The following is a 56,589-nucleotide window of genomic DNA, read 5'->3' on the forward strand; positions in this document are numbered from 1 at the left end:
TCTTAAAAAGAGTGGAAAAGAATGGGAGAGGCAGGAAAAAGAAAGGAGCCTACCGGGCACGGTGGCTCACGCCTGTAATCTCAGCACCTTGAGAGGCCAAGGCAGGTGGATCACCTCAGGTCAAGAGTTCGAGATCAACCTGGCCAACATGGAAAAACTCCATCTCTACTAAAAATACAAAATTAGCTGGGCGGGCATGGTGGTGTATGCCTGTAATCCAAGGTACTCGGGAGGTTGAGGCAGGAGAATCGCTTGAACCTGGGAGGCATAGGTTGCGGTGAGCCGAGATTGCGCCATTGCACTCCAGCCTGGGCAACATGAGCGAAACTCCACAAAAACAAAACAAAAAAACAAGAAAGAAAGAAAGAAGGAGAGAGAGAGAGAGAGAGAGAAGGAAGGAAGGAAGGCTTCAAGTTGGAAGGGAGGGAAAATGGCCAATAGAGGAGTCTGAATTCAAACCTGCAGCACCTACAATACATGGCTTATTTATTCTGTCTTTCTTCAACCGCCAAGGACCAGAGAGCAATAGCAACATGAGTAGGAATTCGGCACAAGAGTTTGTCAGCTGCCCAGGAAGATCGCATTTTACGCAGCCTTTATTCGTGTAAATTTGAAATTATGCAAAACAAAAAGTTGAGCAGCACGCACACATTTTGCAACCATGTGAATATCCCTACATTTTTTCTTTTCCAAAGGAATTACATGACTTCAAAGCCAGCAGGTGGAGTGGATGTACACTACGCTGTTTACATCGATGGAGGAGACGTTTGCGTTAATTAAGCAGAAAACTCCTCAACCCTTTTTCTGCAACCCCAAAAGAAGACCTCACATGATTTTCTTTTTTTCTTTTCTTTTCTTTTTTTTTTTTTTTTATAAGACAGAGTATCACGGCCTCCCAGGCTGGAGTGCAGTGGTGCAATCATAGCTCACTACAGCCTCGAATTCCTGGGGCTCAAGCAATCCTACTGCCTCAGCCTCCTGGTTGCGGGGATTACAGGAACGCACCACTATGCTTAGCTAATTTCATAAACTGTTTGTAGATATGGGGTCTCACTGTGTTTTCCAGAGCGTCTCAAACTCCTGGCCTCAAGCAATCCTCCTACCGCAGCCTCCCAAAGTGCTGGGATTACAGGCATGAGCCACCGCAACTGGTTTGAAATTTCTTCAAATAAATGATGATGATTCTTGCCTATTTTAACATTGACAGTCATTAGCATTTAAAATCTTTTTGGAGCTATTCTGTCATAACAATCATCCACACATTTACTAATGCGCTGAAAACCATACCTAAAACGCAGTAACTTTGCAAAAGTAATTAGAAATGGTAAAATGAAAAAATGAGTCTGAATGCCCCACGGTTTTTGTTTCTGGACATTTGTACTGGGACATGTTCAAGAAGACACTAAGGAAACAAAATGATCTTTAATCCATGTGTACATGCAGATTCGAGAAGTCTCAGGCAGGCCGGGCTCAGTGGCTCACGCCTGTAATCCCAGCACTTTGGGAGGCCAAGGTGGGGGGATCACCTGAGGTCAGGAGTTCAAGACCAGCCTGGCCAACAATGGTGAAACCCTGTCTCTACTAAAAATACAAAAAATGAGCCAGGTGTTGTGGCGGCCGCCTGTAATTCCAGCTACTCGGGAGGCTGAGGCAGGAGAATCTCTTGAACCCAGGAAGCGGAGGTTGCAGTGAACCGAGATGGCACCACTGCATTCTAGCCTGGGCAACAAGTACAAAACTCTGTCAAAAAATAAAAATACAAAAATAAAAGTCTGAGGCAAAGAAAATGGGAAAAATGTCAGTGTCTTGGACAAAAGAGCCTGTCCAATGACAATGCACCCCTAAGCTGAAATGATATCTTTTTGTATTTCAAAATGCAACACCCTCTTTAATACTGAACCGCTTGGAAATTGCTGAATTATGTGAATGTGCAGTGATGATGTAAGATCTTTGGGAGCATAAAATACAGCAGAGAGGCCAGAAAGGGAACTATGAGCTGAATCCAGATTCCAGTTAGTGATTTTCTGGCAAGGTGGCAGTAACTACAAGAAGAAAATCCACTTCTCCCGCCCGCCATCCTTAAAATGCATCCTTCAGACACTTCATTGCATGTGCTACACTACTGGACTCCGGATCTAAGAATTATCCCAAATGTCTTGTTCTTTCTATGAAGATAAAAAGCCAAAATAGGTGAGTGAGCCTAGACTTTTCTCAGCAAAGCCAGAAATAGTAGCATTTGTCCAATCTGTGTGTGATCACAGGGGCGCCGTAGACAAACGGAAAGGAGTGATAACTTCCGGGTCATTACCATGGCATTTGCCAGGTCAGTTCATCTTTAGCCAATCAACAGAGACGAGATGAACCTGTGGCTGTGGTTGCTTGCTTGAAACTGCAGATGATGATGGAGTGTCTCCTTTATGAATGAATTCTGAGGACTTCCCCACTTCTTCCTACTTAGGGGAAAGATAATAAGGAGAAAAGGTGAAATAGAATGTAATACCTTAGAAATTAACTAAAATTTCTAACCTGCCCGGAGATGACAAGCTAGGATTTCTGTAAGGTCCAAAGCTCAATATCTGACATTACAACTTCCCACCCTCCTCCAAAAAAGCTCCACCATCTAATAATGGTTATTTTATTTTATCTTTTCACAAACGTTTACAGGGGCTTCCTGTGGTGCCAGGCAGCCTTCTACGTGCTTATTTGACATCATTTAATCCTCACAATGAGAGGTGCTACCCTAGCTAAGAAGTTCTCTGCCCCAGATAAAGCTCATATCTTTGCAACAGCTCCATGGTCTTAGCATTTTGGCTGCCCTCTAGGGGCAAACCCAGTTTCATGAGTCACAGCACTCAGGAATCTGTGGTTTCTGACCAAAAGTCTCTTCCTAGTCCTCCAAATCTAGATAATTTCACAAACCAGAGGTCGTTTTTATCATACACAGCCTTCAAATTTTGGGTCAAGTGCCAACTTCTTGTAGTCACCTTATTTAAAACTGGAATCCTCCCACCCTGTCATTCCTGGCTGCTCTCCATTGCTCTATTTTTTTCTGAAGCATTTATCACTTTGTAACATAAAATTCACTTTTTGAGGTCTGTTGTCAGTCCCCTCACCCAACTAGAATGTTAACTCTTTGAGGTCAAGGACTACGGTCAATGTGTCCACTGATGGTTCTCCGGCACCTAAACAGTGCCGGACAATAAATATTTGTTAAATGAGTGTAGCTAATAAATTTTTTAAAATGTTAAATATCCTTTGGATATTTGTTGAAGGAAGAAATGAAAAGAGAGAGGAAGAGAAGGAGGGAGGGATAGAAAGAATGGATCAGAGAGTCAGAAAAGAGAGAGAAGGAGGAAGGGAGCGACAAAGACAGATAGTGAAAAAGAGAGTGAGAAAGAAATAAAATGTAAGGAAGGAAAGGGAAACCAGGAGTGAGGGAGAGAAAGAGACTGAGAGAGAGCAAGAATAAAAGAAAAAGAAGGAAGGAAGGAAGGAAGGAAGGAAGGAAGGAAGGAAGGAAGGAAGGAAGGAAGGAAGGAAGGAAGGAAGGGTTGGTTCTGGTTTTGGTCTCAATACCCAGAAACTTCAGCTGCATAATACAGGAACCTAATGCAATTTCTCTTTTCTTTCAGATCAAAGAACCAGGAAGCTTCCAGAGGCATGAGATGTTGGGTTCCAATAAGGAACTCAGAAAGATCTGATCTTACTGTTTTGGTTTGGGTAGTAGAGCGAGACATCTCAGTGCTTTCAGTTTCTACTCCTTTCCGCATCCCACTAAACCATTTTTTGTATTCCATTCGCACCTGGAAATTTGAGTAGAGAGGTCCATGTTACATCCAGGGCTCAGTTTAGGAGAAAGGATCCTAAAATGCGAGGTTAAAGATAAAGACACCAAGCCCTACTCTCTTTCTAGTTTTCCATATAATCTTGGCCATGCTTATGTTGATTCATTTTATTTAAACTCAAACTTCTCAGTTGTAAAAAAGGTGTGTATTAAATATCAGACACTATAGGACTCAATAGATGATGATGATGATGGTGATGAAGGTGACTGTTGATGGTGGTGGCGGTAATGAAGGTAATTAAGATGATGGTGATGATGATGAAGGTGATGGTAATGGTGATGATGGTGATGAAGGTGATGATGATGAAGGTGATAAAGGTAATGAAATTGGTGATGGTGAAGGTGATGGTGAAAGTGATGGTAATGGTGATGAGGGTGAGGGTGATGATAATGAAGATGATGATAATGAAGGTGATATTGATGATGGTGAAGGTGATGATGATGAAGTTGATGATAATGGAACGGACAATGGTAAAAGTAACGGTGATGATGGTGATGATGATGAAAATGATCATGATGAAGGTGATGATGGTGATGATGAAGGCGATGGTAGTGAAGGTGATGATGAAGGTCATGGTGACGGTGGTGATAGTGATGTTGATGAAAGTAATGTGAAGGTGATGATGAAGGTGATGGTAATGGTGATGATGGTGATGGTGATGATCATGAAGATGGTGATGAAGGTGATGATGGTGAAAGTGATGATAAAGGTGGTGGTGATGCTAGTGATGATAAGGGTGATATTAAAGGTTATGGTAATGGTGATGATGGTGATGGTGATAATAGTAAAGATGATGAAGGTGTGATAAAGGTAATGAAGGTGGTGATGGTGAAGGTGATTATGATAAAGATGATAATGGTGGTAATAATAAAAGTGACTATTGTGATGATGGTTAGATGATAATGGTGGGAGTGTTGGTGATTATATGATGGTGAAGGTCACCATTTGTTGAACACTAGCTATATTCAATACACTGTATATGCAATATATCATTTAATTCTTACATAAATGGAGTGAAAAAGACATTTCTCCTACCCACAATTAAAGATGAAGAAGTTGAGACTCTTGCAGGTAAATTGACATGCCCAAGGTCACACAGCCAGGACTCAAAACCTTGTCATCATTATTCAGAGCCCTGACGCTAGCCATTACACTCACCCATCCTCCATGATTCCAAGAATTGCCTTCCTCTAACCTCCTTGACATGCTAAAACTGATTTTACTTCTTCTGTGAGTGAGAAGTATCAAACATTAAGGCACTAAAAGATTGAAGAGAAATTAATGACATGTTAAGATAGCATTTTGCCACTAGCGTCTTAACTGCTTGTAATTTTATTCAACAGCAAAGGGAAAATGCCAGGAGAACTGGTCCTAATTTTCTATGGAGAGTAAAATTGAAATAACAACACTCACTGAGATCCTAATGTGTACTAAGGACTATGCTAGGAGATTGCACTGATTCATTTAAATATTCAACCCTGTAATGAAGGCATCACCACATTTGCAGATGAGAAAACTACAGATGATGCTCAGAAAGGATAGGAAGTTTATCCAGAGTCACACAGCCACCTACTCAATGGAGGAACTGGGATTAGACTTGAATTCTCTTTGAGTTTATGGTAGATTGTACCACATATTTCAGCATCACTTCCTATAGTGCCCCTCACTACAGGAGGATTATTCATCCCCTTCTTGGTGAACTGAGGTATGGCCATGTGACTCGCTTTGGCCAATTAAACGAGAGCAGAACAGAGGTGCATCACTACTAGGTAGAAGCTTTAAGAGAGCTAAGCTGTGCTTTCCCACAATCTCCTTTTCCTGTGCCATGAAACCATCAATGTTCTAAAGAGGTCACACCTTCAGCCTGCACCCCAGAGGAAAGATGATGTACTTATGTAGCACAAGCAAGAAATAGACATTTATTGTTGTAAGTTGCTAAGACTGAGTGTGGGAGGCAAGGGGCTATTTGTTATTGCAGCATAGTCCATCTTATCCTGACTGATCCATGCTCCTCAGAGATACGATGCTAAACAGATGAAACCCACAGGATATAGCATACCGCAGCAACACCTAAACCCTCATCCTCAAATCAAGACAACCCCAAAATACAATTATAAAAGGTCAGAGAAGAGTGAGAATGTGAACAATCATTCAATTAGACTTTGGGACTAGGCTGATGACAGACAAAATAAGTAGCCTTACCTGGCGATTAAGGAGGCAGTGTACCACAAACAGCAATGCTCCCTGAAGAGTGTTGATGATGGTGAATGAGTATGCAAAGATTGATCCAATCGTCTTCCCTACTTCTTCAACCATAAAAAGACCAAGGCCCCAAGAACAGCCCAGGATAAATAGCTGAGCAATGGCTTTAAATGTCATGACTCTGCAGGGAATAAAAGTAATAATAACTACGGTTTACCAGGTATTCACCACAAGTGTAGTTAACGTTAGTGCTAACTAATTGCTTTCCCTTATTTAAACCTCACAACAGCTTCATGCAGTTAAGTGACATATACAACAAGGTCACACAGCTTGAGGATGAAGTGGAACCCATGGTTTCAATCATGGCAAATCACTGAGAATAGTGCTTTTTCCCCACCATTGAAAATAATTTGATTTATCTGCATGTCTTCTGCCTAGACTTTTTGGAAGATTTATGGGAAAATGCCTTCTAGAAATCTGTATTTAAAAATTTGAATAATGATGAATTCCTGACTTTAGAACATAAGATAATGTTGGGTTTCTTCACACAAAAAATATTGTGTTTCATATGATGGAGTGGGATTGTTGATGGCAACTGGCTGGGAGAGCTAATGAGTGTGTGTGTGAGTGTGTGTGTGTGTGTGTGTATGAGACTTCACTTTTTACTTTTTGCGTTACCCCCTGGGAATATAAACTCCATGAGGGCAGGGATTTTGGTCTGTTTTACTCACTGCTTTATCTCCAGTCCTTAGAACAATGCCTAGCACAAAGTAAATACTCAATACATATTATGGTTTGTGATAAACTTGTTAATCAGTCCTTCCTGCTCCTGATTTGGTTCCTAGGTTTTCCACAACTGCAATCTAGCTTGGTAATTTTTCTTATATCCAGTCCTCCTTCCATTTATGCTTACAGAAAGATATATACTTATAGAAATGACAGAAAACCTACCTATGTCTACATTTAGGAGACAGCATAATCACTGGTATATCAGGATTCTCCCATGACAACTTTCTCTTTGACCTAAAGGGTGCCATATGGCTTCATCCCCACTGACCATAGCCAGTTGCCCCAGAGTAGACACCTGACCTATAAGGAGCCAATCAATCCATTTTCCCCCCAGCCAACCAGATTTTCTGTCTTAAGCATTTGAAGTAAGAGGCTTGGAGAATGAACCTGTGAGATCCCTTTGGGGTGGCTCTGCCCTGTTCATCAGCTGTGGGAAGTCAGTCTGCAGGGAGAAGAGGACAGAGCCAAGGTGCAGGCAAAGGGAGTCATAAATACGCGATTTTTATTTCTTTTTGAGATGGAGTTGCCCAAGCAACTCTGTTGCCCAAGCTGGAGAGCAGTGGTGCAATCTTGGCTCACTGCAACCTCCACCTCCCAGGTTCAAGCGATTCTCCTGCCTCAGCCTCCTGAGTAGCTGGGACTACAGGTGCCCGCCACCACGCCCAGCTAATTTTTGTATTTTTAGTAAAGATGGGGTTTTGCCATGTTGGCCACGATGGTCTCGATCTCTTGACCTTATGGTCCACCTGCCTCAGCTTCCCAAAGTGCTGAGATTACAGGCGTGAACCACTGTGCCCAGCCAGTTATGGGATTTGATAGCGCTATGGTTAATTCTGGAGCTTAGGAGGCAAAGGGACTCAAGTGGATGGGGGCTTCTAACAGATCTGGAACAAGTCTCTCAACTCTTCTTATCCAGCCTTCCTGCCATGATGTTTGAAATTTCTAGAATCCAAGTCCTTCCTATTGAAAGAGCACGATGTTTCCACCATGTCAGTGTTAACCTCGGATTTATTACTTAGGAAATAGACGAGATAGTTAATCTCTACCCCAAAGTATGACATTAACCTAGTGTATCACAACAGGATAACTGTCTATTCACCAGCAAGAGGAAGAGGTTGGCAACAGGGCATGGTGCTGGGGATGAGGTCAGACATGGAGCTTGCTGCTTGCAGTTCTAAGGAAGAAGTGAGCCCTTAGAGGGTAAGGAATTGAGAAATAGGGGGATGGGGAACCACCAAGAAGGGTGGCACTTTGACCCTCAATAATTGAGGAAACCAAGGCTACGAAATGTCAGACTGGTTTGGTAAGGAGAGGAGACTAGAGACAGGGCTTGAAATTAGACAGATAGTCCTTTTAATTTTCATACACATGACTCAGCAATGCAAGATCCTTACCCACCCTTGGGTAAGGTGAGCTGTAGGCTCATATTATCAATGAGGGTATTAGTAGCATTCACCCCATGGGTTGAAAGTATAAGCATGCCATGAAATAATATTGATAAATGTCCAGCATCTACCAAGATTCTATTGAACATTAGTTTTTGTCATCATTATTTTTAATAGCGTAGATTGGTACCCATGAGAATAGAGTTTCTACAACCAAAGAAAATGGAGTCCAGGTCAGGTGCGGTGGCTCATGCCTGTAATCTCAGCACTTTGGGAGGCTGAGGCGGGTGGATCGTCTGAGGTCAGGAGTTCGAGACCAGCCTGACCAACATGGTAAAACCCCATCTCTACTAAAAATACAAAAATTAGCTGGGCGTGGTGGCGTGCACCTGTAGTCCCAGCTACTCAGGAGGCTGAGACAGGAGAATTGCTTGAACCCAGGAGAATTGCTTGAACCCGGGAGATGGATGTTGCAGTGAGCCAAGATTGTGACACTGGACTCCAGCCTAGGTGACAGAGTGACACTCAGTCTCAAAAAAAAAGAAAAAAGAAGAAAGAAAGAAAGAGAGAGAGAGAAAGAAAGAAAGAAAACAGAGTCCAGAGGTATATGGGCTCTTGGTGGAGTGGGAGGAGGATGTTGATACTCTTGGAAGAGTATGTTATACAAAGGAGGCACTTGATGAATGTTTCTTTTTCTTTTTCTTTCTTTTTTTTTTTTTTTTTTTTGAGACAGTCTTGCTCTGTTGCCCAGGATGGAGTACAGTGACGTGATCATAGCTCACTGCAGCCTCAACCTCCCCGGCTCAAGTGATTCTCCTTTTGCAGCCTCCCAAATAGCTGGGACTGCAGACACACGCCACTATGCACAGCCAATTTTGTAACTTTGTTGTAGAGACAGGGGTCTCAATATGTTGCCCGGCTGGTCTTGAGCAGCTAGACTCAAAGAGTCCTGTCACCTCAGCCTCCTTAAGTGCTGGGATTACAAGTGTGAGTCACCGCACTCAGCATGAATATTTATTGAATAAGGAAATGAAGTTACCTGAAAATCAGAGTTTCTATTTCTTCTGTAAATTGTCCTTCACATACCCTTTGTCATATACCAGAGTAATTTATATCATATTTCTGCGTGGGTTCTTTCTTTCCCAAAAGAGTGATCATGTAGGAATAACGTGTGGGTACCACTGATTCTGATGCTCTCTTACCTGGTATCCTGAATGGTGGAAACTTCTTTATTGAGGGAGGAAAGTTTGCTTCTCAAAATCCACAGAATTCGGAAGTAGAACACCAGGTTTATCTGTGGGAACCGCATGAAAAAAGTGATTTGGAATTTTCTTTTGGAGCCATTTTATACAGTCTAATTTCAGGGGGACCTAAGAATCTTTTCCCAAAAGACACAGGTTTTATAAAGATGGTACACACATATGTTCTGGTCTATTACGTGCAACACACAGCATATACCCTGTAGCATTTGGTGCTTGATTCGGTGACGATACAATTTATCATTCAAACCAGGACACTTTGAAAGTAGAAGGGTGCTATTAATGTCTCTACCAGGGAACAGGTGTCATCAGAAAGTTCCTGGCAAACAGGAAACCATGTCGCCCTGTGTAGAGAGGCCAACCATTAAATATTTGTTGAATGAATGAATAACAGCATTTTGAAAAAGAAGTCCCAGGAGAGATGATATTATTACATCAAACAACAGGCGAGCCAGGGGGAATCCAAGGAAAGAAAAGTGAAGACAGTACTTTCGGGAAGAGGGATTGATCACATTAGGCTGTATTTCTTATCTTCATCTCATTTCCCCTTAGATAAGAAAAACATTTTATATGCTTGGTCAACCCAAGGCGGGCACACCCATAAATAATTATCACTTACCAAGATAATGACTGCCACTGGCCCCGTGAAGCTCCAGATGAATCCTTTATCAGGCTTGAGCCAACAGCTGTTGAGAAAGAGAGAGAAGCATTAGCTGTCTCTTCCCTGGGAGAAGGCAGAAACCTTGAATGCAGGCTCCTGGTGCAAGATCTGAACAGGGCCAGGAGTTGCTTCACTCAGAATCCTGAATTTTAGATGGAGTCAGATGTGAGTTCTCATTTGACACAGATGCATGCTCTGAGGCTGAGTTTTTTCAAGTGTATAATAGAGCTGATCAAAGTACTGGAAAGATTAAATGATGACTGTAGCTCTCTACTGAGGCTTGAAGTCAGGGAATGTCAGTTCTCTGTCTTCGTTGTTCTCCTTCTAAACAGTGTCGGCCATTCTAGGTTTTTTGCCTCCTTTATCTAAACTTCAGAATCAATTTGTCAATATCCACAAAATAATTTTCTGGGATTTTGATTTGGAATGTGTTGGATCTATAGATCAAGTTGGGAAGAACTGCCATCTTGACAACGTTGAGTCTTCTTATCCATGAACATAGAATATCTCTCTATTTGGATATCCTTTGATTTTTTTTATCAGAATTTTGTCACTGCCTTCATATAGAACTTGTAGGAAAGATTAAAGAAGATAATGTGCTTAAAGTTTTTGACTACAGTTCCTAGCAATGAGTTAATGGTAATAAATGTAGTTCGCAAGTTGATAATGATTGCTATAATGAGAGAGTAAAAACAATAACTTAACTACAGCTATAAAAACTAACTCAAATTAAGCATATTCCATGCATCAGGTACTCTGTTGTCCAAATAATGTGTGTTCTTTCTTGGCTTATGATGGCAAAGGTAGCATACCTTTTTTTTTTTTTTTTTTTTTTTGAGACGGAGTCTCGCTCTGTCGCCCAGGCTGGAGTGCAGTGGCGCGATCTTGGCTCACTGCAAGCTCCACCTCCCAGGTTCCCGCCGTTCTCCTGCCTCAGCCTCCCGAGTAGCTGGGACTACAGGCGCCCGCCATGTCGCCCGGCTAGTTTTTTGTATTTTTTAATAGAGACGGAGTTTCACCATATTAGCCAGGATGGTCTCGATCTCCTGACCTCGTGATCCGCCCGTCTCGGCCTCCCAAAGTGGCATACCTTATTTTAAAATGGAAGCTGAGAGCCTGAATCTCCAACATTCAGTAGGCAGAAAAGCTTCCAAATTTAAGTTCTATCCGAAGGGTCGCCAACTACGGCCCATGGATCAGATCCAGCCCACTACTTGCTTTCATAAGTTTTACTGAAAGACAATCATACTCATTCAGCTATGTATTGTCCATGCTGCTTTCACACTACATGGGCAACATTGAGTAGTCACCTCAGAGACCCTGTGGCCAGCAAAGTCAAACATATTTACTATCTGGACTTTCATTGAAAATGTTGGTTCCAAGTCTTTGCTATAGTGAGTAGTGCCGCAATAAACATACGTGTGCATGTGTTTTTATAGCAGCATGATTTATAATCCTTTGGGTGTATAACCAGTAATGGGATGGCTGGGTCAAATGGTATTTCTAGTTCTAGATCCTTGAGGAATCACCACACTGTCTTCCACAATGGCAACCCAAATGTCCATCAGTGATAGACTGGATTAAGGAAATGTGGCACATATACACCATGGAATACTATGCAGCCGTAAAAAAGAATGAGTTAATGTCCTTTGTAAGGACATGGATGAAGCTGGAAACCATCATTCTGAGCAAACTATTGCAAGGACAGAAAACCAAACACCGCATGTTCTCACTCATAGGTGGGAATTGAACAATGAGAACACTTGGACATAGGGTGGGGAACATCACACACCAGGGCCTATTGTGGGGAGGGGGAACGGGGAAGGGATAGCATTAGGAGATATACCTAATGTAATTAACAAGTTAATGGGTGCAACACACCAACATGGCACATGTATACATATGTAACAAACCTGCACATTATGCACATGTACCCTAGAACTTAAAGTATCATTTTAAAAGAACACACACACCAAATTTCCATCTCCCATAATAGAAAAAAATCAGAAGGAAGTACCTAAAATCGTAAAGAAAAGAAAATGTTGGTCAACTCCTCCACCATCCTATCTCCACCATTCTGGCAGGATATAGAGTTCAAGCTGAAAACAAAGCATCTCTTTGACTTTAAGAGGGACAACATTGGGAGGCCGAGGCAGGCAGATCACCTGAGGTCTGGAGTTCAAGACCAGCCTGGCCAACATGGTGAAACCCCGTCTCCACTAAAAAATACAAAAATTAGCCGGGCATGATAGCGGGTGCCTGTAATCCCAGCTAGTCAGGAGGCTGAGACAGGAGAATTCTTTGAACCCGGGAGATAGTGGCTGCAGTGAGCCGAGATCACGCCACTGCACAGGTGAGCAAGACTCCATTGCAAAAAAAACAAATAACAAAAAACAAAAAACAGGGGGACAACATACATGAAAAAACAACATACATGATGTTTTAGTGTATGCACAACCTACTTCCTAACCCAAGCACCATTAACAAAGTATTAACTACTTCAAGTAACGGTTGTGTGTTGAGTTTTGCAAGCTTCTTTAGTGAAGCAATAAAACACGGCTATTCAGAGTATTGCCTTGAAAATTCTGACTTACTCACCTTGCAGCTCTGACCTTGGAAAAGTTTATGAAATGCACTCAAGCCCAGGTGTCCCGTGAGTAAGAAAATAAACTGCTGACATCATAGGGTCATGGTGAGAATGGCATGAGCTGCTGCAGAGAGGAAGCACCATTTTTGATGCACCACAGGGCTTTGATACTTTTAATATTGGTGTTATTCTTGACATCTTGGAGATTCATCTCAGCCCATTCCACCTACTCTTTCAGAATCCAGGAGAACATGTAGCTCATGGGTGCTTAATGTGGGGCTCTGATTTTGCTTTTTTTTTTTTTCCTTTTGACACCAAGTTTTGCTCTTGTTGTCCAGGCTGGAGTGCCATGGTGCAATGTCGGCTCACTGCAACCTCCGCCTCCTGGGTTCAAGCGATTCTCCTGCCTTAGCCTCCTGAGTAGCTGGGATTACAGGCATCCACCACCACGCCCAGCTAATTTTTTGTATTTTTAGTAGAGTCGCGGTTTCACCATGTTGGCCAGGCTGGTCTTGAACTCCTGACCTCAGGTGATCCGCCCACCTCGGCCTCCCAAAGTGCTGGGATTACAGGTGTGAGTCACTGTGCCTGGCCGGAATCTGCCATTCCTGTCTCAGAATTAACTGAAGTTGTATTCAAAATTTTGTTTATATGTACATTTGTCTGAGGAAAGGGGCTTTGACTTTCAACAAAATTCTCAAAAGGATCCAACCTCAAAGATGCTGAGAACCACTGCTCTAGGGATTTTCAAGAGAAAACAGGCTTAAGAAAGGACTGGTTTGAAGTATAATTGGCAATTAAAAGATGGACTAAGGGCTGAGTGCGAAGGTTCATGCCTATAATCCCAGCACCTTGGGAGGCTGAGGTATGTGGATCACCTGAGGTCAGGAGTTCGAGACCAGCCTAGTCAACATGGTGAAACCTCGTCTCCACTAAAAATACAAAAATAAGCTGGGCATGGTGGCAGGCGCCTGTAGTCCCAGCTACTTGGGAAGCTGAGGCAGGAGAATAACTTGAATCCAGGAGATGGAGGTTGCAGTGAGCCAAGACCTCACCATTGCACTCCAGCCTGGGCAACCAGAGCAAAACTCCATCTCAAAAAAAAAAAAAAAAAAGAAAAGATGGACTAAGAAAACATTTTGATTTTAAGTCACGCAGGAGCCATGGCCATTGCTACCACCATCATAAAGACACGCATTATGCTTACTGAGTAAATGTTCCATAATTCTGGGGTCCAACTATTGCAGACACAGCAATAATCACAGCTGGGATCCCGTAGCCTACAGGGTACATGAACCTCTTCTTGAATCCGCCCATGCTGGTGTAGTTGGCCACCCTGAGGTTCCTGACGGTGAGGAAGAGGTGTAGCCCTTCCAGGAGCATCCAGGTGAAGCAAGCCAGGTAGAGGAAGTGCAGCAGCCCTGCGATGATGGAGCACAGCACCTGAAGGGAACAGAAGAGTCAGGGGTGTACAGCAGATGTGGTCTGTACCTGATTATATGCTCAGCACGTAGCATTTCCTGGATGCTGCCTGGAATTTCTATTTGAGCATCTATAACATTTTGCCTGGGTGCTAAACATTTTCTGAGGACTTCTGCTACTTATTGAAGTCTGTTTACATCATGCATAGAGCAGGGTAGAAACCCAAGGAATACATGTCGTGGGAACAGCCCCCAAATGTATAATAAACAAAAATTGGTAGAATCCACTAATATCTAAGACATGTTCTCTACACTGCCCCCTGGGGATCCTCGGTGGAACTGAGCTCCAAATGTCCATAGTGGAAACTCTTAAAAACACATCTATTGGCTAGGTGCGGTGGCTCACACCTGTAATCCCCAGCATTTTGGGAGGCCGAGGTGGGTGGATCACCTGAGGTCAGGAGTTTGAGACCAGCCTGGCCAACATGGTGAAACCTCATCTCTACTAAAAATACGAAGCAGTTAAATCCAATCAAGTAATATACACACATCCTACTATTTCTGTGTCTCCAGAAACCCTGACTAACATAACCTCCTAACTACCAAATCCAGCAGTCTCTCTACTTGGCATTTCTGGGTTTGTTTGTTTGTTTGTTTGTTTTTGAGATGGAGTCTTGCTCTGTCGCCCAGGCTAGAGGGTGGTGGCACGATCTCGGCTCACTGCAACCTCTGCCTCCCAGGTTCCAGCAATTCTCCTGCCTCAGTCTCCTGAGTAGCTGGGATTACAGGTATGTGCCACCGCACTCTGCTAATTTTTGTATTTTTAGTAAAGACGGAGTTTCACCATGTTGGCCAGGCTGGTCTGGAACTCCTGACCTCGTGATCCACCCGCCTTGGCCTCTCAAAGTGCTGGGATTACAGGCATGAGCCACCGCGCCCGTCCATCTGCCTTTCAGCAGAAGCTGATCAACCTAGTTGGCACTTCCTGTCCTTCAATGTCCTGGACACTCATCTATCCAGGAATTCTCACCTACTTATCTTTGAGTCTTCTCATATATCTCGTGTATCTTCCTCCTCTGAATCTTTAGATTACAGGCGTGAGCCACCGCACCTGGCCTGAATTTGCTTTTCCTGTCCCTGAATTAACTGAAGTTTTATTCAAAATTTTGTGTATATGTCCATTTGTCTGGGAAAAAGGGCTTTAGCGTTCAACAAAATTCTCAAAGGGATCCAACCTCAAAGATGCTGAGAACCACTGCTCTAGGGATTTTCAAGAGAAAATAGAATTCAGGTTTAAGGAAGGACTGGTTTGAAGTATAATTGGCAATTAAAAGGTGGACTAGGCTGGTGTGACTTCTAAGCCTCTGTGTCCCCACCTGGAATGTGGAGATTGTGGCTCCTACATCCTGGTGGTCCCTACCTCATATGTGTTTGCAGAGGGCCTGGTACCTGTGAAGACCCTCCTTACAGGGTGGCCTCCATTCTGAGACCACGGCTTCAAGGACTCGGAGAGGATTATGGACAGACTATGTGCAGAGTTCTCCTCCTCCTCCTGTCCCAACGTCCCCCCTTCCTCTTCCTCCTCCTTCTCCCTCTACCCCCTTCTTCCTCCTCCACAGAGCTTTATTCTTAATCCATTTTACATACCTCTCATCATTATTTCTGCAGCTTGAAGTGTCTCCTTCGTGTAGAAAACTCCAATATCCCTTTCTCATGCTCTAATCTCTCCAGGGCTCAAAATTCCTATTTCCAATTTTCTATTGTACGTCTCAATTCCAGTGTCTGACCAGCACCTCTAACTAACAGTTTTAAAACCGAATTCATTCTACTTCTTGCTTCAAGTCTGTTCCTCTTTCTCACCATCCATCTACCCAACCTCCCAAATGGGAAACCTCTAATTCATCCTTATTTCTGCTTTCTCGCACATGTACCACTTCCACATCTATTTGGGCCTCAAGTCTGACCAACTCCCCTTACAAATATTCCTAAAATCTGGCCCACTTCCTCTAGCAGGGTTCATATTTTTATTATTTTATTTTATTTTATTTTATTTTATTTTTTGAAATGGAGTCTCCCTGTCACCCAGGCTGGAGTGCAGTGGCGCGCTCTCTGCTCACTGCAACCCTCGCCTCCTGGGTTCAAGTAATTCTCCTGCCTCAGCCTCCCAAGTAGCTGGGAGTACACGTGCCCGCCACCACCACACCTGGCTAATTTTTTGTATTTTTAGTAGAGACGGGGTTTCACTGTGTTGGCCAGGCTGGTCTTGAACTCCTGATCTAATTCTTCACCCACCTCGGCCTCCCAAAGTGCTGGGATTACAGGTGTGAGCCACCGCACCTGGCCCATATTTTTAGTAACTCCCACTCAGACTCTTCATAGCCCTATTGCTGTTCTTTCTGCTGCTAGTTTCCTCTCACTCCAGTTACTTTTACCTTCAACTTTTGTTGACCTGAGAAGTGTTTTCTGTCATTCCCAGCTTGAAGTCCTTTCCATTGCTGCCTTGAGCAGGGTTAGGAAATCTGTGGCTTTGGGCTAGTTCTGGCCCAGTGTCTATTTTTGTAAGTAAAGTTTTATTAGCACATGGCCACACATATTCATTTACTTTTATCTGTGGCCACTTCTTTGTTTTGTTTTGTTTTGTTTGAGATGGAGTCTCGCTCTATTGCCCTGGCTGGAGTGCAGTGGCACAAACTCGGCTCACTGCAAGCTCCACCTCCCCGGTTCAAGCCATTCTCCTGCCTCAGCCTCCGGAGTAGCTGGGATTACAGGCGCCCACCACCATGCCCGGCTAATATTTTGTATTTTTAGTAGAGGTGGGGTTTCACCATGTTAGCCAGGCTGGTCTCAAATTCCTGACTCAGGTGATCCGCCTGCCTCGGCCTCCCAAAGTGCTGGGATTAGGTGTGAGCCACCACACCCAAACTCAGTACATGTTTCTAAGCTGTGAACTCTATGGGGAAAGTAATTGAGGTAGTTCACCTAATTATTAATGTTTTCTCAGCACAATGCCTGACACGCAGTAGGTATTTTAAGAATATCCACCAAATGAATAAATAAATAAACAAAATAAAAGGTAGGATTTTAGGGCATTATATAAAAGCATATATATTCAAGATGACTAAGTCAACTCCATCTTAACCACAATATTATTTTTACAGATTTTAAAAACATTATTTGAAAATTTTATCAGAGAAGTAATTAGTACCTTCTGAGCACTTAACTAAGGGTGAACACTGACTAAATTGCTTTGTAAGTATTAACTCAACTCATATTATTACCTCACTACTGTGAGACAAAAAAAAATTATTTTTTATTTTTATTTTTATTTTTTTTGAGACGGAGTTTTGCTCATTCGCCCAGGCTGGAGTGCAGTGGCACGATCTCGGCTCACTGCAAGCTCCGCCTCCCGGGTTCACGCCATTCTCCTGCCTCAGCCTCCCAAGTAGCTGGGGCTACAGGCGCCTGCCACTATGCCTGGCTAATTTTTTTGTATTTTTAGTAGAGACAGGGTTTCACCATGTTAACCAGGATGGTCTCAACATCCTGACCTCGTGATCCGCCCGTCTCGGCCTCCTAAAGTGCTGGGATTACAGGCATGAGCCACTGCGCCCGACAAAAAAAAAAAATTTTAAGGGCCAGATTTTAAGCTGTGCAGTTGAATCTCTGTTGCAACTACACTATTCTCCCATTGTAGCATAAAAGCAGCCGCAGACAATATGTAAATGAATAGATGAGGCTGTGTTTTAATAAAACTTAATTTACAAAAAACAGAAGGCGGGCCAGATTTGGCCTGAGGACTGTGTCTTCCCAACCTCTGCCTATTTTCAAATGAAACACCAAAAGGTTAAAATCTGGCCCCCAAATCTTACAGCTAATAAAAAAATAAAACTGGATTTGAACCTAAACTATCTCCAGAAAATGTACTTACCCTTAACCATAAAATTATACTATTTCTCAGGAAAAAAAAAATTAAAAAATCAACAGAGTGCTTTTGTAACTTTCTAGCTGTGTGATCATAGCATTTTAGGGTTAATAGAAGACTTAGAGAACCATCTAGCTTTAAATCTTCCAGGATCATATGATGGCCATGATCATGATAAAGACAAAAATGAACACTGTTCTCTGAGTGATTAATTCATAATCTTTTATATGTTTTATCTTGCTAAGTTCTTACAAAATCCTACGACTAGGCCCCTGTTTTGCAGAGGAAGTTTAAAAAGGGGAAGCCCGGCCGGGCGCGGTGGCTCAAGCCTGTAATCCCAGCACTTTGGGAGGCCGAGACGGGCGGATCACGAGGTCAGGAGATCGAGACCATCCTGGCTAACACAGTGAAACCCCGTCTCTACTAAAAAATACAAAAAACTAGCCGGGCGAGGTGGCGGGCGCCTGTAGTCCCAGCTACTCGGGAGGCTGAGGCAGGAGAATGGCTTAAACCCGGGAGGCGGAGCTTGCAGTGAGCCGAGATCGCGCCACTGCACTCCAGCCTGGGTGACAGAGCCAGACTCCGTCTCAAAAAAATAAATAAATAAATAAATAAAAAATAAAATAAAAAGGGGAAGCCACAAGAGCTCTATTGTAAAACATGGTGATCATAGTTACATGGTAACAATGTATGTATTCTCAAAAACTGCTAAAAGAATAGGTTGTTAGTGTTCTCACCACAAAAAAAAAAAAAAAAAAAACTACACACACAGCAAAGCTGAGTATGTGAGGTAATGCAAATGTTAATTAGATCACTTGAGCCATTCTACAACGTATACATATTTCAAAACATGCTGTACAGAAAAAAATATCATATATATAGTTTGTATTTTTCAGTTTAAAAAATAAATGTAAATACATTAAAAGGGGAAGTCACTTCAACAAGGTTTTACAGCAAGTAACATGAAGAGCTGTGATTCAAGTGCAGATCACTGCAGCAAACTCACTGCCCACCAAAAATTTAAGCCTCTTCCCCACCCTCAAATCCAGAGTATAGATTTGTCACGAGAAAGTGGCTTCCCAGAGACTACATTTCCCAACTACCCTTGCAGTTATGTGTTATCGTGTGACTGAATCCTAGCCAATAGAGTGTGAGGGGAAGTGATATGCACCACTTCCTGGTGTGGCACATATTAACCTCCCACCGTGGGACTCAGCCATGTTCTTTTCCCCCTCCCGGTTGGTTGAAATGTGAAGAACACCAGGATGACCTTGGGAGCTGTGTATGGAAAAATGACAGAGCTTCCCTCAGCCTGACGGTGCAGGATAGACACTCTTCAGACCTGTTTGCTCACCCTCTACTGATACATAAGGAAAAAATAACTCCCACTGTGGCAAGGCTGTGACATTCTGGAGGTGATCCTAACAACCACTAATGTTACCCTATTTAATACCATCAGCCTGACACTCAGTCACTTTGCTAAATGGCCCTTGTATTGGAGGACAACTGAAATAGAGCTCATATTTTTCCTCTCTACACCATCACTGCTGACTAATGCCCTGCTCTCCATCTTCTTGTGGGACAAGATGGCTGGATTCATTATGACCATGAGGTAATTTGGGTAAATTACCTACCTCAGGCTCAGTTCTGTTGATGCCTGTCAGGAATAGGAGGTGGGCCAGGAAGAGGCAGAGGGAGAACTGTAGGTGGAGGGAGGTGCTGGTGTTCTGGATGGGCCGGCACAGGAGGAAGGTGAGGATGGCCAGGAAGAGGCACAGCAGAGAGATGGCCAGCCCCACCTGGGTGATTACAGTCAGCACAGGGTCCTCCTGCAAAACACCAAACACCAAAGGGGGAATCCATTATAGTGTCCAGTGGTGGTGGTATGTCCCTGTGGTAGTGTCAGATGGGCTTCCTTGTTCAGTCCCTGAAACAATTGACTTTACCTCTCTGAGACTTAGTGTTCTCATCTTCAAAATGAGAGCAGTAATAACACACATCACACAGGAATGTTAAAAACCGAAACAACTAGACCAGTGCTGGATACAGCTCTTAACAAATGACTAATGGGAGTTGGTGTATAAATACCCCAGCTCCCTTGCAGCTCAGATAGAATGACCCAGAGATGTGAGTTCTACACTGACTCCCAGAGTCCCCCAAAGGGAATAAAGTCCAGTTACCTATGGTGGTAACTGGCTTGATAATGCTGTCTGCACTGACATCTGTCTTACTTCCATCTCATTGTCTCAATCCCCCACTAGTGTTTCCTGTAATCCACTTTCAAGTAAGCTACTACTATTTGACTCCTTGTCTTAGAATCTCTTTTTTTTCTTTCTTTATTTTTTAACATGGAGTCTTGCTGTGTCACCAAGGCAGGAGTACGGTGGCACAATCTCGGCTCATTGCAACCTCCGCTTCCTGGGTTCACTCAGTTCTTCTCCCTCAGCCTCCTGAGTAGCTGGGATTACAGGTGTGTGCCACCATGCCCAGCTAATATTGTATTTTTAGTAGAGACGGGTTTTCATCATGTTGGCCAGGCTGGTCTCGAACTCCTGACCTCAAATGATCCACCCGCCTTGGCCTCTCAAAGTGTTGAGATTACAGGTGTGAGACACCGCGCCTGGCCTTTAGAATCTTTTTGTAAGAAATGCAGAGGATGACTCACAGCTTCCGGGACATACACAGGTTCACAGGAATTAATCTTGGTACCTTGGGGGCAAGAGCCACGAGGACGGCAAAGCTGGACAGATGGAAGCACTTGCATTTGGTGTAAGAGCCGTTGCTGCACACACGAGAGCAGCCCTCAGTGGACCAGCTGCCTCCCTCCAGTCCCTCCCAGTAGACACAGATATGTTTTGTTCTCTCGTCACCAGGCTGGAAAGAGAAGAGTATGAAAGTGGGTCTCTTCCTGGTTTTATTTTTTATTTTGTTTTATTTTGAGACAGAGTCTTGCTCTGTTGCCCAGACTGGAGTGCAGTGGTGCGATCTCAGCTCACTGCAACCTCCACCTCCCAAGTTCAAGCAATTATCCTGCCTCAGCCTCCCAAGTAGCTGGGACTACTGGTGCACACCACCATGCCCGGCTAATTTTTGTATTTTTAGTAGAGATGGGGTTTCACCATGTTGGCCAGGCTGGTCTTGAACTCCTGGCCTCAAGTGATCCTCCCACCTTGGCCTCCCAAAGTGCTGGGATTACAGGCATGAGCCAACGTGCCCAGCTTATTATTTCAACTTTATAGGTTAATCACTATGCAGTGTTGGAAACTGGATGGGAAATACACTTGTAGGGGAAGAGTTTCACACCACCACGCCTGCGGTGGGTTTATTCTCCATCTATTCTGCCCTTCTCTGGTCAGCTCAGAACCCTGGTGTTGACCCTCTGAATGGCTTCGCCAGCTTCCCTGCTATTTATAGAACCAAAGAGAGGCACTGGTGAGACTCTTTGGGTGAGAGAAGAGAGAGGAATAAAGTATTTCTTCCCTGTGCCCTTTCTACTTTAAACCATCTCCATCTTCTGCAGAGCGATCCCTCATTCCTGCCTCCTGCTTCCACTGAGCTCAGTAAAGCTTCTCCTCCATTGCCTTTTGGCTTCAACATGAGAATGGCATCTCACTGTGGCAATTTCTGGATTCCCCAACATTTCATTTCTTCCCAAGCTTCACTGAGGTGTGATTGACCAAAAACAAAACAAAACAAAACAAACAAAAAACAACAACAACAACAACAAAAAACTATGTTTATACATTCTGATAGATGTATACAGTTTTAAATGATTACCATAATGAAGCTAACACATCCAACACCTCACATATTTGTGTGTGTGTGTCTGTGTGTGTGATGAATACATTTGTGATGCACTCTCTCAGCAGATCTCAAGTATACACTTATTATCATTAAGTGTAGTTACATTGAGTGTGGTACATTAGGCTGGGCATGGTGGCTCACGCCTGTAATCCCAGCACTCTGGGAGGCTGAGGCGGGCAGATCACCTGAGGTTAGGAGTTTGAGACCAGCCTGGCCAACATGGTGAAACCCCGTCACTACTAAAAATACAAAAATTAGCCAGGCATGATGGCAGGTGTCTGTAATCCCAGCTATTCGGGAGGCTGAGGCAGGAGAATCATTTGAACTCAGGAGGCGGAGGTTGCAGTGAGCAGAGATTGTGCCATTGCACTTCAGCCTGGGGTGACAGTGAGACTCCGTCTGTTAAAAAAAAAAAAAAAAAAAAAAAAAAAAAAAAAGCTATTGGCCAGGCACGGTGTCTCACACCTGTAATCCCAGTACTTTGGGAGGCTGAGGCAGACGGATTACCTGAGGTCGGGAGTTCGTGACCAGCTTGGCCAACATGGTGAAATCCTGTCTCTACTAAAAATACAAAAATCAGCTGGGCCTAGTGGCACAGTCCTGTGATCCCAGCTACTCGGGAGGCTGAGGCAGGAGAATCGCTTCAGCCAGGGAGATGGAGGTTGCAATGAGCCGAGATGGCACCACTGCACTCCAGCCTGGCCGACACAGCGAGACTCTGTCTCAAAAAAAAAAAAAAAAAAAAAAAAAACTTCATTCATCTGTTGACAGATACATAGGCTGTTTCCATATCTCGGCTAGTGTGAATAATACTGCAATAAACATAGGAGTGCAGTTACCTCTTTGAGATCCTGATTTCAATTCTTTTGGCCACATACCCAGAAGTAGAATTGCTGGAACAGACAATAATCTGTTTATAGCTTTTTGAGAAGCCTCTGTACTATTTTCCGTAATGACTGTACCAAATTACATTTTCAATAGCATATCCATAAGGGTTCCTCTTTATTTCTTTCTTTCTTTTTTTTTTTGCCACATACTGATATTTTAAGTTTTTGGTGATAGCCATCCTCACCATGGTGAGGCGAAATCTCATTGAAGATGCCTCAGCGTGTCTTGTGTGTTCTCTTACTTCTGAATTCCGTTTCCTACTTGGGAAGCTGTCCGCACCTGCTCACCCTTTAAGGTGCTGCATGAAGACCCAGCCCGGGGTGTTTCTCACCTGATTATGGTGAAAAGTCAGGAACACAGGTTCAGACAGGGACACTTTCTCCTTCAAACCGATGCTGCCACTCACAACATGAGAGTTCAGTTTCACTTCCTGCATCCCTTTTCTTTTACTAAAAAAGGATGCATTCAGAATATCCCCAAGAGATTGAAACGTGATGAGGGCAACTACAGTGCTCTCTGAGAAAAATGGAGAAGAAATGCTGTTAGTGGCCGTCCATAGTTTGGAGAGAAAGGACAGTAGTGTCTAACATGAGGGTCATAAGGCAAGCAAGGAATGGCTAAAACTGTTCTTGGAAATCCTTAAATGCCATTCAAGACACTGTGTGTCACTTGGGGTGCAGCATTTTTGTTTATGTAATATGTATTATAATGCCCCACATATTATAAGCGGTTTATGTGCAAAATATGCTCATCAGAGTCCTAAAAATATATACGAGCCCTGGAGCATTATAACCAGAGTTGTTAGGCAAGATGTTTGTCCTCAGAAGGGCACGTGGAACTCAGGTAGTCTAAGGAATCCCTCTGCAAACTTTTGTGTATATCACAAAGTACACACCCCATATGGCAACCCGACTTCTCTCTGCAAAATGCCTAGTTAGTGCTCAAGGAAGATCTTTTTATTCCACCATGTAGAATCTCCCTACCTGAAAAGCTTTGTGAATTCCCACCCCGGGGTTTAATCACCTAGAAATGAAACAATGATGCATAGAATTTGGAATCAAGAGAATTCCTTGGAGACACGGTACCTCTTGGGGTTCTTTTTAAAGCATCAGCACAGTTGATATCCATGGTGTTATTTCCAGCTTCCAGAAAAGCGTTCTCCCTTGTTTCATTGCACCTCTTGGTTTCATAAACTGAAAACATTAAGAAAGTCAGTCCTGTTCTCAAGCCTCATGCCTAAATAATTTGCTAAAGAACTCCCTTCTCTGGAAGACCCCCTATTGGTGATCCCATCTCCCCTGTGCAAGGTTGGCCACATGGCACTTTCTTCCCACCTTTGGCTGGTAGAAATGGAGTGGCCAAAATGGCCTTAGCAACACCCTGGCCACAACCCAAGAGAAGAGAGGAGAAGGGCATGCTTCCCAGAACAGGTACTCTGATAGGCAAGCTAAGCAGTTTCCACAGGACACTTAATGGTACTGGAGTGCCTGGTTAGGGGCGAATGCAATCTTTATAAGCAAGAGTAGCTAAGCATTTTAAAGTTTTCCCAAAAAAATAGTCACTAGGAACAGAACTTCTGCATTTGGGAAGAATCCCTTGAGTAAACACTATTCATCAAACCTATAAACACATTTTGTGAGATCAACCTCAACATTTTGGGGGTATAACCAGAGTTTGTCTCTGAGCAAGTGAGAAAGCTGTCCTAGGGGCTATGGCAGACTGCTTATTACCTGTGATCACCATTTACCTATTCTTTCTTTGGGTCTAGAACTAGTAAATTTAAGCTGAAGACAAGCCATTTTCCAGCTTCCCTTGCAGCTAGGCAGAGCCATGCAACTATTTTCAGGCCAATGGATCAAAGAACAGAATGGCATGTGCTAAGGGAAACAGACATCCTTTCAACTTATTTTTTCCCCTTTTCACTGGCTGGTAAAAGGGTGTGATAGTAGAACAGCTCTTTTGTAACTCAAAGTGAAAGTGAATGATGAAGGCAGCAGAGCATAGAACTGCCATGGTATTGCTACATCAGCCCTGACTCACTTATGCTAAAACTATTTAAAAAATAATGGTTAAGCCACTGTTTACCATGCTTATACCACCAGATTTGGTATGTTAATTCAGACACTAAGTTCATATGGAACATTTGCCAAAATAGACTATCAATCAAGTCTCAATGAATTCAAAAGGATTGAAATCCTACAGCGTATGTGCTCAGACAACTCATCAAAGAGTATATATCACAACTATTTTTTCCTGGTGAGCAAGTGTGGTTTAACATACGTAAATCAATCAATAGGATTTATCACATTAACAGAATGAAAGATAAAAACCATCTCAATTGATGATAAAATGATCATCTCAATTGAGGTAGAAAAAGCATTTGACGAAGTTCAACATCCTTTCTTAATTAAAACTCCACAATAAATTAAACGAGGCCATTAACACAAGGAAACCCTAAAAAGCCACAAATATTTGGTAATTCAGCAACACACTTCTAAATAAACCATGAGTTAAATGATAAATTACATAGGAAATGTTTTAATATTTTGATCTAAATGATAATGAAAGCCCAGTATATGAAAACTTGCAGGATGCAGCTAAAGGTGTGCTTAGAGGGAAATATATAGCTCTAATTTATAGCTACGTTTTAAGCTTTAAACGCATATATTGGGAAAGGAGAATGGTTTAAAATTAGTAATCAAATTACTAAGTCAATAAGTTAGAAAATGAAAAACAAGTTCGACCCAAAAGAAGTAAAAGGAAAGAAATAATACAGAAAATTAAAGAAAAAGGAAATGGAATAATAATATAAATAATCAACAAAGCCAAAAATTGATTCTTTGAAATGATTAACAGATACAGAGGTTAGGAAGAAACCACAGTTCCTGATATAGAGTTCCTAAAACCCTTAGCATTTCCTGAGCAGTAGGAGCACTAGGAAAATCTCTTGTTCTAATATTTGGTCTTGGACTCAAGTTGCTGACATATCGCCCCTAAGACCATTGTAATTTCCTGAGTGACAGGAGCATGTGACTCAACTCAAATCCTTTGTATTTTCTTGGTTATAGAAACATCTTTTTTTCTAATGTGGTGACTCTTAGCCAGCTCCTGGATAGCCTCAGGATGGGGGTGGTTGCCAAGGAAACCAATGGTGAGATTAAAGGGTTGGAACTTTCAGTTTCACCCCCATCCCAGACACAGGAAGAGGAGGGAGGCTGAATGTTGAGTTGATATCAATGGCCAATAATGTACCCAATCATGGCTAACTAATGAAGCCTCCATACAAATCCAAAAGATTTGTTAAGCTGTCTAGGAGATTCTAGATAGCTTAAAATATGTGGGTCCTCGGCGTGGCACCCCTAAAGTGGGCTTAGAAGTTCTGCACCTCTTCTCCTATGCCTTGCCCTGTGCGTCTCTTCCATCTGGCTGTTCATCTGTATCATTTGTTTTATTTATATTTTGAATATATTTATGAATGTAATATATTTATGAATATATTTATGAATATATTTATGAAAGTATTTATGAATATATATTTATATTTTAAATATTATTTTATATTTATAGAGAGAGAGATGGAGTCTTGCTCTCTTGCCCAGGCTTGAGTGCAATGGTGCGATCTCAGCTAATTGCAACCTCCACCTCCTGGGTTCAAGCAATTCTCTTGCCTCAGCCCCCTGGGAAGCTAGGATTACAGGCGCACAACACCACACCCAGATACTTTTTGTATTTTTTTTTTTTTTTCAGTAGAGATGGGGTTTTGCCATGTTGGCCAGGCTGGTCTTAAACTCCTGACCTCAGGCGATCCACTTGCTTCAGCCTCCCAAAGTGCTGGGAATACAGGCATAACTCACCACACCCAGCCCATTTGTAATATATTTTTAATAAATGGATAAATGTAAGTAAAGTGCTTTCCTAAGTTAAGTGAGTCACTCTAGCAAATTACTCAAACCCAAGGAAGGGGTTGTGGGACTCTAATGTGTAGCCTGTCAGTCGGACGTACAGGTTACAACCTAGAATTTGAGATTGGCATTTGAGGTGAAGAACACTTTTGTGGGATTAAGCCTGCAGCCTATGGGATCTGACACTATCTTTGGTAGAGAATGTTGTGGAATCTGAAGTTTGGCATGAAAGTCATTAAGCATTCATAATGTCATAATTGAATTATAGAACACCCAGCTGGTATCCACTGGAGAACTGTGTGGTCAGTGTGGAAAATGAGCCCACACGTATTTTGGTGACCAGAGATGAAGTATTCTGTGTTCTCGTTACTATGTGAGAGTAGAGTAGGAAAATAACCGAGGATTTTTCTGTCCTCTAGCCAAGGAGGCATGGCGAATATGCTCTTAAATACTTTCCATCATACCAAGGGAAGCTGAAAAGAAGACGAGAGCTGGTTTATTCTCTTGTCCCTTGAATTTGCATTTTTGAAAACAGAGTCCTTCTCATGTAGAATGTTGGTGTAGAGGGTCTATGATCCTGGAAACCCACAGATTTCATCATTCAGAAACCCTGGCAAAGCCAGGACCCAGACCTCTTAATGGTCTTTACGGAGGGTGATAAAGACTCTACTCAGCCTCTCTTACCTACATCTAAGTCAGAAATTCGACCCTTTCCTGGAGAAGCAAAACTGTCATTCCAGATCTTCAACTCCACGCTCTGAATTAGTTGAGTAGCCTGTCTTGCAATGTCCTTTCTGCTTCCATTTCTTCTCAGATTTTCCTTCAAAAAAATAAAACTAATTAGATTGACTCTCACTGAAATGTAAGAAATAAGGAATATGCACAAGTGTTGGAGTGGGGAGCCCAGAAGGCAACAATATTTATTAAGGTGCTACAGGGTGCGTGTGGCATTGAGAATCTAGGTGCTTGATGTAGGTCTTTGAATGACAGCTGAGGCACTTTCCCCCTACCCTTGTATTTCTCTTTCTCTATGGACATGTGGCACAAGGAACTTCTTAATTGTGGGAGGCTGTCCCAGGCACTGTAGGATGTTGAGCTGTATCCCTGGTCTCTATCCACCAGATGCCAGTCACACATATCACCCCGAAGGTATGACAACCAAAAGTGTCCCCAGACATTCACAGATAACCTTGGAATGGAGGACAAAATTACCCCTGGATAGAACTACCCTGCCCTAAAAATCACAGCAAGACATGTTAATGTTTGGGTAGGAGAATGACATAGTTATACATACCAGCTGTTTCCCAAATCCAGGCTTCACCCCACTCACCCAAATATCCACTTTTGCCTGTGTCCCTTGACTATCGTCCTCTGTGAAAGAAAAGATGTCATTGAAAGAGATGTGGGAGAAAATACACCCTGCTTGCATCCCTTCCTCCAATCACCCTCAAGTTGAGTCTTTCCCTAATACTTCTGCAGCCCATCCTAATTCCCCTCTAAGAAGCCTAAAAAGTATTGCACAGTAGAATTATAAAAGAGAATTAGAATGGGGCTTCCAGTTCCATATTGAGTTGGTGCAAAAGTCATGGCAATATTTGCTATTGAAAGTAATGGCAAAAACCGCCATTACTTTTGCACCAACCCATTACTTTAGTCAACCCTGTTTATTAAGCACCTACTCGAAACCAAGCACAATGCTGAAATATATGGATATAGGCTAGGAAAAGAAACAAAGGTGTCCCCTTGTGGAATCTGAAGTTTGGCATGAAAGTCATTAAGCAAGTTATGAATAAATAATTAAGCAATTGCAAGGGATGCTCTTAATAAATAGAACATGACATGTGGACAGAAGAATGGGAACTATAGACACTGGGGACTACTAGAGGGAGAGGGTGGGAGGCTGACGAGGGCTGAAAAGCTACCGATTGGGTACTATGCCCACTACCTGGGTGACGGAAACATTCATACACCAAACCCCAGAGACACGCAATTTACCCACGCAACAAACCTGCACATATACCACACCCAAACCTAAAATAAAATAAAACAGGACTTCCCAAAATCAATCAATCAGTCAATAATAAATAGGACATGATGGTGTGGAAGTATATAGCAGAGGATCCCAACACATCAGGGTGACATGCAAGAAATCAGTGTTAATTGACTTAATAATATACAAGCAGTCGTCTACACATCCCAGTATATAAAGTGCCATCATATATATTATCTCATTTCAAGGAACACAGAAGGTTGTAGAAAAGGCACATACAGCATAATAACCAGTATTAACTGATTCTTCCTAGGTGCCTAGGACTGTTAAGTATTTCACATACATTAATAATGAGTAGGGGCCGGGTGCAGTGGCTCACGCCTGCAATCCTAGCACTTTGGGAGGCTGAGGCGGGTGGATCATTTGAGGTCAGGAGTTCCAGACCAGTGCGGGCAACATTGTGAAACCCTGTCTCTACAAAAAATACAAAAATTAGCCAGGTGTGGTGGCATATGCCTGTGGTCCCAGCTACTTAGGAGGCTGAGGTGGGAGGATTGCTTGAGCCTGGGAGGCAGAGGTTGCAGTGAGCGAAGGTCACACCACTGTACTCCAGCCTGGTAACAAAGTGAGACCCCATCTCAAAAATAATAATAATGAATAGGTAAAGTGTATTAATTTCCTAGGGTTGCCATAATATAGTGACACAAATTGGGTGGCTTAAAGCAATAGAAATGTATTGTCTCATAGTTCTGAAGGCCAGAAGCCCAAATCAAGGTGCCAGCAAGACCATGCTCCCTCTGAAGGCTCCAGGGAAACACCTTGCCCTGCCTCTTCCAGCCTCTGGTGGTTGCCGTCAGTCTCTGACATTCCTTGCCCTTTGGTAGCATACTCCAATCTTCACCTCTGTCTTCACATGGCCATCTTCCCTCTGTGTGTGTCTCTGTGTCCAAATACTCTTCATCTTATAAGGACACCAATCACGTAGGATTCAGGGTCCACTTTGATCTCGTATAACTGCATCTTGACTTATTACATCTACAAATACCCTATTTCCAGATAAGATCATATTCACAGATTCCAGGTGGAATCAATTTGGGGAGAATACTATTCAGTCCAGTAAGAAGGATTCAGAAATGGCTCCAAATAATCCCTGCCTCTTGGCATTCACATCGTTGGGTAATTTTCCCTTGACTGTGGACTGGACTCAGTGACTCATTTCTAAGGAACAGAATATAGCAAACGTGATAGGATGTCACTTCTGAGAGTGGGTTATAAAAGACTATGACTCCTGTCTTATTCATGCTCTCTTTCTGGCCATTCTAATGTGTTTGCTATAACAAAGCAAGCTGTAGAGACCCACATATCTAGAAACTAAAGGCTACCTCCCACCAAGCACCAGAAATGAACCTAGGGTTTCAGTCCACTAGCTCTGAAGGAACTAAATTCTCCCAGCAACCTTGTGAATAGCTTGGAAGCAGAACCTGCCCCAGTCGAGTCTCCAGATGAAACCACAGCCTGGACAAAACCTCAGTTGCAACTGTGATAGACCCAGAAGCAAAAGACTCAGCTAAGCCATGCTTAGTTCCTTAACCCAAAGAAACTATGAAACAATACATATATGTTGTTTTAGGCCACTAAATTTGGGGGCAACTTGTTATGCAGCAACACATAACTGACACAGTAGATACTATTAATATTACTACTCCCATTTAAAGATGAGGTGTATAGAAATTAAGTCATTAACTGAAAGCCAGATGATAAGTGGAAGATTTAGCACTTCAATCCAATCTCTCTTACCCAAAACGTGAAATAATGCTGGAATTAAACAAATAAATAAATTGTGGATAGTGAGAGACGAGTTTCTCATTGTTGGAGAAGGAAGTTACAAACAAGGAAAGAGGGAAGTTTCCACAAGCCTTGATGTTGAACTGGAACCAGAGGTATCAGTGTGAATTCATCAGATTTAGTAGATAGGTAGGTAGACATAAACATTGAATTTAAGATGAGTGAGAGATGAATAAATAGAGAAATTCAGAAGAAATTTAAAGGTGCCCTTTTGGAAGCTCGGGAAACAGATCTGTATTGGACACATACATTTGGAAGCATCTATATAGAGATGGTTATTGATGCCAAGGCTTAGATGACACCATCTTGGAAAATATCATCAAAGACAACAAAGGAGTGAGGGATGAGGGTTAGGATGGAGCTTTACTCTCTTACCCTGGCCTAAAATTAGAAAATCTCTCAGAGTTTCCCCCAAGTCCCCACCATTTTTCAGTGAAAACAGTATTTGGAGGTTCTTACCATAACAATCTGAATGATTATAACCTGTAAAACCAGCCAGCGAGTTGAAGCTAGAATGTTTTCGCCAACAGCTACAGATGTAAGCTCCAATTTTATTTGTACAATAAGTTTCATACTTGCACTTTGCCATCCTGGTCTCACATTCATTAATATCTGTGAATCAAGAGAAAGTGTTGCTTTCATTTTCATAGAATTATACCATTTCCCTTGCCCATGAAATCTTTCTTGCCCAACCATTGTCCATCAATGTTCTCCCTAAGTTAATTTATAAATCCAATGCAATTCCAATTTTTAAAAATCTACATGTGTATTTTATGAAGTGAGAGACAAATTGTTGCTATCATGCAGGTGCAGCCAGAAAAAACTACAAGGTGGGAACCAGAGATTAAGACAAAGTATAAAGCTGCAACTAAACAAAGAGGTACTGATGCATGCATAAATAAAAATAGACTAATGAAATAGACTAGAAGTCCAGACATAGACCCAAGTACCTATGGAGCTTTAGAACATGGTAAATATGACATATCAAATCACTAGAATAAGGATGGAATGTTGTTTTTAATGTTGTTTTTAAGTCACACCATTTGCTAAATCAATTTAATACACATAGTGCATAGCAGGGTAATAAACATAGGGTAAGTTAACACACTATTAGAAAAGCTTGAGAGAGATGAGGAAGGACCACACTACTAAAATCCTGGCCTGGCCGGGCGTGGTGGCTCATGCCTGTAATCCCAGCACTTTGGGAGGCTGAGGCTGGTGGATCACATGAGGTCAGAAGTTCAAGACCAGCCTGGCCAACATGGTGAAACCCTGTCTCTACTAAAAATACAAAAATTTGCTGGGCGTCGTGGTGTATGCCTATAATCCCAGCTACTCAGGAGGCTGAAGCAGGAGACTCGCTTGAACCCAGGAGGCAGAGGTTGCAGTGAGTTGAGATCGCGCCATTGCACTCCAGTCTGGGTGACAGAGTAGGACTCTGACTCAAAAAAAAAAAAAGGCCAGGCGCGGTGGCTCACACCTGTCATCCCAGCACTTTAGGAGGCTGAAGCGGGAGGATCACAAGGTCAGGAAATCAAAACCATCCTGGCTAACATGGTGAAACCCCGTCTCTACTAAAAACACAAAAAATTAGCCGGGCATGGTGGTGGGCGCCTGTAGTCCCAGCTACTCGGGAGGCTGAGGCAGGAGAATGGCGTGAACCTGGGAGGCAGAGCTTGCAGTGAGACGAGATGGTGCTACTGCACTCCAGCCTGGGCGACAGAGCGAGACTCCATCTCAAAAAAAAAAAAAAAAAATCCTGGTTTATGCAATTTTTTTGTGTCTTGCCGCTCCCAACCACATTAGCCTTCTTTACTGAATGGACCAGAGCTGAGGCTCAAGCAAAGGACCCACAGACAAAAGGTGCTCTGGACCACAGACTTATACTTGTGCTCTCCATCTGAAGGACTCAGGGACAAGCACACCTGGCCGACGGCTGTACTTTATCAAATAGTCTGCTGAAGAGAGACGAGTTTTATTTGGGCTGTGGGTTTATGTGTTTTGGGCAGAGGACACATGGAACAGAATAGTTATCACTAATGAGAGATTAAATTAAAACCCCGTTAACATTTTTACCTTCACACTTCTCAGAGAACTCATGAAAGTATGTCCTGCCAGACCAGGCCCAAAAGCCGTGTTCACAGGTGCAGTGGGTGCTGTTGTGGCACTTGGCATATTTAGGGCATGGAAGACAGAAAGCTGCAGAGAAACAGAATCCATTCATTCGTCTAAGAAATATTCAGTATGCGTCTACCCTGTACCAATGCTGCAGTCAGAAGAATGTCATGTTGGGAATAGTTCTGTTGGCATCCGTTTGGCATCCAGACCTTTGCTGAACACAGGGGCACACAGTGCCCAACCATGTCCCACTTCTGCCACCAACACCACTTTTGCCAGATGGGTGAACCTCAAAATGCCAGCACCTGTTTTTCTTTCCTTGCAGGCTCACCCTGGCTACCAGAATTCTCTTTGTTCATCACATGGCAGATTAACAATGCCTTTCCTCTCATAAGTAGCTCCCTTTATCAATGATTGATAAAAGATAGTGCATTTAAAAACAAACAAACAAACAAAAAAAGCCAATTTTGGCCAGGCGCAATGGTTAACGCCTGTAATCCCAGCACTTTGGGAGGCTGAGGCAGGTGGATCATGAGGTCAGGAGATTGAGACCATCCTGGCTAACATGGTGAAACCCCGTCTCTACAAAAAAAATACAAAAAAAAAAAAATTAGCTGGGCATGGTGGCAGGCACCTGTAGACCCAGCTACTCGGGAGGCTGAGGCAGGAGAATGGCATGAACCTGGGAGGCGGAGCTTGCAGTAAGCCGAGATAGTGCCACTGCTCTCTAGCCTGGGCGACAGAGAGAGACTCCATCTCAAAAAAAAAAAAAAAAAAAAAAAGCCAATTTCATTATTATTTTAAAAACAACAGAAAATAGCAAGTGTTGGTGAGAATGTAGAGAAAATGGAACCCTTGTGCCCTGCTGGTAGACATGTAAAATGATGCCATGTCTATGAGAAACAGTATGGCAATTCCTCAAAAAATTCTAAATTGGAATTATCATATGATCTTACCATATGATCCAGCAATCACACTTCTGGGAATATACTCAAAGGAATCAAAAGCAGGGTATAGAAGAGATATTTGTCCACTCATGTTCATATCAGCATTATTCATAATAGCCAAATGTTGTATGTAATCCAGGTGCCCATGAATGAATAAATGAATGAACAAAATGTGGTCCATCCACACAATAGTATGTTATTCAGCCTTTAGAAAGAAGGAAATTCTGGCCAGGCATGGTGGCTCACACACCTGTAATCCCAGCTGAGGTGGGTGGATCACCTGAGGTCAGGAGTTCCAGACCAGCCTGACCAACATGATGACACCTCGTCTCTACTAAATGCAAACAAACAAAAAAAAAAATTAGCTGCGCATGGTGGTGCATGCTTATAATCCCAGCTACTAGGAAGGCGGAGGCAGGAGAATCGCTTGAACCCAGGAGGCTGAGGTTGCAGTGAGCCGAGATTGTACCATTGCACTCCAGCCTGGCAACAAGAGCGAAACTCAGTCTCAAAAAAAGAAAAAAAAAATGGAATGGAATTCTGACACATGCTACACCATAAATGAACCTTGGGGAACATTATGCTCCATGAAATAAGCCAGGACAAAGCGTCAAATAATGTATGATTCCACTCCTATGAGATGCCCAGAGTTGCTGGATTCATAGAGACAGAAAGTAGAATGGCCAGGGCCTTGGGGAGGAGGAATGGGGAGTTCATGTTTCATAGACACAGAGTTTCAGTTCTGCAACTAGAAAGAACACTGTGGGTGGATGGTGGCGATGGTTGCATAGCAGTGCAAACGTTGAATGGCATTTACCTGTACCCTTGACAATGGTTATAAAGCTACATTTTACATTATCCACATTTTACCACAATTTGGAACATAGTCATAATCAATAGGTTCCTTACCCGTTGAGGGGTATGAGGTGCCTGTTCCATGCCACACCCAACAGCTTCCCCCAGGGATTAAACTCCAGCTGCCCACATGTAACTTGCTTGATAAAGATCCTATATGAGCTCCTCCCCTTCCTATGCCACTGCCCACTCCCAGCTGGTGCCTCCTAGGACTCCCTCCCAGAACAACGGGTTGCTCTCAGGGTCTGCTTCTTGGGGAACCCAAGCAATGGCTTGTGGTGAAGGCAAAGTATTTCCTGGAATGACTCAAGACACAGGCTTGGGGAAAGAAAGAGGAGAGTCTAGCATCCACCAGCCATGTGACCTTGAGCCAGCCACTATTCTGGAGGACCCTCGATCAAGTGGGGATAATGCCCATGCTGTCTTTGTAGGAGTGTCATGGGGATTAACTGAGGTGGCATGTGTGATGTGCTTTGCTATGTAAATGCAGATGATGGTGATGATGGAGATGGGAAAACAGCTCTTGGGATCTCCAAGGAGCCAGAAGGAAGTGCCAGAGACTCCACGCTCTGTCTCTTGAAAAAAGCTTCTTCCCTTCTCTGAAGGAAGCTTCCAGATCCCAATTTTCTTTCCTCTGGCCTTTGGCTATGAATAGACTCACCTCCAGAATTATCGGCTTCTGATCCTGGCAGAACCAGTAAGACAGTGAGACCTGGAACAGAGAGAGGAGGGGATCATTCTGACGGGGATCCCCTAGACTCTGCTTGGCTGAAGGCTGGGTGAGTTAGGGGCGACTAACCCTAACTCTGCCCAGTCACACGTGCAAGCTTCACCATAGCGTCTTCTAGGCAGGTTATAAACACAAGAGTCACAAATTTGGACATCATATCCTTCTAAAGTATGGGAAGTGCATCTAATTGGAGCTGTGTTTCCCAATTTCAGAAAACCCAGCAGCGAATTCAGCTTCTTCTCTATGTCCTAGCACCAAAAGACCAAGTTGGCAATCTCCTTTCTATATTCAACAGTTTATTTTAATATCAGTCCAGACCTCAAACCACACACTGTCCAAGAAAAATATAAATGGAAACCCCATAGGTCCTTTTAAATTTTCCATTAGCAACATTTTTTTGTCTTTTGAGACAGAGTTTTGCTCTGTTGCCCAGACTGGAGTGCAACGGCATGTTCTCGACTCACTGCAACCTCCACTTCCCGGGTTCAAGCAATTCTCCCGCCTCAGCCTCCCTAGTAGCTGGGATTACAGACACCTGCCACCATGCCTGGATAATTTTTGTATTTTTAGTAGAGATGGGGTTTCACCATATTGGCCAGGCTCGTCTCAAACTCATGACCTGAAGTGATTTGCACGCCTCGGCCTCCCAAAGTGCTGGGATTACAGGTGTGAGCCACCACACCTGGCCATCTATTACCCACATTTTTAAAAAGCAAAGAGAAACACTTGAAATTAATTTCAATAATATTTTTTAGTTCAATGTAGTTGAAATATATTACTATTCCAACACATAATCAATATGCAATAAATAATTTGTCCATTATTTAAATTTACGTGTGTTTATTAGGTCTTTGAAATCTGGTATGCATGTTGTACAGACGGCACATGTCCGTTTGGACTAGACACATTCTGAGTGCTCAGTAGCCATGTCCGGCTGACGACAGTGAGGGTTTAATCCTTAGGAAACAGGGTTTCCTCCGAGGTACGAGGAGATTTGAATATTCATGGGGAATCAGAATCATGGGAGTTCAGATATTTTGACAAATTTGGAATGGATAATGATGATTTGAAGATGATCTCTTCCTGCTGCCATGTTGTTAGACTGAAGTTAAATACATACACTGGGGATGAACTCAGAAACGCAGAAAGCTGCTCCACCTATTTCTTCCTGGATTATCTAACATCACTCCCTTAAGGCAAATACGCTTGGAATGAGCAGGCACTTGAAGAAGGAATTTTTTTCCTATCCCTTCCGTTGCAAGGTGGCTCTGCGTGAATCTTTTGCTAAAATATGGAGGCATCTGCTTCTATGAACAATGTCAGCCCCCAGATGGTGTAAGCATAGCAAATAATACCTAGGAGATTGGATTTGGGTCATGCTCATGGTCCATTCGAGTTATCAAAGAACAAGGCAAGGTACCTGGGCAAGATAAAGTCACCTGCTCCTGTCTCACTCATTGTATTTACTATTTTCAATATCATGCATACTGATGAAAACATTATGTTTAAAGATTTATAATATTAGGTTATCTCTTATGACATTTTGTTTTGTTTCTTTTTTTTTTTTTTTTTTTTTTTTGAGACAGTCTTGCTCTGTCTCCCAGGCTGGAGTGCAGTAGCACGATCTCATCTCACTGTAACCTCTGCCTCCCAAGTTCAAGCAATTCTCCTGCCTCAGCCTCCCAAGTAGCTGGGATTACAGGCGCCCGCCACCACGCCTGGATAATTTTTGTATTTTTAGTAGAGGTGGGGTTTCACCATGTTGGCCAGGCTAGTCTCGAACTCCTGACCTCGTGATCTGCCCACCTCGGCCTCCCAAAGTGCTGGGATTACAGCCGTAAGCCACCACGCCTGGCTGACCAGGGCCACTTTTCTGAGCCAAAACACTCAACACCAATTTTCCTGTGAATCATTTTTTTTTTCAGAGAGAAATATCACTTGATTCCCACAGGGTAGGGGTCAGCAAACTGGACCTATGAGTTGAGATGACTTTTATATTTTTTACATAAAACATTTTAAATGGTTGAAAAAAATCAAAAGAAGAATAATACTTAATGGCCATGAAAACGATACAAATTTTAGCTGCTTATGTCTGTAAATAAAGTTTTATTGACACACAGCCACATCCATTCATTTCCATAAGGCCTATGGATGCTTTAGGGCTGGAATAGCTGAATTGAGTAGTTAAGGCAGAGGCCATATGGCCCACAAAGCTGAAATACAAATTATCTCTCCCTTTACAGAAAAAAATGTGTCCGCCCCTTACATACAGTATGGAACATCACTTACCTGTAAGGTCTCCTAACAAACCTTCCATCCTTAAACTGTATCTGATGCCTCCTACGGAGATTTCTTTTTCTCGTCTCTAAGACCCTAAAGCCCAGAGGACAGGGTGGGAAGGTCTAGGTTGTAACTTACTGAGCTATGATGCTCCAAGCATGGACCCGCTTGGCGTCAATCCATATAGCAGATACTTGAAGTGACCCTTTAGCCTACCCCAGAGGGGGTTCCTATGAATGCAGATGACATTCTTTTTCTTTCTTTCTTTTTTTTACTTTTTGAGATGGAGAGTCTCACTCTGTCACCCAGGGCTGGCGTGCAGTGGTGGAATCTTGGCTCACTGCAACCTCTGCCTTCTGGGTTCAAGCGATTCTCCTGCCTCAGCCTCCAGAGTAGCTAGGATTACGGGCATCCGCCACCATGGCTGGCTAAATTTTTTGTCTTTTTAGTAGAGATGGCATTTCACCATGTTGGCCAGGCTGGTTTCAAACTCCCGACCTTAAGTGATTCACCTGCCTTGGCCTCCTAAAGTGCTAGGATTAGAGGCGTGAGCCACGGTGCCCGGCCGCAGATAACTTTCTGTCTCTCTCTGCAACAGTGCATTTTACTGCACCCAGCCGGGGAATAGGCCAGAAATGTGGGAATTACACCGTCTCTTGGAGGTCCCTAGCAGGACAGCACCCCACCTGCCCGCAGTGGTAACCCCCTCACTAACACACCCTTCAGCGGCTCTTCACCCTTCCTTGTGTGACCTCCCCACACCCTCCTTTCCTGGGATCCCCTCCCAAACAAACTATTTACGCACACGAGTCCTTGTTTCAGTTCTGCTTTGTGGCAGCCCAGCCTGACTCGAGATGAGAGCTTCTAATAGGACAGGCACACGCAGTTAATGCTGGAGAAAATGCCAGATTTGAAGGAGCAAATCAAGCAAGGATACCAGGCGCATGAGGAGAAGGGAAGGGAGTTCTTAGTTCCACTTACCCAAGAGCAGGACCAGGAAGCACCTGCTCCCCATAGCGCTGAGATGCCGGGAACAATCTCTCTCAAGGAGGACACGGTCAGAGTGCCTGGAATGAATAAGCCCCATGAAATCTGATTTCTGATGGTCCCAAGTTCAGAAGCCACGTGGCCAATGCTTATCAAAATGTAAGGCCGAGGCAGGAGAATTGCTTGAAACCAGAAGGCAGAGGTAGCAGTGAGCCGAGATCGCACCACTGCACTCCAGGCTGGGCAACAGAGCAAGACTCTATCTCGAAACCAACCAACCAACCAACCAACCAACCAACAAACAAACAAACAAAAACCTTTCATTTCTCCCTCTCCTTTGACCCAATAATTCTGCCTCTGGTTAACTCTGTCAAGGAAAAGACCCTGCAAGGATGATCATAGCACATTTGGTTATAGGGAACAAGTTTATCACTCAACAAATGCTAAAAACGGATGCATCTGATGAAATATCCGGCTGGAATTTAAAATCCTGTTCTATGGCAATCAGCAAGATCGAGAGTAGAAAACTCCACCAGACAAACTACTCATTTTTTCTTTTTTTCTTCTTTTTTTTTTTTACATTGCTGTCATTTATTTATTTATTTTTAATTTTTAATTCATAAATAATTATATATGCTTATGGGCTATAATATGATGTTTTGACTTATGTTGACATTGTGGAATAATTTTTTTTTTTTTCCGCTCTATCGCCCAGGCTGGAGTGCAGTGGTGTGATCTCGGCTGACTGCAACCTCCGCCTCACAGGTTCAAGTGATTCTCCTACCTCAGCCTCCCAAGTAGCTGGGATAACAGGCACCCGCCACCACGACTGGCTAATTTTTTATATTTTTAGTAGAGACAGGGTTTTGTCATGTTGACTAGGCTGGCCCTCCTCGGCCTCCCAAAATGCTGGGATTACAGGTGTGAGCCACTGCACCCAGCCTAAAATAAAATAAAATATTTTTTAAAAAGAGAAAGAAACCAAGTGACTGGGAAGCCGAGGCAAGGAGACTTTTCAGTTTGTCCTCTTCTATCTTTTGAATTTTGAACCAAGTAAAGGTCTTGTCTATTCAAAACAGAAATCATTTCTAACAGAGAAAATAGTGGAGGTACTAGACATCACTATAAATGAGGCTTTCTGGCCGTGGCGCCCAGGCTGGAGTGCAGTGGTGTGATCTCGTCTCGCTGTAACCTCCGCCTCCGGGGTTCAAGCAATTCTCCTGTCTCAGCCTCCCTAGTAGCTGGGATGACAGGCTCCTGCCACTACGCCCGGCTAATTTTTGTATTTTCTAAGTAGAGACAGAGTTTCACCACGTTGGTCAGGCTGGTCTCAAACTCCTGACCTCTGGTGAGCCACCCGCCTGGGCCTCCCAAAGTGCTGGGATTATAGGTGTGAGCCACCAAGCCAGGCCTAAATGAGTCTTTCAAAGAGGACTTTAAGAAGCATTGTAGTAAGCGTTTGCCTGCGGATATCAATTTAAAATGCAGAAAGCACTCTCCTAAGGTAATGTCGGTGGCCAACTGGGGTTTAAGATAAAACCTCCAGTGCACATTAGCAAAAATGATGTACTCTGCAGATCGGTGAAGCCTTTCAAAGGCGCTGCCAGTGATGATGGAGGAACTGATGGAGAAGATGCTTTAAGTAGTTTGCAGAAAAGTTTCACAAAATGTAAGCAGGAAGGAAAACAACAATTATGTGCAATGCAAACAATCCGGTATCACATGCAAAAAATAATGTTGTAGGAGGCTATTAGAACAACATAGGGCCGGACGCGGTGGGTCACACCTACAATCCCAGCCCTTTGGAGGGCAGAGGCAGGTGGATTGCTTGAGATCAGGAGTTTGAGACCAGCCTGACCAACATGGTGAAACCCCGTCTCTGCTAAAAACACAAAATTATCCAGGCGTGGTGGCGAGTGCCTGTAATCCCAGCTACTTGGGAGGCTGAGACATGAGAATCACGTGAACCAGGAGATGGAGGCTGCAGTGACCTGAGATCAAACTACTGCACTCCAGCCTGGGTGACAGAGCGAGACTCGTCTCAAAAAACAAAACAAAACAAAAAAATCCATAGAAAGTGATTATGACGTAGCATTAGGATCAAAAGGAGGTTATATGATTCTATCATTACACATTGTATGCATGTATCAAAATATATCATATGTAACTCACACATATGTACCACTATTATGTATCAATACAAAATGTAGGTTATAAAGAAAGTATATAATATCACATGTAGGAGAATTTTAAATATTAATAGAAGAATGTCAGTATGAGTGATTTTAAATTTCTCTTTATTCAGCTGTAATTCTAAATTATGTACATTGCCTTAGCAATAAAAATAATAATATAATGAAGTGTTTTAATAAAAGAGAAAACAAAATTACTTTTTTTTTTTTTTTTTTTTTGAGACAGGGTCTCACTCTGTCGCCCAGACTGGAGTGCAGTGATGTGACCTTGGCTCACCGCAACCTCCGCCTCCCAGGTTCAAGCGAATCTCCTGCCTCAGCCTCCCAAGCAGCTGGGATTACAGGCACCTGCCACCACACCCAGCTAATTTTTGTATTTTTAGTAGAGATGTTTCACCATGTTGGCCAGGCTAGTCTTGAATTCCTGACCTCAAGTGATCCACCCACCTCATTCTCCCAAAGTGTTGAGATTACAAGCATGAGTCACCACGCCCAGCCACAAAATGACTTTAAAAATCGTTCTTGAGAGGTCTGCTTTGATACTCCTGCTTTGATATATTCATGCTGCTTTGATCTCTGAGTTTGGAATCTGTTGGGGCTGCCTGTGTGTTTATGTGGCAGTTCTCCCTCCATGCTTCACGCACAGTTACATACTGGCCCTACACAGTTAGATGGCTTTAGAATTTGGTGCACAGGCAAACCTGGGTTTGAATCCCAAATCTACAACTACTAGTTGAGTGACTCTGAGGTTGTGACTTTACCTCCAAGCCTCTCGTCTGCAAAACATAGCTAAGAAAGAGCACATATTTTACAGTTTCATGCTGATTCAGTGAGACGACCCTTCACACCTGCCGGCATGTGGTACGTCCTGAATAAAGCTACCTGTGAAGGAAAGAGGGAAGGATGACAATGGTGGTAGTGGTGGTGGTGGTCGTAGTGGATGTGATAGTAGTGGTCGTGATGGTAATGGTGGTGATGGCAGTGGAGATCATAATGATGGTGGAGGTAGTGATGAAGGTGGCAGTGGTGGTGATGGTCCTGACGATGGTTATTATGGTGGACATGATAGTAATGGTGATAGCAATGGTGGCAAAGTGATGGTGATGGTGATGGTAGTGATAGTGATGGTGGCAAGGGTGATGGTGGTAATCATGGTGATGGTGGTGATGGTGTCAATGGTGATGGTGGTGGTGGTAATAATGGTGATGGTAGTGCTGGGAATGGTGGCAATGGTGATGGTGATGGTGGTAATAGCAGTGATGGTGGTGATGGTGATAGTGTCAATGGTGATGGTGGTGGTGGTAATAATGGTGATGGTGGTCATGGTGATAGTGGCAATGGTGATGGTGATGGTGGTAATAATGGTGATGGTGGTGATGGTGATAGTGGCAATGGTGATGGTGGTGGTGGTAATAATGGTGATGGTAGTGATGGAGATGGTGGTAATGGTGATGGTGGTGATGGTAATGGTGGTGATGATGATGGTGGTAATGATGGTGGTGATGGTAATGGCAGTGGTGATGATGATGGTGGTAATGATGGTGGTGATGGTAATGGCGGTGGTGATGATGATGGTGGTAATGGTGGTGGTGAAGGTAATGGCGGTGGTGGTGATGGTGATGATGGCGGTAATGATGGTGGTGATGGTAATGGTGGTGGTGGTGATGCCGGTGGTAGTAATGGTGATGGTGGTGATGATGATGATAGTGATGATGGTGCTGATAGTGATGGTGATGATAGTGGTGGTGATGGCAGTGATGGTAATAGTGAAGGGGGACAGTATGGTTGTGGTGATGGTGGCAAGGATGGTGGAAGTGACAGTAATGCTGATGGTGATGATGTTGACGACAGAGGTCATGGAGATCTCTCATGTCCTTTTCCTGATCCCAATTGTAATCACAACTTTGCATGCTGAGGACTGACTTTTTACCCAGAGGTGATGAGAATTAACAAAGGTCCTGTGAAGTCCCCACAGGAACACAGTAGTGGCCTAAGAAGACCCATCCCATGGAACCACCTATTCCTAAGCAGACCGGCACATTATGCATTGGAATCCTGCTTGCAAATCAAATTTTGCTGCAGATGCTTCTCTCATCCCTTCCATTACTGTCTCCTAAAATCACTTATGGAACTTCTACTATGGGCCAAGTGCCTTAAGAACTTTCTGGCTAATATGGCTATTCTCTTATTGAAAGCTACAACCATCTTATGTGGGTATTTATTTTATTTTATTTTATTTTATTTTGAGATGGAGTCTCTCTCTGTCACCCAGTAGTGATATCTCAGCTCACTACAACCTCTGCCTCCTGGGTTCAAGCAATTATCCTGCCTCAGCCTCCCAAGTAGCTGGGACTACAGGTGCACATCACCATACCCGGCTAATTTTTGTATTTTTAGTAGAGATGGGGTTTCGCCACGTTGGCCAGGCTGGTCTGACTCCTGACCTCAGGTGATCCACCCACCTTGGCCTCCCAAAGGGCTGGGATTACAGGTGTGAGCCACCGTGCCCAGCCATGATGTAGGTCTTATAATTTTATGTCTCCTCAGTCTTCAGATGAGGAAATTGAGGTTCCAAATAATTAAATAATTTGCTCAAGATTGTGCTGCTAGGAAAATACAAATCTAAGACTTGGAGGACGTCAGCTTGAGTCCAAAGCCCATGCGCAACCACCTCACCAAGGTCATAAACTCCAAGGTCTCCCAGCATCTAGACATGCAACATAAATACATAAGGCCATTGGTGAGAAGTAATAAGGACTGTGTGGAACTGGACACCAAAGGCTATCTAGAGACATCCACACCCACGTTTTCCTTAAATACAGAACCAGGAGGCCAATCACTTGCAATCTGTACTTCACTGAAATCAAATTCTGTCGTGGGAAACTTGTGTCCCGTTGGTAGAGTTATACTTGATTACTTTCTGGATACCTTTCCTCTTTCAACCTTTGTCTTCTTTTTAGAGTCGTGTTGCTCCACCCTTCAAAAAGTCTACTCTAAAATATAACTGGAAAATTCTCAATGAAAAGAACCCCTGTCCAGATAAGGGCGTTTCTTTGTTGAGGCCTCATTTGAAACAAGTTTACCTAAAGTGAGTATTTTGAAAGGAATAAGGTGGTAAGATTTTTCATGACAGCCGAGGCCTCTAGGGATGCTAATTTGGAGAGGACTTTTGATCATCACCAATTATAAGAAAAGAATTTCACATCAGAGAGAAAGAGAGGCAGACACAGAGAACTGAGCCAAGGATCACACACAAAGAAACTCACTATTTGCAGCGACTGATATTATCTAATTATAGTTGTTTTCATTTCTGCTTGTTGCCTTGGTGGTTGTTACCCACTAAGGTGGTGCCATGGTGGCGCATGCTAAGGACTGACCTCTTACCCAGTGGTAATGAGAATGAACAAGGGTCCTGTGAAGTCCCCACAGGAACACAGTAGTGGCCTAAGAAGACCCATCCACTGAAAGCGACCAGCCTCCTCCAGTGGGTCATAACCAGCTGGTTGAAAAATTTGACCTGTAGATCTCTGCTTTGGTCATGAATAAAACACAAAACCCTTCCACCATGAAAATGACGATGACTGTGAGACTGGCATTTAAACACATGTGCTGATGTGTATATTATGGGTGTGAGGTGTATGCAAAAGCTGCTAATTCATCCTACGGACTTAGGAAACTGGCTCATCTTTTTAGATCTTGTTTTCCTTGTTTTTCATAACATGTTCGTTATAAGCTATGTTCATCTTAGATTATTCTCGAATCTTGATCATTTTAGTTCACCTTAAGCCCCTTTACGCACCATTGCCCCCTTCTTTGTGCGTGATAAGGCATCCCAGCAGGTTTCAGACTATCGCATAACGACACACACACTCCTTGCCCGAGCAGAAGTGGAAAAAATGAATGTGAGACAGAAGCCGTCATAGCAGCTCTCAAGAAATAAAGTAACCGGACAAGTAATGAGGCCTCCTTGAAAATGTTTCCAGAACGAGAATATTTTTCTTAGATTCAGGATCCCAAGTAAAACATTTCCTATTTTCTATAGGAAGATACTACTTACCCTAAAGATGAAAAGTCCTTGCCTCTCACTGAGCCTGGTAGCTTCTCAGAACTGACAGAAGAGGACTGTTGCTTTTTATCTTGAGCTCCGGTTTCCTAAGGAGTCTTGTGGGTGGACACGGGAGGCTGTGTTGTTGTTTGGGGAGTTTGCATAATGCAGGGTCTATTAGTTCTCCTTCCACTGCTGTAATTTAAGTGGTACATTATCATGGTGGACCATATCAAAGTACCTCAGAAAATGAACGGGGAAATGGTGATGGTGGTCAGTGGGAAATGGAGAGTGATAATGGAGAGTGAGGCCAACTCCCAAGGATATGGGTTCACCTTCAAAGAGTTCCTTTTCATTTAATTTGCACCACCAGAGTTGAAGGCCAGAGTGTGGAAAGGAGTCGGCATATCTTTGTAGAGCTTAATTTCCTGTTCCAGTTGACCAACTTGGGAAAATGACTCATCTATATTCTTGGCCTTTGGGATGGTACCATTTAACAGAATTACACTGATAGACTTGGCTGATAAGATTTTCAACTGGTTTCATTAGGGTGGTATTCTGAAATTGTTGTCTCATTTGTATTAGAAGAATCTTTGTAAGATCCAGCATGAATATGGCAAATAATGCCCTAATTTGGCAAGTCCAAATACACAACAAGCAATTTACTCCTTGTCTTGATTTTATTACGTGTATGAAACGTGGTCTTATTATCCCAAACGTTAACACCTTCATCTTTCTGTTTTCTATTTATTTTTATAAATTCATAAGAGTAAATGCAATAAATTATGCAAATAATCACATAGATACGGCTGTATAGCTGGGCTGGTAATCACCTCCTCCATGTACTACTCAAAATGTTTGCCGCATCATCTTTTTTTTGAGATGGAGTTTCACTCTTGTCACCCAGGTTGGAGTGCAATGGCACAATCTTGGCTCATTGCAACCTCTGCCTCCTGGGTTCAAGCGATTCTCCTGCCTCAGCCTCCCCAGTAGCTGGGATTACAGGCACACACCGCCACGCCCAGCTAATTTTTGTGTTTTTAGTAGAGACGGGATTTCTTCCATGTTGGCGAGGCTGGTCTCGAACTCCTATCACTGGGTGATCTGCCCGCTTCGGCCTCCCAAAGTGCTGGGATTACAGGCGTGAGCCACCGTGCTCAGTCTGCTGCATCGTCTTTCAAATGACAAATGAAAGACGGATTCAGCCTGCCATTGTCAGCTGTACTGAAGAGAAAATTGTCTGAATGTAAAATGGAAACGCCTAAACCCAAAGGAAGTCCCTGAAATTCTGAGTATTCTGTGTGCTCATGGCCCAATTCTGCACGCGACAGATTGCACCCTGGGATGGAAGAATTCTCCATCTTTAAGTGTAGTCTCTGGTTCTTATCTTGGCCTGTGACTGGCTTTGGACAATGAAACAACAGCTAACAGAATGCAAAAAAAAAAAAAAAAAAAAAATGCTAGCCTGCTGGAGTGTAAGAGGCCATGTGGAAGAAACCAAGGCTTGATAGCCAATCATTCATCACTTCGGTTGCCAATCTGCCAATCACCACGCGTGTGGGTAAGACCATGTCAGATCATCCATTCAACCAGCATACCCTCCAACTGACCATAAACACATATGAATGGAACCAACAAGCCAGCCCAGATCTGAAGAAAGGTCCACAGAATCGTGAACTAAGTGAAATAGTTGTTATTTTAAGCAAAAAAGAAAAAAGAAGAAAGAAAAAAAATTCAATGAGGAGAGGATGGTTTGTTATACACCCAAGGCCAACTGAGACACTTCCCAAGGTGTGCTGGAATAAGTTATTTTCACTCATGTTGTCAGACATGGTATTATTTAACTTTGCCTCCCAACCGCAGCTGATTGGAACATGGATTGGTCCATATGGCAAACAACAACTTATGAGATGGCCGAGAAGATAAGTGTACCTTCAAATAGTTCTGTCTATTGAATATTGGACTGACGAATCCATTCAGCCTGTGTCTCTCTTGAGGAATCTGAATAAGTCCCGGAAAGGGATGCAGACAGCAGCATGACTCATGAGCCGCAGTGATCAAATTAAGAAATAACAAAAGCAGAAGCCATCAGATAGGAGAATGATGACCTTCCTCTGTAATCTCTACGTCGGGTATCTCACCTTGCCTCGGTAGAACAGCACAGTACACTGCCCCCATCACAGAAACCAGCCCATTTCAAAACCCAAGGAAGCAAATGTTCGGTCTAGGAACATTTGATATGGCCTGGTCATTTCCCAAACTTCAACAAGCATTTAACAATTGACTTTGGGCAATTGTGAAAAACACCTGTTCTCCATCCTTCTGCAACCAGCCCTGTGCATTGAGAGGCTTCCCTGTATGTTCTGGATCATGAGGCACTTGCGTGCTCTGCTGTGAAGCTGGATTTGACCAGTGTTAGCCCCGGAAGAAGAAAAGAGAGCTGGTGCAGCAAGAGATGTGGTGTTTGCTTCCCCAGCCTCCTCTTCCCCCACAGCATTGCACATTTGGACAGTGGTTGGGTTTTTCTGCTGCAGGCTAAAGCCCTTTCCAGGTTCTCATAAATGCTCCCTCCCTTCATGCCTTCAAGTCAACGAGTGGTAAGAGATCACCCACATTGCCAATCCCAGGGTGCCTCACCATCCTCTGTTGATTTCCCTTAGCCCTACCCCCACCTAAATAAACAGTCCTTTCATGAAACCCCCCTCATTTAACTCATTTGAGGGGGCAGCGCTTTCTTCCTATGTCACCAATTAATACACACTTTGGTCCTGATTCTGCTTATTCTAGCTTTCTTATCAACTGTCACAGAAGAGGAAACCCTTACTTCAAGAAAAGAAGAAAACACCATTCTTCGACCAACGCGTGGAAGTGAATCACAAAACACAAATATCACTTCCTCCTTTGGCAATCATTTAAAAAGAATTGTTTCTCAGCCAACGTCCCATGCCTTGAAATAGTGGTGTTCGGTATGTGAATTGGCTGGAAATATGGTGTATGTAGGTGGTCCACTTGGAAAGAATGGGATATAGGAATCAGAGCTTAGAACCTGGGCTTTATCAGAATGGCAGCCCAGACTTGATGCCTAAAAGGTTGTGTTCAGTGGCTCGTACATATGATCTTTCTTGCTGGTTCACTGGACACCAACAGAATTACGCCCTTAGATAATATTGTCACCTTTGTTTCTAACAAACTTCTTATGCTAAGTGTGCTTGGTGCCTGAGATGGTATTAAAACATGGCCCCACACTTTCTGACATTCTTTTCTGGAGAGCTGAAGTCTATGTCTCGTCTTCTTGTATCTGGGCTTTGTAACTTCTTAACTAGTAGAACTGACAATAGAAAATAACTCTATGTAGCCGGGCGCAGTGGCTCACGCCTGTAATCCCAGCACTTTGGGAGGCCGAGGCAGGCGGATCATGAGGTCAGGAGATCGAGACTAACCTGGCTAACACAGTGAAACTCCATCTCTACTAAAATTACAAAAAAAATTAGCTGCGTGTGGTGACGGACAACTGCAGTACCAGCTACTCGGGAGGCTGAGGCAGAGGAATGGCGTGAACCCGGGAGGTGGAGCTTGTAGTGAGCCGAGATTGCGCCACTGCACTCCAACCTGGGTGACAGAGCAAGGCTCTGTCTCACACAAAAAAAAAAGAAAAGAAAAGAAAAAGAAAGAAAGAAAATAACTCTATGCATCTTACAGGACCGGATCTTATCTTAAGACACTGGTAGCTTTTTTCTTTTTTTTTCTTTTTTTTTTTTTTTTTTGAGATGGCATCTTGCTCTGTTGCCCAGGCTGGAGTGCAGTGGCACAATCTTGGCTCACTGCAACCTCTGCCTCCTGGGTTCAAGCAATTCTCCTGCCTCAGCCTTCTGAGCAGCTGGGACTACAGGTGCTTACCACCACCCCCCAGCTAATTTTTGTATTTTTAGTGGAGACGGGGTTTTGCCATGTTGGTCAGGCTGGTCTCGAACTCCTGACCTCAGAAGATCCACCCGCCTCAGCCTCCCAAAGTGCTGGGATTATGGGCGTGAGCCAACGCACCCAGTCCATGACGTTATTTAGGAAATAAGAGTGCACATGTACCCTAGAACTTAAAGAAAAAAAAAAGAAAAACAAGAGTGGTCACTTCAGGAGACAGAATGTCAGAATAATGTTCTGTTGCTGTGCAGTAGATTGACACATGGTCTTTCTCAGATGTATTCATTCAACAAACATTATAAACCCAATCAGTGACCCCAGTCTCCTGCTGGGTAATACACTTACAGAGATAAATCAGACAAGGAACTCATCTGATTATGATCCAACATGCTGAGTATTACAAATAAAAGATCGATAATAACTTTGGACACAATGAAACAGAAATATTAAGTCAGGAAGTAACTGGATGACTTTGAACTGATGATGGAAAGCTCTTCTATGAGCAAAAATTAAATAAACTTCAAATAAGGCGGGCACGGGGGGCTCATGCTTGTAGTCCCAGCACTTTGGGACGCTGAGGCAGGTAGATCACTTGAGGTCAGGAGTTTGAGACCAGTCTGGCCAACGTGGTGAAACCCCATCTACTAAAAATACAAAAATTAGCCGTGCATCATGGTGGACACCTGTAATCCCAGCTGCTTGGGAGGCTGAGGCAGGAGAATGGCTTCAACCCACAAGACGGAGGCTGCACTGAGTGGAGATCATGCCGCTGCACTCCAGCCTGGGTGACAGAGTGCGACTTGGTCTCAAAAAGAAAAAAAGAGGCCGGGCGCAGTGGCTCACGCCTGTAATCCCAGCACTTTGGGAGGCCGAGACGGGTGGATCACGAGGTCAGGAGATCGAGACCATCCTGGCTAACCCGGTGAAACCCCGTCTCTACTAAAAACACAAAAACTAGCCGGGCGCGGTGGCGGCGCCTGTAGTCCCAGCCACACGGGAGGCTGAGGCAGGAGAATGGCGGGAACCCGGGAAGCAGAGCTTGCAGTGAGTGGAGATTGCGCCACCGCACTCCAGCCTGGGCGACAGAGTGAGACTCCGTCTCAAAAAAAAAAAAAAAAAAATACAAAAAATTAGCCGGGCGAGGTGGCGGGCGCCTGTAGTCCCAGCTACTGGGGAGGCTGAGGCAGGAGAATGGCGTAAACCCGGGAGGCGGAGCTTGCAGTGAGTGGAGATTGCGCCACCGCACTCCAGCCTGGGCGACAGAGTGAGACTCCGTCTCAAAAAAAAAAAAAAAAAATACAAAAAATTAGCCGGGCGAGGTGGCGGGCGCCTGTAGTCCCAGCTACTGGGGAGGCTGAGGCAGGAGAATGGCGTAAACCCGGGAGGCGGAGCTTGCAGTGAGCTGAGATCCGGCCACTGCACTCCAGCCTGGGCAACAGAGCGAGACTCCCTCTCAAAAAAAAAAAAAAAGAAAAGAAAAAAGGAAAAAAGAAACCCTGTCTCTCAAGTAGCTGGGATCACAGGTGTCCATCACTATATCTGGCTACTTTTTTGGGAAGGAGGGTAGAAACAGTCTTGCTATGTTCCCGGGACTGGTTGTGAACTCCTGGGCTCAAGAAATCTTCCCTCCTTGGACTCCCAAAGTGCTGGGGTTATAGGTGTGAGCCACTGTGCCTGAGCAAATTACTATATTTCTAATGATGTATTTTTTACAGTTTGGGAAAGTTTGGGCAGCTTCTGTGTAGTCATAAATGTTTTTGTTTTTCTTTTCTTTCTTTTTCTTTTTTCCTTTTTTTTTTTTTTTTTTTTTTTTTTGAGAGGGAGTCTCGCTCTGTTGCCAGGCTGGAGTGCAGTGGCATGATCTCAGCTCACTGCAACCTCCGCCTCCCAGGTTCAAGTCATTCTCCTGCCTCAGCCTCCTGTGTAGCTGGGACTGCAGGCGTGCACCACCACACCCAGCTAATTTTTGTATTTTTAGTAAAGACAGGGTTTCACCATGTTGGCCAGGATGGTCTCGATTTCTTGACCTTGTGATCCTCCTGTCTCAGCCTCCCAAAGTGCTGGGATTACAGGCGTGAGCCACCACGCCCAGCCCATAAATATATTTTTTCAATCAGACAATAAAAGAGACATAAAAACTTCCTGCCACTGATAACCCCCTACTGATTTTAAAAGCACTCTAATGGTAGAGTGTTAAAATTATAGCTTCAAGATGTTTGTCACAGTGTTGTATACAGCAGTGAAAAGTTGGAAATGACACAAACTCAGGGTAAATACGCTGTGACACAGGTATACCAGAGGTTACCAGTCAGCCATCCAAAAACAGGTTCTGAAAGGGTTAATAGTTGAAAAGGTGTTCATATTGTGACAAGTGGAAAAAAGAAACAAAGGGCATATCTGTTGTAGATTATTCTCAGGACAATTTCCTATGTGGGCCTGAGGCATCTGGCACTGCCATGGTACAATTTTTCCTTTACATGCAGACTAATGTGACTAAGAGATTTTCTTTTTATTAATAATGGAGTGTTTGTCGGGGGCGGTGGCTCACGCCTGTAATCCCAGCACTTTGGGAGGCCGAGGCGGGTGGATCACAAGGTCAGGAGATCGAGACCATCCTGGCTAACACGGTGGAACCCCGTCTCTACTAAAAATGCAAAAAATTAGCCGGGCGTGGTGGCGGGCGCCTATAGTCCCAGCTACTTGGGAGGCTGAGGCAGGAGAATGGCATGCACCTGGGAGGTGGAGCTTGCAGTGAGCCGAGATCACGCCACTGCACTCCAGCCTGGGCGACTGAGCGAGACTCTGTTTCAAAAAAAAAAAAAAAAAAAATGGAGTGTTTAAAGGAAGAGATGTGGATAATGTTGTCCCCTTTCCTAGAAGCAGGCTAAAAACCAGCCTTAAAAAGTTTATAGGCTGGGCGCAGTGGGTTAAGGCCGGGTGCGGTGCCTCACGCCTGTAATCCCAGCACTTTGGGAGGCGGGTGGATCACCTGCGGTCAGAAGTTCGAAACCAGCCTAGCCAACATGGTGAAATCCCGTCTCTACTAAAAATACAAAAATTAGCCGGCATGGTGGCAGGCACCGATAATCCCAGCTACTCAGGAGACTGAGGCAGGAGAATTGCTTGAACCCCAGAAGAGGTGGTTGCGTGAGCCAAGATCACGCCACTACACTCCAGCCTGGGAGACAGAGCGAGACTCCATCATAAATAAAATAAAAAAAAATAATAAAATAAAATAAAATATAAATAAAATAAAATAAAATAAATAAAATAAAATAAAAATCATGGCTCGGACTAGGGCAAGAGGAGAGAAGCACCCAGTTCAGGTACAAAATTTAAGGGGGTACCAAAAATTAAGTAAGCAAGGCAAATACTGTTTCAATGCAATATTTTTAAAAATCAATGCAAAACCAGCGTGGCAAACATGGTGAAACCCCGTCTCTACTAAAAATACAAAAAAAAAAAAAAAAAAAGGGCAGGTATGGGGGCACAGACCTGTAATCCCAGCTATTCAGGAGGCTGAGGCAGGAGAATTGCTTGAACCTGGGAGGCAGAGGTTGCAGTGAGCCAAGATTATGCCACTGCATTCAGCCTGGTCCACAGAGTGAGACTCTGTCTTAAAAAAAAAAAAAAAAAAAAAAAAAAAAAAAAAAAAAAAAAAAAAAAAAATTCAATGCAAGAAAATTCCTGATAAAGAAAATAACCAGTTCCGGCCGGGCGCGGTGGCTCAAGCCTGTAATCCCAGCACTTTGGGAGGCCGAGACGGGCGGATCACGAGGTCAGGAGATCGAAACCATCCTGGCTAACACGGTGAAACCCCGTCTCTATTAAGAAATACAAAAAAAAACTAGCCAGGCGAGGTGGCGGGCGCCTGTAGTCCCAGCTACTCGGGAGGCTGAGGCAGGAGAATGGCGTGAACCCGGGAGGCGGAGCTTGCAGTGAGCTGAGATCCGGCCACTGCACTCCAGCCTGGGTGACAGAGCGAGACTCCGTCTCAAAAAAAAAAAAAAAAAAAAAAAAAAAAAGAAAATAACCAGTTCCAAAATCTGACAGTGCTATGCCAGGTCATAATGGACACTGAGGCAAACGGAAACACGGGCGCCTCTCTATGCAGACATTTTTAATGTGTTTGTTTTATTGTCTATATTTAAGATGCTCAACAGGATGCTTCGATATGAGGAAAGGATAACTATAGTTAAGTGAATTAACATTTTCATTATCTCCTGTAGCTACCTTTTGTGTGTGTGCAAAAGTATCCAAGATTTACTTTTTTAGCAAATTTCCACTTCATAATACAATATTAACTATTGTCCTCATGTTATACACCTGATCTCTGGACTTATTCATCACACATAGCTGCAATTTTGTGCCCTTTGACCTCTATCTCCCCGTTTCTCCTCTACTCCATCACCACCTCAGTAACCACCATTCTATTCTCTTGTTTCCATGTATTTGATGGTTTTTTGAGATTCCACGTATGTGTGAGATCATGCAGTATTTGTCTCTCTGTGACTCGTTTATTTCACTTAGGAAAATGTCCTTCAGTGTCCTTCAGGTTTATCCATGTTGTCACAAATGGCAGGATCTCCTTCTTTTTTAAGGCTGAATAATATTGTTAATGGCCAGGCACAGTGGCTCACGCCTGTAATCCCCGCACTTTGGGAGACCAAGGTGGGAGGATCACCTGAGGTCAGGAGTTCAAGACCAGCCTAGTCAACATGGTGAAACCCTGTCTCTACTAAAAATACAAAAATTAGTTGGGCGTAGTGGCACATACCTGTAGTCCCAGGTGCTCGGGAGGCTGAGGCAGGAGAATCGCATGAACCTGGGAGGCTGAAATTGCAGTGAGCCGAGATCGTGCTACTGCACTCCAGCCTGGGTGACAGAGCGAGGCTCCATCTCAAAAAAAAAAAAAAAAAAAAAATATATATATATATATATACACACACACATTATATATACACCCACATGTGTATATATATATATATACACACACACAGAAATATATTTAAATATAAAATATATTTAACTGATGGTTCATTTTCTTCCCAGAAGTTTGATTTTAAAAATATTATTGATGAATTTGCTTCCATTAAAACCAGCAAAGAGCTGGGCATGGTGGTGTGCACCTGTATTCTCAGCTATTCAGGAGGCTGAGGTGGGAGAATGGCTTGAGCCCAGGAGGTCAAGGTTGCAGTGAGCCAAGATCGCACCACTGCACTCTAGCCTGGGAGACAGAGCAAAAACGTGACACCAAAAATAATAAAAAATAAAAAATAAATCTTACAAAAATGTAAAAACAAACAGAAAATTAAAATATTAATAATTTTGGTTTGGGGGATACATAAAACATTTATACAGTGTTTTATATTCTAATACACTTTCCAATTTTTCAGTATTTTTTCAACTAATGTTCTGGGAGGATAAGCATATTGTACGTGGTCAATAAATATTCCTTGAGTAAATGGATCTGCATTTTCTTGCACACTATAAATTATTCAGATTATAAAAAGGCAAGTTTATTTCATGTTATGTGTATGGGATTAGAGAACCATGAAGTTTTTACTCCTTTCTCCCCCTAGTGGAGACAAATGATACCACAGGGATAAAAGAATGGCAAATGTAGTTTGATGATACTAAGAAAAATCCCTGTTGTGGAGGTCGCAGCTTTATCTACTCACCTTAGAAACAGAGAGTTTGTCGGCCAGTCGCGGTGGCTCACGCCTGTAATCCCAGCACTTTAGGAGACAGAGGCGGGTGGATCACCTGAGGTCAGGAGTTCGAGGCCAGCCTAACCAAAATAGAGAAACCCCGTCTCCACTAACAATACAAAATTAGCCGGATGTGGTGGCACATGCCTGTAATCCCAGCTACTTGGGAGGCTGAAGCAGGAGAATCGCTTGAACCCGGGAAGTGAAGGTTGCAGTGAGCCAAGATCGTGCCTTGACTAAGGCAACTATATCTTGTTTATTTATTCACCTTTTTCCAGTACAAGTTTAATATTCATTAAAGGAGTTTTTTTTTTCGGGTGGGGGGGAGAATGGCGGCAGGTAGTAGGATCTGCTGAAGGCAAGAGCTTCACTGTGATGGTGGAGCCCCGCACCTCGGGTTTCCCGCAGCCCAGGATCTGGTGGCAGACAATGGTATCATCGCATCTTTGTTCCTACAAGGATGGGACGTGGTCTGTCTCATCTCCCGGGCACATCAGGAGCGCTTTCCAGACTCCGGGTGATCGGGGAATAGCTCCCAGTATGGTCTTAGTTGGGGTCTCCTCCTCACCCATGTTAATCCATGAACGCCCCATGATGAGGGCTAGTGAGGGCCTCTCCCTGGAGTCAAGGACCAGAAATGTGTTTATGAGGCGTTCTAGTTCTATGGAAATGAGAAACGGGATCTCCTGTCATCATTCACACAGTATTAGTGTCGTCCTCAGCCCCACAAAAATCTGTCCGACAGATGGCAGGCCCCGGCCACCATGGTGTAGACAGTGACTCCCAAACTCCACATGCCCACTGGGGTCCATCGTACTTTTGTCCCGGGGAACAGTTCCGAGGCTGCGTAAGAGGAGCTCCCAGGGCCTCAGCTTTCAGCCTACGGTGAATCTGGTATCAAAGCCAGAGTCTGTTGTTTCCACGTCGTGCTGAGCCTCCTCAGGGAAGTTCTCTGGCTTCAGAACCCTGTAGATAATTTCCTGCTGGAAGCCTCACTGCACGGAATACCCTATTTGCTGGAACTTGCCACGGGCCTCTTCGCCCTTCAAGGAGGAGAATTCGAGGGTGAATTCGGATAGCTCTCTCGAGCTGGCTTAATCCACTACTAGGAAGAGTCTCTTCTGGGCGCCAGCCACGGGAGTCTGATGATCTTCGGGCGATGAAGGGCCTTCATCATATGGACCCTGCGGTACAGACGCTGGAGGCTGCAGGAGCCCTGCTGCCCTGTTGGGGTGACCTCCACAGCCATCTCGGTCCCAGTGAGAATGTGCTGGGCCAGCCGCCTTGACTTCTGCAAAGCTGCCCTGGCTGATGACCTCGAGGAGCCTATGATCATCAGTAAGGGTCTCTTCGGAGGCAGAAGTGGTCCCAAAGTCCCTCAGCATGGTGACCTCCCAGCTACACATCTCAGCTAGGAATGCCAACTGAGAATACTACCCCTACAAACTTTGCTAACGAGAAGCAAAAATGACACGGCTGGAGGTGTCTGCTGACATGTGAGGGCGACCTCTGGTCACTTCCATGCCAGGGACAACATTCGAGGCCAACGCCACTGTGGCTGCACCCAGGAGCAGGATGATGTCACCAGGAATCAACTCTCCCGGCCCCTTAGTTCTGCTGACTTCCCACTAAGTTGATGTCATTCTCAGGTGGGCTCTTCCTCCAAGGTAACAAGATGGCACCCACAGCCCCAGCAGCCTAACGGAAATAGATCTTCTCCTCCCAGATGTTTCCAAGACAACGGCCTGACCTTTGGCACAGAGTGTGTCACATGAGCACGCCTTAGCCAATCACTGTGGAAAAAGAAGATGGACTCTGCTGATTGGCCAGATTGAGGTCATGTGGCCACTGTCTCCATGGAAACTTGAGAGGGGCTTAGCTGTTTTTTCAATTGGGAGACGGTGTGATGGCTGAGAGAGCAGATTCAGAGTGGAAAGGTCGCTACAACTGGATATCCAACTGCAAAAGAAAGACCAGAAATGTGTTTATGAGGACCAGAAATGTGTTTATGAGGCGTTCTACCTCATAGGTAGAAGGTTGGACTCCTACCTCACAGGATATAGAAAAAATAAATAAAACAACAGCTAACAAGGGGCTAAAAAGTGCTAGTCTCCTGAAGTGTATGATACACAAACATCAACTCAAAATCGACCAGTGTTGTAAATACAAACGTTGAAACTAGAAAGCTATTAGAAGCAAACAAAGGGTAATTTTTTATGACCCCTATCTAAGGTCATGAAAACCCATAGTGATTTTAGAGATTACACCAAATTACAAGCAAAAGAACAAAAAGTAGATACATTTCA

General features: G+C 43.6%; 1 protein-coding gene across 1 annotated transcript; it reads right to left on the minus strand.

Annotated features, from left to right (window-relative positions):
- Window positions 1-471: 471 nt before the first annotated feature.
- LOC114674000 (putative adhesion G protein-coupled receptor E4P) lies at window positions 472-38,830 on the minus strand. Its single transcript, XM_077979692.1, has 17 exons — window positions 38,412-38,830; window positions 35,082-35,132; window positions 32,577-32,699; window positions 30,960-31,112; window positions 27,996-28,036; window positions 27,350-27,485; window positions 23,849-23,956; window positions 23,095-23,279; window positions 20,781-20,945; window positions 19,706-19,900; window positions 13,936-14,171; window positions 10,100-10,166; window positions 9,424-9,515; window positions 6,048-6,228; window positions 3,708-3,803; window positions 1,729-2,450; window positions 472-900 (listed from the first exon to the last, which is right to left on the minus strand). Exons 1-16 carry the CDS (start codon window positions 38,515-38,517, stop codon window positions 2,325-2,327), a joined length of 2,061 nt encoding a protein of 686 aa, XP_077835818.1. The 5' UTR covers window positions 38,518-38,830; the 3' UTR covers window positions 472-900; window positions 1,729-2,324.
- Window positions 38,831-56,589: the final 17,759 nt, after the last annotated feature.

This window comes from Macaca mulatta, chromosome 19, assembly GCF_049350105.2.
Source record: "Macaca mulatta isolate MMU2019108-1 chromosome 19, T2T-MMU8v2.0, whole genome shotgun sequence".
NCBI lineage: Eukaryota > Metazoa > Chordata > Mammalia > Primates > Cercopithecidae > Macaca > Macaca mulatta.

What these genes read in the sequence shown, in the direction of transcription:
- LOC114674000 (XM_077979692.1), bottom strand. Translation starts at nt 38,517, where the DNA reads ATGGGGCTTATTCATTCCAGGCACTCTGACCGTGTCCTCCTTGAGAGA. An exon ending in GTTCTCTGAGAAGTGTGAAG is followed by an intron (nt 31,113 to 32,576) that starts GTAAAAATGTTA and finishes CTTGATTCACAG; the next exon opens with ATATTAATGAATGTGAGACC. An exon ending in TTTAAAAAGAACCCCAAGAG is followed by an intron (nt 23,280 to 23,848) that starts GTACCGTGTCTC and finishes CATTTTTCTCAG; the next exon opens with AGAGCACTGTAGTTGCCCTC.